We start from the raw sequence: 72089 nt of genomic DNA, 5'->3' as shown, positions 1-72089 counted from the left end.
ATACTTGTTGATTTCAACACACCTCTCACCAATAGGTATGTCATCTAAACCTAAGTTTGTAAAGACTCATTGAACAACAACAACAACAACAACAACAACAACAATATATATATATATATATATATATATATATATATATATATAATCAAATGGACTTAACAGACTTCTACAGAATATTTCACCCAACAATAGTAGAATACACTTTCTTCTCAGCTGTTTATGCATCTTTCTCACAAACAGACCATATATCAGGTGACAAAGCAACCCATATCAAACTTAAAAAATTAATATAATTCCTTATATATATTTGATTATGTTGGAATAAAATTAAAAATAAACACCAAAACACCTTCAGAATCTAAAAAAACACATGGAGATTAACCAATATAATTTTGATGATTAATGGGTGCTAGGAGAAATTTAAAAATTCTTAGAGACAAAGAAAAATAGTGATACAACATACCAGAACCTCAGCAACACTATAAATTCAGTTCTCGAGTTTATAACTATGAGTAACTATATTAGAAAATCAAAAAGATCTCAAATAATTAAAGGATGCATCTCAAGATCCTTGAAAAACAAGAACAAGCCAATTCCAAAACCAGTAGAAGGGAACAAATAATTAAAATCAGAGGTGAAATTGATGAAATAGAGAATACAACAACAATAAAAAGGATCAATAACAAGAAGAGTTGGCTCTTTGAAAAGATACACAAGATTGAAAATCCCCTAGCCAAACAATCAAAACAAAAAGAGAGAAGACCCAAATTAATCAAACTATAAATGAAAAAGGAGAAATCATTACAGATAATACAGAAATCCAGAGGATTATTAGGATCAGTTTTGAAAACTTATACTCCAATACATTGGAAAACGAGAAAGAAATCGATAGGTTTTGACTATTTTAGGGGGGTAGCGGGGGGGAGGGTATAGTTCTGGAGATTGTACCCAGGGCCTTGTGTGTAGGAGACAAGCACTCTACCAGCTGAACTATATCCCCAGCCCAAATTAGGTATACTTCTAGACACATATCACTTACCAAAATCACATCAAGAAGACATAGAAAACTTACACAGACCAATTACTATCTATGAGTTAGAAGCATTAATAAAAACCCATCAGTTATGGTTTAGATAAGAAGTGTCTCCAAAACCTTATGTGAAAGAAAATTTGGGAGTTTTTAGAGGCAAAGTGATTAGATTAGAGAAGCATGACCTAAGCAGTGGATTAATTCAGAAGAAACTGTAGCCAGACAGGGTGTGGATGGATGGTATAGGTCACTGGAGATGTATCCTTTGGTCCTATATTTTATTCCTGGTTCATGAAAGAATCTCCTCTCTCTCTCTCCCTCTCTCTCTCTCTCTCTCTCTCTCTCTCTCTCTCTCTCTCTCTCTCTCTCTCTCTCCCCCCCCTTCCTGATCTCTATGTGCTGAGCTGTTTTCCTCCTCCATTTGACCATGATGTTCTGCCTGACCTAGGACCCAGAACAATGGAGTGGGCCATGGATGGACTGAGATCTCTAAAATCATGAGTAACAAATAACATTTCCTCTTCTAAAATTGTTCTTGTCACAAGTTTTGGTTACACTAATAAAAATGCTGACTAAAACACCATCCACAGAGAAAACCCCAGGAACACAATGCTTCTCAGCTGAATTCTGCCAGAATGTTAAAGGAGAATGCACACCAATGCTCCTCAAATTATTCCAAAAATAGAGTGAGAATGAATACTTCAAATTCATTCTATTAGCCAATATCATCATCAGACCAAAACCAGTATCACTATGGATCAATATCTCTGATAAACTTAGATGCAAAAATTCTTTAAAAAATATTAGCAAATTATATTCACCAACATAATAAGATGATTGTACATCACAACAAAGATGGATTTATTGAAGTGATGCAAGATGGATTAGTATTCACAAATCAATACATGCAATATACCACATAAGTAGAACTAAGGACAAAAATCACATACTCATCTCAATAAATGCAAAGAAAGCCTTCAACAAAACTTGACACCCATTCATGATAAAGAAAATGAGGAAAGTAGGCACAAAAGGAATTTACTTGAATATCATAAAGGCTCCATACAACAAATCCAAAGCCAACATCATAGTGAATGGGGGAAAACTGAAAACATTTCCATGAAAATCTAGAACAAGTAAAGGATGTCTACACTCATTACTCTGATTCAATGTACTACTAGAAATTCTAGACAGAGCAAACAAGAAAGAGAAGAAAATCAAAGGTATAAAAATAGGAAAAGAAGAAGTCGAATTATCAATGATAATTTGTTTCAAATGAAACAATCCTATACTTAGAAGATCCAAAAAGCTCCACCAGAAGACTGCTAATACCAATAAACAAATCCAGCAAAATAGCAGGTTACAAGATCAACACACAAAAATCAAAAGCTTTCTTATACACCAATAATGGAACTCCTGAGGAAAAAAATCAGAAAAACAATCCCATGCATTATAGCCTCAAAAAATAAAATACCTAGGAATAAATCAAACCAAGAAGGTAAAATTTGACCTCTATAATTTAAACTATAGAACAATGAAAATTTGACCTCTATAATTTAAACTATAGAACAATGAAGAAAGAAATTGAAGAAGACACAAGAACATAGAGAGACATCCCATGTTCACAAGTAGGCAGAATTAATATTGCTAAAATGGTCATAAAATCAAAAGCAAGACACAGATTCAATGCAATCCTCATCAAAACACCAATGACAGTTTTTCACAGAACTAGAGAAAACAGTTCTAAAAGGCAGTCGAAAGAATAAAAAAATGTTTATCTATCTATCTATCTCAATGGTACAGAATAGAAGATACAGAGACAAACCCTCACAGATACAGCCATCTGATCCTTGACAAAGGTACTAAAAGATACTTTGGAGAAAAACAGCCTTTTAAACAAGTGATGCTATGCAGAGAGTTGCCTCACTGACCTGCACAGGAGCTTGGGCCCAGGGTAGGCCAGAGTCCATACTGTCACCAACAGACACCCATCGGAGTCAGGCTCCACCCCAACACACCTCACTGACCTGCGTGGGAGCCAGGGCCGGGGTAAGCTTGGGTCCACCCCCACCCCACAACCACCTGGTAGCCCAGGTCTAACCCACTTCCATCTTGAGACACTGCAGCCATCCCCATAGCCTTCCCATGCAGTAGCCTCTACCTTGGGCCAATAGAAAGGGCATAGAAGCCGCTGCATCTTGGAGCAGTCATCCCAAAGACAGTGTAAAGCCCACCCTTTTACCCCATCTCTGAATTTGGATCCATCTTGGGGCACCTCCACTGCTATCTTGAGTTACCTCCTGTTATTACCACCACCTGTAGTTGCAGTAGCATTCATTCTGGGATACTGGCAGGGTCTGGAAGCCCAACACCAAGGTGAGATACAGATAATCTGTACAGATACTACAAGATTATAGGGTAGTGTGGAGGCCAAACTAGCATCTAACTGCATTTGTCTCCTCTTCTGATTGGTGAGGCATCCTGGGTCACTCTGTGATCTGGTTGCCTAGGTAACCCAGACAGACTCCCCAATCCTTAGCGTCAAGCCTGTGTCTTTGTGCATGGGCGTGCCTTCCCACATCCCCAGGGATCCAATTACCTCATCTGTCCTTGTAACACTGCCCCCCTTGACCTTCATTGGATGGAAATTTCTAAGAATTTAGAGCCCCCCCTAATAAAATGTGCTCAGCCTCTCTCACCAGCCTCTCATGTGATTCCTCACTCTCCAGTTTGGGAAGCTTGAGGCAAAGGGTGAAGGAGCCATCCCAGAGCTTGATTTAAATGTAAATTGTGTGTCTGTGTTTTATTCTGATGCCTTGGGAATTTTCCTCGAGTAGCCTTTAGTTAGCTGACTGCTCGGTAGTAGATGGCAGGGTAGAAACTGTAGTACCTCAAATCCACACTGCAAGTAAGGAAACCACATAGACAACATGAAAAAATAAGGGAGGAAAGTGCCCCAAACAAACCAGGAAACTACAAAAACAGAACCCATGGACAGTACAGTTGATGATATGTCAGAGAAGGAGTTCAGAATGTTCACGATTAAAATAACCTGTGAATTAAATAATAACCTAAATAAGCAAATACAGGCAAAAATTGATCAACCCAACAAAGACACAAGAGACAAAATACAGGCAACCATTGATGACACCAATATACAGATAAGGGAGCAAATACAGGCATTCATTAATCACATCAACAAAGAGATAAGGGAGCGAATACAGATAGCGAAAGGTTACTTCAAGAAAGAGATAGAGATTCTTAAAAAAATAACAACTATCAGAAGTCCTTGAAATAAAGGAAACAATAAAAAACTCAATAGAAAGCATCACCAACAGACTGGATCACTTGGAAGACAGATTGTCAGAGAAGGAAGACAAAGTATACAATCTGGAAAATAAAGTTGACCACACAGTGAAGATGGTAAGGAACCATGAGCCGAACATCCAAGAATTATGGGATAGCATCAAAAGACCAAATGTAAGAGTTATTGGGATAGAGGAAGGCACAGAGTTTCAAACCAAAGGAATGCACAGTCTCTTCAATGAGATAATATCAGAAAATTTCACAAACATGAAGAATGAATTGGAAAATCAAATATAAGAGGCTTACAGGACACCAAATGTTCAAAATTACAACAGATCTACACAAGGCACATGATAATGAAAATGCCTAGCATACAGGGTAAGGATAGAATCCTAAAGGCCACAAGAGAGAGGAATCAGATCAAATATAAGAGGAGACAGATTCATATCTCAGCAGATTTTTCAACCCAGACCCTCAAAGCCAGGAGATCCTGGAACAACATATACCAAGCTCTGAAGGAAAATGGATGCCAACGAAGAATCTTATATGATATGTTTCTCTCTTATATGGAAGTTACAGAGGAAAACCAAAAGAAAGGGATGGAAGGTCTCATTAAAATGGAAGAGAGATGAGTAGAGTAGAGGAGCTATCAGGGGGAGGGAGGAAGAGATGGAAAGAGGAAACACTGAGTAATAATAGTAGACAATTACATGAATATGTAACAACACATTCCACCCTTATGTACACCTATCATGTGCCAAAACAAATATAGAAAACAAAAAATGGACAAAGCACCAGGCACTATGTTACATGCCTGTAATCCTGCTACTTAAGAGGCTGAGGCAGAAGCATTCCCTGAATCAAAGAGTTTTAGGCCAGCTTGAGAAACACATTTCCAAAAGTATCACATCCATTTCAAAAACTAAACTAAGCACACCCATTTCACAATACACTGTGGCAAACACACAAAGTATACTAATTAGTCTTAACAACAACAAAAAGAAATTAGGGCTGAGGATGGAGCTCAGGGACATAGGGATTGCCTAGCAGACACAGACCCTGAGATTAGTACCTACTGTATTTATTTTTAAAAGGGGGGGACCCTAAAAACCAGGAAATTGTGTCATTTATGACAATATAGATAAACCTGAGGGCATTAGTGAGAATAAAACAGACAAATAAATAATCTCACTTTTATGTAGAAACTGGAGCAAGCAGAAGGAATGCTCCTTAGGACCAGTAGAGAGTAGATAGAGAGGGGAGACACTGGTCAAAAGGTACAAAATTTCAAGATGGAATGGCTCCTGTGTCATTCTATAGCACAGCAAGATAACTACATTACGTAATAATATAGTGTATGTCGCAAAATAGCTAAATGAGAGGATTTTGAATGATCTGATCACAAGGAAATGATAAATATTTGAGCTGATCAATATGCTAATCATTCTGATTTGATCATTATAAAATGTGTACATGTATCAAAACATCACAATTATATACAACTATGTGTTAACAAAAATAAATTAATAAAACAGTTAACAAAAATCTTAAAAAAAAAAAAAAAAGCTAAGTTTGGGCCTGGGAAGGGGCAGTAGTGTTGTCTATGGCAGCATTGGGTACAGCTCCTTGTAGGCAATGACTCAGGGAAGGAGGAAGGACCTGCACAAAGGAAGGAGGTGAGATAGGGGCAGACCTCCCCAAAACAGATCAGAGAACTTCAAGCAGGAGGGGAGAGCAGGGAGGGGGAGGGCAACAGGAAAGACAGGGTGGGGTGTGTGAGACAGCAGCTGAGGAGGTTGGAGAGAGCTGGGGAGAACACTGGAGTTCATATTAGTGTAAAGGGGCTGCAGGAGGGAAAAGACCCTCCCTTGCCCAGGCAGCTGGAGGCCAGGGGACCTTGAGGGTGGAGATGAGAGAAGTCACATGAAGAATCTCTTGGCCCAGAAGTCCTCAGCTTCCAACCTCCCTCAGTCTGTGTGGGGCAGCGACAGAAAAGCAGTGGGAGGCTGGGAGGCCCCTATCAGCTCCTGGCAGGAAGAAAGGAAGACCCCTAACTCCAGATACTGAGCACTCCAGTGAGAACATGCTGCTGACTCCAGGAAGAGGACAGGTGGGGGAGAGGGGCTGGAAACTGTCTCCATCACTGCTAACAGGTGGCCCCATGAAAGGCAGACCTCCAGGGGTACTTGAATATCTCTCTAAGTGCAAACTAGAAGGCAGAACCGGGCTCCGGGCATCCTAAAAACCAGAATGTTGGAAAAGAAAGAGCAAGGCCCAGAGGGGAGGGAGGGAAGCAAAGTGCAGCACAGATCCAGATGCTGGAGATGGCGGCAGGATGCGCCCTGAAAAGCGGCCTTAAAGTTTTGTGGCAAGTGGACCAGGTCCAGCCCCGCATCCGCTGCACACCTCCAGAGCCAGCCTGGAGGGGTAGACGCTCCCTGGAAGCTGCCGCCCACCTGGATTCGCCAGACCTTTCTGAAGACTCACAATGAGCGCACTCACCGGCGGGGCACCCAGAGATGCAAAAATTGTGGAGCCAGCCAGGAGCAGCAGACAGGGTTCTGACTCATAGCGCGTTTGCCTCCCTCCTAGATCTTAGGGAGTGTAGCGTCTTTGGGGTATTGCTCAATGAGCACACACCCAAGGACAGCCATCAGAAGTCTGACTCAGAATCAAGACTAATCACTAGAGAGAGCTGACTGGGAGGCGGGGACTGAAGCAGGCCAGGCTGCAAAGCATGGAAGGAACCTTTGGGTGCAGGCATGACTGCCAAGTCTACTCCACCTACACAGAGAAGCAGCCTGTCCCCTCTGGGCCAGGTGTGTAGCTGAAGGCCAGGCTACACTGGGGTGACAGTGAGTCTCAGCCCTGACAAGACAGAGCCAGGTTCTCCAGCCCAACAAGGATCCAAAGATAATTTACAGATATGAAAAGGGAAGGCTCAAAGCATTGGGAATAGAGATTAGAAACAGACTTCAAACTATGTTCATTGTGGGGTTTTTTTGGCGTTTTGTTTTGTTTTGTTTGGTTGTTGTTGTTACTTTGTTTACTGGATCTCTTGTTCTTATTAAATAAGTATCATTTGTGAGATTAAAATGATATTAAAATGTCCTCTATCAAGTACAGCCTTGCTGGCAATGTCACCAATAACAAGATTACAAGAGCTCTGCAGATTTCAGCCACCTCTGTTCTCAGAAGCACTTTCTGCCCTAAAATCGCTCAGGCCCTTAGATGTTTCAGCCATTCTAATCTGCTCCTTCTCCTGCCACTGACTCCAAGACACAACCAGGTCTGCTTTTCCTCTGGCCATATCCTGTAACTGCCCTAGCTCTCCCAGGGCAACTCATGAGCCCCATCAGGCTGTTTCCCATGACCATTCCAACACCAACCAGACTTCCTGGGGCATCTGCAACTCTGAGCCCATTTGACCCTCAAATCAGAAAGGTCTATAAGCCCACTCTACACCTTTTCCACCACTATAGACCTCTCCCCATGGATTTTCCTACTTCTCTTAACTGCATCATCATCCTTGATCTCTACTAATTGACCCTTTTCTCTGCCTCTCTGGCTTCTCCAATCAGCTCCTGAAACTCTTTTAGAGCTTCACAGTCACTACCTTGGTCCAGACTTTCATCTACCTTCATTCTAGAATACTGTAAAGGCTTCTTCCTAAATATTGTGCCTGACCCCAGCCAACTCACAGCTGCTGCATCTGCTTATTTTAACACAGGATGCCTCTACTCTTCCATCAAAGCCCACAAGTGTCACAACTTGCTGTCTGGCATCACCCTCTCCCCCCATTTCCCTGGTGACATCTCTCCTAGGCTGAGGTTAGAGCAGCCTCCTGTAGTCTCCTCACCCTCCTCACCCTATCTCAATAGGATGCTATTGTTAAGCAATCTCCCTGGGGACTGCTGTTGCCTGGAAGTTTTTGTGAGTTCTGGGGTAGAAAGGACCTCTCTATTTGGGACTGCAGCCCAATGGTCCCTACATCTCAGGGTCCCTTGAAGTTCCCTCTTCATTCAGCAGTACACAGTGATCCCCGGTTTTAACATGTACTTTATTATTTGGTAGATGTTGGCTTCATATTTAAATTCTTATCCTTTGTTTGACTCTAAGTGTATATATAACCAGAAACTTTACTTGACCTGCCCATGGGAACTAAGGCCCCCACCCAGTGGCTTTTTATGATACATATAGGACACTGAAAGCCAACACAATCCATGCCTATAGAAACAGTCAACTGTCCATGGACGAATATGTTACTACAATGCTTTGAGAAGCAATTCAACTATATATATATATATATATATATATATATATATATATATATATCCTTATCATTTATCTTATTCCTATTCAACAAATTCTTGATCTTAAAACAAAAACCCAAAATATAGAAGAATCTTTAGATAGTAGATGGTATAATCACGCATTATTTATTTACAATAAGGGGGAAAAAAGACACAAAAGAGGGCTGGGGATATAACTCAACTGTAGAGCATGTGTTTAGCATTATCCAGGTCCTGGCTTCAACCTCTACAACCACAAACAAAGTAAAACAAAACCAACAAAAAGAAAAAAACAGAGATACAGAAGAGGACTGCTTATGTTCTTTAAAATAATGAAATAGTGTACAGCTGGCACAAACAGTGTTGAAGAAGTGTTTGAAGTCTCAGACAAAGTTGCTGATCAACTATAATGTTTCCAAATACAAGATTCAAAATAACTCATCTTGGAAGACTGTGGCTGTGTAGTTTTGTGTGTGCACCCAGAGAGAAATGACTGCGTAGACAGCAGGGTCTCTGGGCAGCACAGCCCCAGAGGCCCCTTCACACCCAAGCCCAACTCATCTGCCAGGTTAACCAGGATCCTCCAGTGGAAACAAAAGGTGGTTTTACACCTTTCTGTTTTGTGTATTTAAAAATATTTTCTTGTTTGATCAATTTTTATTTTCTTATAGAATAAAATACATACAATGAAACAAAGCTTTAATGAAAAATCCACCAGGAGGCTTCTCTTTGCTGTGTCATTGGTCTAAACAGCTTTTGATAGCCTTTGACTCTTTCTTTTTCTTTTTTTTTTTCCCTCTCTATCTTTTCTTTTCATTGGACCCTGTTCCCACTATGTTGTTCACCCCATCCTCAAACTCCTAGGCTCAAGTGACTCACCTCAGCCTCCCCAGGTGCTGGGACGACAGGCCAGCACCACCATACCTGGCTTCAGCCTGTTTTCTATTGAGGGTTTCAAGCAGTTCACAGCCCTCCAAGTTGTTTACATAAACTTAAAAATTAAATTAAAACATGCAGATAAAAGTTCTCTATTCACAATTCAGAGTTAGTTTCTGCACTTGAAACCACTCCCAGCCCAGACACAAATCAGAAGCCTTTCTCCATCTTTTTCTGGACACTATCTTTCCTTCACCCAAGTAGCTGCCTTCCTGTCTTAAAATGCCATAAATTACTTTGGTCTGTTTTTAAAAATTTGTTCACATAAAATCACAGAGAATCCACTCTTTTGTGTCTGGTTTGAAGTCAAATACAATAGAATGACAAATCTCAAGCAACAGGTTTTATTTGTGAATCAGCACAGAATAGAATTGACCTTTTGGACACATGCAGACCACGTTGGTGTCTTGTTTATTGGAAAATCAAAGGATACACTTGAGGATTTTGAGGGAAAGTTACATAAATCATGTGAAGGAAAGTTCCTGGGCACTTGTGGCACTACATAGGGGCTGGTGAGCTCTGATGGGCAGGTGGCTGTAGCATTGACACATACCAGGTAAACTTGTTACCCTAACATACCAGGCTGCTTCCTTGGATTGAATTTGCAAAACAGTGCATCAGGCAAAAATGTTCCACAAACTACTAGCTGTCTTTGTGCTACTTGCTGTGCTTGTATGTCTGCAGTCGCAAGCTGCAGATTAGAAAAATCTCTTGTGATAATCTCTGTTGTCAGACAAATCACTTGTTAGAGGCTTCATTCTATGGGCTTCTCCAAATCCATTTGCTGGGCTTGAGATAAGTGATTCCATACACCATTATTTTGCTCAAATTTGTTTGCTTTTGGTGAGGTCATCCACTTTTTTTGCTATAACAATAGTTCATTCATTTTCATTCTGTAAAACTGTATTCTCCAATGTTAAATTTCTCTACCAGTGAAATCTTCTGAAAATCCCACTCTGCTTCCCAGGCTCCCAGCTACCAGCCTGAACTTGACATATACTTTGAAGCAGAGAGTTGTCAAATGTAGTGCTCACATACCTGGGGTTTTCCTCTGTCTAAACTCTGGTCTCAGAGGCTTCATTGCCTTGATCACTCTCCAGTGCCTTCACGTGGATGTTTTTACCTACTGACAAATTCACCATTGTTCCTGGGGGGATGGGTTGGTTTGAAACAGGCTGATCTGTCATCTTTGGAAGTGGAGTACCAGATAGACTAAGAATTTCTGAATCTTTACACTCTAGTTATCTTGAATGATCTTTGAGCAGAGAGGAGGAAACATGCATGAATTAACACAGAGATTCAATCCAGAAAGAAAGGAGGGTCTCCCAGAAGACCAGAACTGGCCACAAATGCAGCTGCTTCTTCTCACAGGTGAACAAGAAACTAGACCAGAAAATGTTTAATTACTAGATTAAGACAGCCACAGGTTAATGAGGATTACTCTTTCTTGGTGTCAATGACCTAAAAATGAAACACATACACCCTGGCCACAGTTAAATTTGTGATATTGTTGAGTATAAAAGTTTTACTTACAGAAGGGGTGTGTGTGTGTGTGTGTGTGTGTGTGTGTGTGTGTATTTAGAGTTTCCTTGAGAGAGAGAGAGAGGAGAGAACATGCAACAGGTGCTGGGGACAATATCTACCCTTCAATGATACTCCCACATACTTACCTACTTCCTTCAACTAGGTCACATCCCAGCTCCTAAAATTTCCACCACCTCCCAAAAGTGCTGTCAGCTGGAGACCAAGCCATTAAACACATGAGCTTTTGGTGGCCATTTAAGATTCAAACCGTAAACCCTAATACATCCAAAACATATTACATCTGTTCTGCATAGAACAGATCCTTCATCCTAAACTTTTCTCTTGAATCTTGTTTATCACTCTCCTATCCAACTCTTGATAACAATATAAATCTGTTTTCTGTTAGTGTAGATTTTCTTCTTCCAGAATGACATATGAATATAGTCAGACAACATGTGCTTCTCAAACTCATCTTCACTTTGAGTCACCTGGGATAGCCTTAAATAGCGCCAGGCCAGGATCACACATTAAACCCTTCAATCTCATTCACCAGAAGAGTAATTCAAGTACCAATCCTGTCTGTGAAACTCTCCAGGGGATTCCAATGAGCAGCCAATGGAAGAAGCAGTGGCTCAGAGCAGAGAGTCTCACTGTTGGGTGTGAATCAAAACCAGCTAGAAATTGGAGCAAACTCTAGAGCCAGGAAATATCCTAGTCTGCTGTGCAGATACCTCAGATAAATTGTAGAGGGAGGCATCTACAGTGGCTCAGAGAAATGGGAATGTGGTATGTAAAGATTACATATAACCTGCTCAACTCTCTCCTCACCATATCTCCTCAGAGTGCTGGGAGGACACTCTCCTCATCAAGGAGTTTAAGTGCCACTTGACACATGTAGGTGTAAGAACTGCTAAGTGTTCTGGGTAATCTCATGTCTTCTGAACTCTTACCCAGTTCCAACCAAAGCCAATATATGTCAGATGCCATCCTTTGAATAGAAGGTTAGGTACCTTTAAGAAAGATCCCTATAATGCATTCCAAGGTATATTCTTCTTAATGAGATTTTGCTGAAGAACATTTAGTCATTACCATTGTCCACTAGGAATGGAAAATGTCCAAATGATCTGGAATCTCAAATGTAATATCTTTAATTTTATCCCATTTCCCTTAGAGTAAATGTTTTATTGTCACTTGGATGAAAAACAATTCTTCCCTTTGCTAAGGTAGTGAAGGTAGTCTACCATGTTAATTAATATTTTGGAAGACATGAGTACAATTCCATTTTTTTCCATATGGGTAACCAATTGCACTAAAATCATTTCTTCAAAATTTGTCCTTTACCCATCAATCTCTAATGTTATCAGTATTATATATCAACACTCTAGAGCCAGGAAATATCTTAGTCTGCTGTGTAGATATCTCAGATATCACTATATTACATATAGCACCAGTTTGTATCTCTCTCTCTCTCTCTGATACACACCGTAGTCTCATAATATCTTCATGTGTATTGTTTGGTTTGTGTCTTTCTACTCACAAATCTATTTATCTATCTCTGTATCAACACTCTACTCTCGGCTTATGATAACTGCAATGTAAGTCTTGATATCTACTAAGAGAATACAGTCCCTTATTCTTCTTGTTTAAAGGTGTCTTGGCTATTATTCATGCATATTTCTATATAAGGCTTAGAATCCCCTAACCAAGTGCCATACAATGCCTAGTGGATATTTGATTGAGGTTGATTAGAATTCTTGAAACATTTTTGGAAATTAATGCCATTGAAATATTGAATCACAAGCCAGAATCTTGGCAATTGTCTTCAGTTAGTTAACTGTCTACTCTAATTACTGAATAAGTTTGTTAAAATACCCCATTTGCTATTTGGAGGAAAAATTGTAGATTTCATTCTAGAAGTGTATAAAATGTATTCTTACTATGTCAATGATTTCTTGTTAAATTTATACTCTGTTCACTTCTGGAATATAAAACATTGAAATAGATATATTAATCTAGCAACCATAGGAAACTATGTTATTAATTCCAAGAATTTGTAATAATTTGGGACTTTATGAATTCAACATATTATCATTTGCAAATTATGAGAGTTCAATATCTCTGTTCAAACCCTTCTATATTTATTTATTTTCTCCCTTGAAAACATTGAGGAGGTTCTCAATTATAATGCTTAACAAGAGTGCTGGGGGCTGCAGTTGTGGCTTAATGGTGGAGTGCTTGCCCAGCACGTGTAAGGCCCTGGGTTCGATTCTCGGCACCACATATAAATAGATAGATAGATAGATAGATAGATAGATAGATAGATAGATAAAAATAAAGATCTTGATAACTTAAAAAAGTTAAAAGAAAAAAAATTTTAAATAAGAGTGGTGGGAAATAACACCTTAATGCACTTTTCGCTATTCAGATTCTCTGGATCACATATGTTAAAGTACAGGTGTAACCCACAGAAGAACTGCTGACAGATTCTTAAAGGATAGCCTTTTGGGCCCATCCCAACACAAGGGATCCCTGTTGCCCCCTATGTCCCTTTTGCACCCTTTAACTGTAGCCTTTGCCCTCCGGCCCTGAGAGGCTCCCAGGCACTGGCCCAGTCAGCAGACACCACCAGCACAAAGCTCAGTGCACTTAACTTCTTATTCTAGATTTCTGCCTCTGGTTCCAGGCCTAGTAAACCTTCAGTGCTTTCTTAGCCCATCTACCCCTTCAGTAGGTGCTTTTGCCCTCAGTTTTTTAGTTGTATTCTGTGGGAGGGATGGTCCAAATTAATTGGCAGCTGGAAACCAAAGTACAGAGAACAATTTTATATCTTACCATCACCAACAAGGAAGAAAGCCATAAGCACCAATAATGGCCATTTAAGCAAGTATAACTTAGATATAATAAAAACAAAAAGTTCCATAGCATCTCTATATGCCATAATTAAAATGTATATCAATAAATGATGACTTGAAAATTGCATATTTAACATGTGACTATGATCCTGATGAACAAACATGAGAGTAAAGGGAATAGATCTGAATATTAAATTGAAAAACACATGCACAGTAAGTGGTTGGAAATTGGAATAGTTGAGTGGCAGTGTGAAGAGGGCTTGTGCTAAGGGTGCAGGAGCCGCAGAGGTGGCCTATGTTACACAGGGGCATGAACACTGTGTGGGCAGTAGGTGTCTCTGACATTCTGGAGAGATCCTTGCATCTTGGAGTTAGAACACCAGAATAACACACTTGCTAAAAAGGAAGGAAGTAATCTGATCACAGCAGGGCTCACTGCCTCGGTCACTGTACAATGTAAACCACACAAGAGAGCTCAGGATATGTACATGCTGTTCACATTAGGCTATAAAAGAGGAAAAGGTCTTCCTTGGAGGCTGTAGTCAAATTTTTGTGTCCTTGCTATCTTCAAATTCTTGCTGAGCAATTTCTGTGAAAGGAAAGTTCAAGATGCCCTGTGTGACTTCCTCTCAGCTCACCTCATCTCTGCCAGGCTACAGAGCAGCTGTGCTTAAAGGTTGTGAAACATTGGCACCAATGCCCCAGATGTTGTAAAGAACACTGGAAAATTACACAGAACTTGAAACCAGCACACTCATGCAGCATCTGCAAAATGCCACAGACTCTGGCTCTCATCATTGTATACATTAGATGAATACAGGTAAGTTAAATAGTGGAACTTAGGGTTTCTTGAGGCAAAGGTGAGAATCAAACACAAGCCTCACATGTGCTAGGCAAGTTCTCTACTACTGAGATCTATCACTAGCCTAATAGTGGCATTTTTAATCCAGATATTTCAAGGAAATCAAACAAGATTTTATGACATTAGTACACCAATACAGAGGCATAGCAACAAGTGAAGCATTCTCAGTGCTCAGATAGTGAGATCATTACTGGACTTGGATACACAGAGATAAATTCACAGGAATCAGAGGGGTTTTATTTTTATTGTGATAATGGCAAAGTCTTTGGAAAATAATATTTTGCAATATATCATGGTAATAATAAATTTATTAATCATAAAAACTCTGATAACTCTTGTTTTCATGTCAGTCACAAATTAGAGTTGGTTTACTCTATTCCCTGCTCTGTGTTCTCTTTGCTTTGAATAAACACCTCAGCTGGTCACAGTTCTTCACCTACTGGGTGACAAACTTGTCCCAGTCCTGTAAGTTATTACCACCTATTTGGCACTATAATGTCTTAGTCAAAAGGCCCTTCCACCAGCTTACCAAGTTAACTGCTTCAGCATGGTACAGAGTGCTTTTAGGGAAGGCAAATCCATTTATGGACCACCTGCCTATATTCCACTAAGAAGAAAAGACCTTACATACATTCCCCAGTCCCAAGTCAATCAACGTGTTTCCACATCATTGAGAAGGAGGGAAAGTGCTGCTCAGAGCAGGGCCGCACAGGCTAAGCTCCCTGAGATGCATTAGGAGCTCTCAGCAGAGGCTGACACCCCAGCTGTGTGGATCCAGCGTGGTCACTTGGTGGTCTTTGCAACCCATCCAGGACTTGCAGACTCACTTGCTCTGGGGAAGAAGGAGAACCAGTCAGTGTTCAATTGGTGGCAGAACATTGCTCTTTATTCCCTTACACCTCTCTCTCCTCAGTTCCTCAAAAACCAGACTTGGCCATTCTCTGAGGGAAGTAAATATCCTGACTTTTTTTTCTCTCTCATCCCATTTTCCTGCCTTATCAGGCTCCTCTGTGTGTCTATCGGCAACATCACCAGTCTTTGTTTCCACCATGGAAGAGAGTGAAAGGGCTTCAGGATTCAGAGTCTAGATCTGGAAGTGAGACCCAGTGCCCCCTCCTCCACAGACAGTGGGAGCCTCCCAGAGAGGGCAGCTCTTGGTTCTGCCAGGCTGGACAGGGGCTCACTCACACAGAGCCCTTCTTCCCCTTAGTTCCCAAACCTCCTCCCATGGACAGGCGAGTGGTCACCCAACAGGGCTTCCCCACTTGCAGCTCAGCATCCCTCCCTCCCAGCTGTGAGCCAGCAGCTCTTAACTGGACAGTCCACCAGGAATCCCAGGGACACCAGAAGGCCCAGCCTGGAAAAGCATGCCTGCCACATGATCTGCTACTCCCCTGCCTACAACAGCCCATGCAGAGGACACTCAGAATCACTGACCCTCTGCACCTGCCTAGGCTCTCAATCTGCACTTTTGCTTCCTCCTACCTGCACAGTCTACTCACTCCTGAGAACCCAGCTCTTCCCCGTGGGTTCCTTTTTCCTAAGGCTGCCCTGAACTCCCTATGTCCATTCCTGGCATGAAATCCTGCAGGCCACAACTCTCCCAACCCATAGGGGTCTTCTTCCCAAAGCAGATTAAAGGCCTTCTTGAGATCCTGCAGTATGGACTGCCAGCCCACACTCTAAATCCTTAAATGACAAGGTCACAATCCAGGTCTCCCACAGGGGGCACTCCTGTAGAGGGATCTCCAAGGGTGACATTTAGTGCACATTATCACATGGGCACTGGAGAACTGCCTTTCACACCATACAGCTGAAACTGGGAACGTCCTTACTGAGATTCAACATTTAAAGGAGAAATTTGCAGAAATAAGCAACAGGCCTTTCCCACTCTTCCCAGGTACTGCCCTAGTGACAGTCCCCATTTCTGACCAGAGGAAAGTAGAACTAACATTCCCCTGCTGCACCTGTCAGAGAGGCCACAGGTGGGAGCAGCAGATGGCACATAGCTGCCTACCCTACTAGACGAGTCACCTGCATGGGCCTCTGCTCTGGGGCAGTCTGCCCTATCTGTGGTGACCAACACTCCTAGGGGCTGCAATGGAAAATGGTAGATATAGGAAAAAACTGTAACTATAACTGCCCCAGAATGGGCTGGTCTCTCTCCCCAGATGGTCAAGAACATCAGCTATTCTACTGTCCATGTCATCTGCAAGGCCACTCTAGGAGGAAGACCTGTGTGGTGGTAATAGAATAGAGACTGGGAGGCTCAGTGACCCTGAAGACACACTCAGGAGACAGCTTCTGAGGAAGGACTAGAGAAACTACCCACAGAGCAGAGGTGGGGTCGGGATGCAGAGCCATGGCCTGCTCTATGCGGCCTCCAGGGACTGCACTGGTGGGGTGCTGGCCCTGTGAGTCTTTGATTATGTCAGCTGGAGAGACTGGGGGAGAGCAAGGCAGACAGGAAGGGACCAGAGGCATTACCTCTGTGGAATTCCTCTTCAGTTTCTAAGCATCCAAAGATCACAACTCATTGACTCTGTGTCCCCTTCAGGCCATGATAATCTAGTCCACACCAGCCACCATTCCCAACCCAAACCCCTGGTCAAGCCAGCAAAGTGTGAGAGAAAGAGACATGGACAGGGCAGGAGCCACAGCTACAGCCAGAAGAGGCCACAGCAGGACATTCAAGGATGTTACTGCCTGGCTTTTGGCAGGACTGAAGATTCTAACTGGAGACATGGCTCCCAACCCCCACAAATGCACAGCCTTCCAACCCCTGTTCCTGGTCACGTCCATGGCTCTCTGTGCAGCAGAAGGCATGAGGGGCCCTACATCCCAGGCAGGCCTTCACATCTACAGCCAATGACCACTTTTCTCACCTGAAGCCTCTGCAGCTGATGGCGTCTTGCTCTTCTTGCAGCAATAGACACAAACAGGAATCATAACCATCATAATCAGAAGAACAGCAACAGATAGGAAGATGGGCCATTCCTTCCAAAGTCCAACACCTGAAAACAGGATTGTTCCATTCTAGGTACCAGAACTTCAAGGCTTCTCCCTTCTCACCACCCTGGTCACTGACCAACGTGGTTGGGAACCCCAAGCTTACCACAGGACACAGGGACAGTGGTGTTCTTTCCAATGTGTACCACATGGCAGCTGAACCTCTGCTCCTGTCCTTGGGGAATCCTGGTGGACACCCAGGTCTGGTAGGTCCCATTCTCATAGGGAAAAACATCCACAGAGTCCTGGGTGTCCTGACTCAGGAGTTCCCCATCTTGAAGCCAGGTCACAGAGATATTCTGGGGATAGAAGCCACAAGCCCAACATGTCACGTTGATGGTGTCCTCAGAGGTTTCACCACAGGTCACATTCACTGTTGGTAACACTGGAGAAGAAAGGGCAGAGCTACTCAGACATGGGACCAAACCTCATGTCCCTCTCAGGGAGGGAATAGGGCTGGTCTTCTCCAATCTCTGACTCTGGCCTAAGACCTCATTGACCCCAGACCTTCTACAAGCCTGTTCTCAGCCTGGAGCCTGAGTCGTCTGACAGAAGGATGGGCTTCTGGCCTCACATTCTCACTCCACATGTTCATGTTGAGGAGAGGTTGTTACAGGGACTCTGGTATGTGAGGTCATCAGGGGTATTTTGGGGGACTCAGGGTTGTGGGGACAAGTGGGAGCTCTATGATAGCAGGCAGGCAGGCAGGTGGGGGCTCACTAGTGTCTGGCACACACACCCTCCTGACGCTATCTAGTGGTGTGACAGGACAGGCAAATCACAACTCAAACTCACACAAGGTCCCCTGGGCAGAGGCTCCAGGGGAGAGGGAGGAGCCCTTCCAGGAGACTTGATAAGTCCGAAGTTTTCCACAAAGCTCTCCCTGCACTTGGGCCCAGATGTCCTTGCTTTGAATGCCATCTGCATCCCAGGAATTCTTCACTTCCATAGCCAAGGTCTGAGCTGAGGCTGACTCCACTCTCAAGCTGCGCGTCTCTGGGTGATAGGAGAGGAAGGGCTCCCCATCATAGTAGATCATCCAGAAGCTCCTGGTGCGGTTGTCCTCTTCAATCTTGCAGCTCCAAATCTCCTGAAGGGAATGAGACCCTGCCCCCACACAACAGTCACTTCTCCATCCCCTGGCCCCTCTGCCTCCCTGCCCTCCAAGTGAAAAATTCCAGCCCACAGAGGACCTCAACCTGGCTCTCCTCAGTGTCTCCTCACTGTCAATTGCAGTGAGAAGAGACAGGTCCCTGCTCTTTGCCCCCAGCCTTCCTGGAGTAAGCTCATGTCACCCTTGCTCCCACCCACACTCACCTCCTCTCTGCTCCTGCTGGGCATTGATTTCTGCCAGGGTTGCTTTTGCTTTCTTGATGTGCTCTTTCAACTCCTGGATCTCTGTGTTCCACCTCTCAGTTCCCAAGGGTTTTTCTGCCCATGGCCCTTGGGGTTTGGGGCTTTCTTTAGAGTCACTATCATAGTGAAGGAAGAGTTGATGGTCCCAATAACCATCAGCAGAAGATTGCACTGATCCACCTTGGGACCTCACTGTGAGGTTATAGTGAAGACTGTGGGTCCCTGTGGAAGAGGAAGCAACAGATGACACTTCTTCCTGGAAACAAGTGCTCATCAATGCTCACCACAAAGACTCTGCTGTCCTGAGCACCTGAGGAGGCAGCAAACACACACAGACAAAGGGACAGAAGAAAGGTTCCCAATACAATGAAGACAGGAAAGTAGAGAGGAAGGAGAGGGGAAGTGAGGGATGGAGAAAGGGGAAATGGAGAGGGGCAGGCATGTAAGCCAGGGCCCAAGACAGGGGAAGAGGTTGCCTAAGTGTATAGGAGAGAGTTCAAGAGGAGAGGCTGGCCTGCAGGGGCAGGAGGAACAGGAGGTCCAGATGTGCACAGCAGGGAAGGCCCAGGAAGGGTGGAGGGAGGGTGGACCCATGGTCACACATGTGCAGGGGATAGGGCAGGGGGGCAGGGGGCTGAAATAGGGGTGCTGCCTCTCTGCAGACTTCTCATGGATAAGGTGAGACAGGCAGGTTGGGGAAGTGTAAGGGAGAGTTGTGGCCCCAAAAGTATTGAGCAGGGTTGTACCATAAAGGGATGTAAAGCAGTAGGTGGGTCCAAATAAAAGATCAACATCTGGAGGCCCTAAGTAGGGGAGGTAAATGGTCCTATTAGCATCTCCTGGGAAAAGGCAGTTGGCAGTATTTTCAAAGATTTGATGTATCTTTTCAATAGATGATGCTGGAAAAATTGGATTTCCACTCACAAACAATGAAGTTGGACCCTTTACTTATTCACAGATAGAAATTAACTCTGGAAACTATCAATGAGAGAGTGCTTGCCTAGCTTGTCCAAGTGCCTGGGTTCAATATGCAGATTATATACACACACATACACACACACACACACACACACACACACATAAACTCAAAATGCAAACTATAAAACTTAGAAGAAAACCCATTGGCAGCTACATATAGTGATATATGCCTGTAATCCCAGCTACTCAGGAAACTGAAGCAGATGAATGCAAGTTCAAGGTCAACTTGGGAAACTTAATCAGAGACCCTATCTCACAATAAAATTTTAAAAATGCCTGTCATGTAGCTCAGTGTTAGATTTCTTATTAGCATGTGAGAGATTATAGGTTCAATTCATATTACTAGTAATATATTTGTATATATGTATATACATATGCATACATGTATGTATATATTAGATAAACATATTTGTTAGAAAATGTATTGGCAATAATCTTCAGAAAAAAGAATTACTAATTTTCAATGATATGACACCACAAGCCCTTGTCAGACACTATAGAAAACAATTGATAAATTTGACCCATCAAAATAATTAACATAAAATCATCTGAACACCAAAGCATACCCACAGAAATGGTGACCTGCAGAATGGGGTAAAAATATTTGCAATACTTGAGCTGGGGTAGAAATCCTCAGCTGTAGAGCACTTGCCTAGTATGTGCAAGAGCCTGGGATTGATCCCAGTTCCAAAAACAAGCAAGCAGAAAAGGATCTTGACAACTCAAAAATAATATAAAAGTTGAATCTATTCAGAATTGGGCAAAATATCTCTACAGCCAGTTCCCTGGTATATATACAAATACCTAAGAAGCACATGAACAGATACTCAACATCAGCAGTCATTAGGGAAATGAAAATAAAAGCACAATAAGACTCCATGTTGTACACATGAGGATGGCTACCATTTAGAAAAAAATAATGTGGAATGAACAATTTCACAAATACATAGAAAATTGCAGCACAGGTGAATTGCTTACCTATGCATACAATGGTGCAGCTGCTATGAAAATAGTAAGGGGGTCCCTCCAAATGCTCAAAAGATACTTTCTGTATAATCCAGTTACTGTATTTCTGGGCTTAAACACAACAGTAGTGAAGGCAGGTGAATGCAGAGATGTGCACACCCACATTAATAAAAGCATTGTTTCAAAAAGCCAAAAGATATAAGTAACCCAAGTACCCATCAACTGAGGAACACCTCATCAAAATGTGGCTTATATGCCAAAGGAATATTACTCTGAATTAAAAAGGAAGGGCATTCTGTTAGTTGTTGCACTATGGATGATCTTGAGGTTACTATACAAAGTGTATAAAGGAAGAGGGACAAGTTGCACAACCTGGGGGAGGCCCTTCACAGTGGAAAGGCTGGAGTGGAGCAGGTCACACCCAAAAAGAACATCAGGTTAAGAAAACATAGGGGCCGGGGGTGTTACTCAGAGGTGGAGTGCATGGTTGAGGCCAGGTTCAATGCCCAGCACAAAGAAATGAACAACAAATAAAAAAACATCACAGGACGAAAGTGGTGATGGGAGAGGCCATAGTTGGGGAACACCAGGACCAACCAAGTACCAAAACACAGATTTGGACACATGGTTAAGGAAGCCAAAGCCCTCTAAGGTAAAGGAACCCCAAAAAGGAGGGAGAAGGGCAAAGAGCAGGAGGACCAAGAGCCTTTTCTAATATGGATGGGAAGGGGAGGAGGGAAGGGCAAGAGAGATTAGTAGCCTGGTCAAGGAATGACTAGGGGTGGGGGTTGAACACAGCATAGAGGTGACCCTAGGAGAACCGGGGTTAGGGGGAAGACAGGGGTGTTGCTCTGGATGAAGGCAGATGAGAGTGGCTATAGATTGCAAAGGTCCCACCAGAGGAGGCTTGTGACAGGTGGAAGTTGGTGAGGGCTCCAGGCAGGGAGGCAGGGGTGGTGAGGAAAAGGTCCCACAGCAGAGAGGTGCAGAGGGACCAGGGAGAGACAAAGTCCAGCACCTGTAGGGTGGAGAGTAGAGGTATAAAAAGGGCAAGGGTTGGATAAAGAAGTGGGCAAGAGACCATCAGGAGGAAGATGCCCACACTGGGAGAAAGAGGGCATGATGCTGAGAACAGCAAGGAGGTCAAGGTGTCCTGCACTGTGCTCAGAGCCAATGACTGTCAGCACCAAGACTCCTGCTGGGAGGGCTCGGAGCAGTGGGATGAAGAGAAGACCCAAGGACAGAAGGATCCACCAGAAACAAGGTCATCAGGCTGGGAGTGGAGCTCAGTGGCAGAGCAGTTGCCTGGCATACTTGAGGTCATGGGTTTAATCTCAGCACCACAGAAAAAGAAAAAGGAAAAGGAAAAAACAAAACCAGTTGGGTTTATCAAATTTCTAATTTCATTCAACAAAGAAATGGGAAAAAATTTCTAGAATTCATGTGGAACCACAAAAGACCCTGCTGTGGTTTAGATATGAGGTGTCCCCCAAAAACTCATGTGCGAGATAATACAAGAAAGTTTAGATGTGAAATGACTTGGTTATGAGAGTCTTAACCTAACTAGTATTAATCCCAGGTAGGAGCTACAGAGTGGTAACTGTAGGAAGGTAGGTTGTGGCTAGGTAAGGTGGGTCATTGGCAGTATGCCTTTGGGGTATATATTTTGTGTAGTTGGGTGGAGCTCACTCTCTCAGCTTCCTGGTTAAATGTCCTGAGCTGTTTTCCTCCAACTCACTCCTCTGCCATGATGTCCTGCCTTATTTAGGGCCCCAAGGAATGGAGTCAGCCATCTATGGATAGTGACCTCTGAAACTGCAAGTCCCCAAGTAAATTTTTCCTCCTCTAAAATTGTTCTGGTCAGGTCTTTTGTTCACAGCAATCAAAAAGGTGACAAAAATAGACCCCCCCCCCAAATCAAAACTGTATTGGTCAAAAAGGACAATGCTGGGAATATCATAAAACCAGATTTAAAAAATAGATTTTAAAACTACAATAAATAAAACATCATGGTATTGGCAAGAAAACAAACATGACGACCAATGGAAAGGAACTCAGAAATAAACCCACACATGTAGAGTGAATGCATTCTTGACAAAGGTGCCAACTGTTCAGAATATGAAATTGGTATCTCAATAAAAGCTGTTGAAAAAAACAAGCTATTCACAAACATAAGAATGGAAATGGACCTTCATATAAGCCCTTATATGAGAATCAAACTCAAAGTGCATAAAAGATTTAAATGTAAGTCCTGAAGCAGGGTATGGTAGAGCAGGCCTGAGTTCTAGTTATGTGGTAGGTCAAAGCAGGATGAGCACATGAGTTCAAGACCATCCTGAGAAAAAGAGGAAAAACGCTTACCAAAACACACACACACACACACACACACACACACACACACACACACACACCAACTGAAACTACAAAGCTACCAGAAGAAAACACAGGAGCAAAGTCCCTGACATTGGTCTGCATAGAACTTTCTTGGATATGATCCTCAAAGCACAGGCAACAAAAGGAAAAATATACCAACAGAAAAGCATTCAACCAAAGTGCTTCTGCCCCCAAAAGAAAATAATTAAGAAGTGGAAAGAAACTCACACACTGGAAGAAAGCATTTGCAAATCATACATCAGATAAGGGCTACTCCCCAAAATATACAAGGAACACAAAGTTCCCCATAACAAAACAACAAGCAACCCTATTTAAAAATTGCCAAAGAAGTGAGATTCAAGATGGTGCATTAGAGGATGTCTGCATTTCCACTTTCTCTGGGACTTGGGATGCAAACAGTAGGTGTACTGCTTTTCAGAGTTAGGCAAAAGAGGAAATTCACTGAAATTCAATATTAGACAGTCAGAGGCTATTCAAGACTCAGAAATCCTTGTGCATTGAACAAAAAGTAAAAATACATTGGGACCAACTTGGTTGTGGCAGTGGCACTGGCTCACCACAGAGAGGAGGAAAGACACAGAGAAAAACACACTTGGCACAGAAAAACCTGTAGATCAGAAAAACAGCATGTATTTAACTGATCCACTGGCCACACAGTGAACAGGAGTTTGAAAAGAGTTCTCTGGCAAGCAGACAGCTGAGACAGGAACCATTCTGAGGAGGCCATGCTGCGCCTTCCTGCTTCCAGAGCCCCGGAGATCCTAACAAATATCTCTATACTGTCCAGATGAGTACCCACAGTGTGGCCTGGGTTGTACCTAGAACAATGAGTGAAACAGGCACACACAACACTGTGTGTGTCGGGTGGTGGGGGGGGCGGGGACTTCAAGTCAGAAATACTGCGAGAATTGCAACTCACTGTCCCATTCAGTCTGGTGGCTCATGTGACCTCCCTGAAGAGGGTTGGGAATCTGAAGGAGGGCATGAGCACACACAGGGACTAACCCTGGGAAGGCCATATTTGTGGGCAGCTGAGTGTGTGACACCTGTGTAGGGTTGGCTCTTCTGCCCCTCAAGTTCTTGGGAGGCTCCAGAGATCCAGACTCCCAGCAGAGATCTGCATCTGCCTGGACATAAGGTGTGTTGATCTAATCTCTCCAGAGCAAATACCATCCAACCAAGTTCCAAAGGCTTCAAGCCACAGCCACCAGATCTCCCCAATTGGAACTCTGTAGCAGGCTAGACTCTAGGAGTGCATCAATCTGGTCTGTGAGAGAAAACTCCTGTCATCAGTCCTTCCCATTCCATCACCCCTTACACTGGTAAGAAGCTGAGAGCTATTTCAACCAGCTTCAGGTTTAGACCATTCCTGTTGGCAACTTTTGAGAGCAATAGAAAAAGAGGAAGGGGTTAACAACTCCCAGAGCTTGGTCTCCATCTCTCATATAGCCCAAAAGAGGAAAATTGTTTTACTTATCATAAAATGTTGTATCCTTTTTTGGTGTTTTTATTGTGCTGAATATTTCATAAATATATATACCTATACATATTGGTTTACATTTTTTTCTCATTTTTAGCATTTTTTAACACTACTTATTTTCCCTTGTCTTTGAGAACTAAAATGTTATTTTTTTATATTTTGGTTTTGTTTTATTTTAATTTCTTTATTTCCCTTGTTCTCTTTTTCTCCTTTCTTTTCCCACTAACAGCCAAATTCTCTTTCTCTCTCCCTTTACTTTTCTATTTTCTGGCATCCCTCTTTACAGCCATCACTTGCTACATCTCTTCTGTTTTCACTCTGTTTACATTTTGAACATTCTAAACTTTCCTTTACTATCCTATTTTCTTCTCTCTCTCTCTCTCTCTCTCTCTCTCTCTCTCTCTGGAATTGGAGCTTGAACTCAGGGGCACTCAACCACTGAGACACATCCTTAGTGCTTTTTTTGGGGGGGGGGGGTTTATTTAGAGTCAGGGTCTCTCAGGGTTGCTTAGAGCCTCACCATTGCTAAGCCTGGATTTGAACTCACCATCCTCCTGCCTCAGCCTCCCGAGACACTGGGATTATAAGCCTGCACCACCACACCCATATTCTTCTTTCTTCCGAAAAGCATTTTCACCATCTCTTAGAATGCCTAATTAATATAACTCCTGCTCACATTATTCATGTTGTTGCAAGGATTAGTTCTGTGGCTGGTATTGTTGATACCCATTGTTTATTTACTACTGGATCTAGGTCATGGCTATTTATGTTTTTGCTATTGGCAACTGCTGACCCCACTATTCCTAATTTTGTAGTATTAGTGTTGTAAATGTGCACTTTTAGTATTAGTTTTAATGCTGTGCATTATTTGTTTCAGTGGTTGAGACTTTTGTTTTCCCTTTTTCTGTGAAGTGCTGGGAATCTACAGGGACACTACAGGTCACAGGGTAGACACTCTGCTGCTGAAATAAACCAGCAATGAGACTACATAACTTGCACACGCAAAAATTAACCACACATACTTCAGCAAAATTAACCACACAAAGAATAAAAGAGAAAAAAATACACCTAAACACCAATGCTATGTGGGAATGGCTAGGGGGGCCCTTGGGTCCCACTCCTGGACATCCACTTCTACTGCAAAAAAGAGAGAGAATGAACACAAAGGCTGTGGATACCACTCTGCAGAGGGTTCTCAGTTGAGAGTGCTCTAGAACACTGTGGTAAGAGAAGGCTATGGCCTAAAAAGGCCCACACATAACAGCAAAAGAGAAATCTATCCTAACAGATGCATAAAACCCAACATAGGAATAAAAGAGTCATGAAAACCAAGCTAAGACAACACCTGCTAAAGTTCATAATTCACCAGAAAATAACTAAAGATATTCAAGTGGGTGAAATATCAGAAAAGAATTCAAAAGAATGATTATAAAAACGATGCATGAATTTCAAGACAACACAGGAAAACCACTGAATGAATTAAGAAAGTCAGTGAAGAGTATGAAAGAGAAGTTCAATAAGGAGATAGAGATATTGAAAAGGAACCAAACAGAAATCTTGGTTCACAATAAGTCAATTAAAATCTTCAGTTGAAAGTCTCTTTAATAGAGTAGGTCATGCTAAAAACAAAATCTCAAAGCTCGAAGAGAAAATGTCAGGCCTTGAACATTCAGACAATATTACAGAGACTAAGTAAGGTGGCCAGAATATATAAGAACTTTGGGACAACACTGAGAGACCAAATTTAAGAATCCTTGGTATTGAAGAGAGTTATGGGAGACAGGCTAATGGCATAGATAACCTCTTCAGGGAAATAATAGAAAAATTTCCAAACCTTGAGAATGAGGGGCCATCCAATACAGGAGGTATTGAAACCCCAAACAGACAACATCAAAAAAGAACCTCTACAGAACATATAATTAAAATGCTTAACATACAGAGCAAGGAAAAAATGGTAAAAGCCTCTGAGAAGAATGTCAGGTCACATTTTAAAAGCAATTCAATCAGAATTACATCTGGTTTCTCAGCACAAACTCGAAAATCCAGGAGGGCTTTGAATGATGTGTTCCAAGCCCAGAAAGAAAATAACTGTCAGGAAGATGGCTATATATAGCAAAGCTCTCCTTCAGAATCTAAGTGGAAAGGAAAACTTTTCAAAATGAGCAAAAAAAAAAAAAAATAGAATTTATGAGTCCTCTGCTAGTTATTTTTGAGCCAATAATTCACACAGAAGAAATAAAAAACAACCCCAGAGTTCAAAAATGGACAAGTCTCATTTGAAGTGTCCCTACACAAATGAGAAACAGGACAAATTAAACATTAGAAATAAATCAAAATGGGGGCTAGGACTGTGGCTCAGCGGTATCGCACTTGCATGGCATGTGTGAGGCACTAGGTTCTATTCTCATCACCACGTATAAGTAAATCAAATAAAGATCTATCAACAACTAAGAAAAATTTTTTTAAAAAAGAAAGATATCAAAATGCCAGGAATTTATAGACACCTCTCTGTAATAACATCAAATGTAAATGATCTCACCTCTCCAATTAATTACACAGGCTGGCAGGATGGACTAAAAAACAAGACTCAACTGTATGTTGTTGTAAGAGGCTCATCCTCTAGATAAAGAGAACCACAGGTTGAAAGTGAAAGGATGGAAATGGATAGACCATGAAAATGAAGTCCCCCCCAAATCATGAGTTTACACTCTCACACCCAACAAAGCAGACTTCAAGACAAAATTAATCACAAGAGACAAAGGTCACTTCCTAATGGTAAAGAGAACAACAAAGATAATAGTAAAGAGAACAACCCAACAAGAAGATTTAACTATAATGAACAGTTAAAACCAGGGCTGGGGTTGTGGCTCAGTGGTAGAGCAATTGCCTAGCATGTGTGAGGTACTCGGTTTGATTCTCAGCACCACATATAAATAAATGAATAAAATAAAGGTCCACCAACATCTAAAAAATATTTTTTAAAAAGTTAAAACCCCAAAAAAAAAAAAAAAGTTAAAACCCAAAAGGTGGTGTACCTAATTATATAAAACAGTCACTACTCACATGAAAGACTCAGATAGATCCTGGTATAATAATACTGGTTGATTTTAACACACCTCTCTCATCAGTAGATGGGTCATCCAGACATAAATTTAGTAAAGAGTTTTATAATGAAAAAAATATTATAAATCAAATAGACTTAACAGATTCTAGAGACTATTTCATCCAACTGCAGCCAAGTACATTCTTCTCAGATGCCCATGGACCTTTCCCATAAACAGATCATATATTAGGCCACAAAGCAACCCATACCAAATTTTAAAAATTGATACAATTCCTTGCATCTTAACTGATCATAATGGAATGAAATTAGAAATCAACCCCAAAAAATACCTTCAGAACCTATAAAAACATTTGGAGACTGAACAATACACTTTTGAATAATTAATGAGTAATAGAAAAAATCAAGAGAGAAACAAAAACAGTGATACAACATACCAGAACCTTAGCAACACTATGAATTAAGACACAAGTTTATAACTGTGACTGCCTATATTAGAAAATTAGAAGATCCCCGTTAAACAAAGGAGGCATCTCAAAATCCTTGAAAAACAAGAACAAACCAATTCCAAAACCAGTAGAAGGGAGTAAATAATTAAGCTCAGAAGGGAAACTGATGAAATAGAGAATACAGAAACAATAAAAAGGATCAATGACATGAAAAATTGATTTGTTGAAAAGATAAAGAAGATTAATAAGCCCTTAGCTGAACTACCAAGAAAAAGATAGAAGACCCAAATTAATCAAATTAGAAATGAAAAAGGAGAAATCACTACAGATATTACAGAAATCCAGAGAATTATAAGGGACAGTTTTGAAAACTTATACTCCAATACATTGGAAAACATATAATAAATGGATACATTTCTAGAAACATTTCTAGAATGACCTGCCAAAATCCAATCAAAAGACATAGAAAACTTATATAGACCAATAACTAGAAAGGAGATAGAAGCAGTAACAAAAAGCCTTCTGTTATTGTTTAAATACGAGATGTCCTTCAAAGCTTCGGGGGAATGGGAGTGGGGGATCATCTTTATACCTAAGAATAGTTCAAACCAAGGGGTAAAAAAAAAACCTCTACAATGAAGAAAGAAATTGAAGACACAGAAAATGATGAGACCTCCCATGCTCACAGATAGGAAGAATGAATATTGCTAAAATGAACATAAAACCAAAGGCAAGACACAGACTCAATGCAATCCCCATGAAAGTACCAAAGACATTTTTTTTCACAGAATTAGAGAAAAGTTTTATTGTGTAGTTAGAAGATTGAAAGATCCAGAACAGCCAAAGGAATTCTGAGCCCAAAAAGCAATGCTGGAGGCATTACAACACCTGACTTCAAATTGTGCTACAGAGCAATAGTGACAAAAAATGCATGGTACTTAGCATAAAAACAGATACTTATACCAATGGTACACAACAGGAGACACAGAAAGAAACCCACACAGATACAGTCATCCGATCCTTGAAAAAGGTGCTAAAACACACATTGGAGAAAAGACAACCCTGTAAACAAATGATGCTGAAAAACAGGCTATGCCTATGTGGAAGATTGGGAGGTGGCGTTTATCTCTTACAGTGCACAAGTCAACTCAAAATAGATCAAAGATCAAAAATGGGAATTAGACAAGAAACTATGCAACTCCTACAAGAAAAAAGAGGTTCAACACTTCACCCAGATTCAAGTGATGACTTTCTCAACAGGATACTTAAAGCTCGGAAAATGATGCCCAGAGTTAATAAATGGGATGGCATCAGATGAAAAAGCTTCTGTACAATAAATAAAACAATTAAGAATATGAAATTAACAAAATAAACTGAAATTGGCTGCTATATTTTATATAAATGTTTCTGCAAAAGCCCATTTTTTGGATACTAATGTTTGACATGGTTAATTCTTATTAAGTTATTGGACTTCTTTGTTGTTAATTATGCAAATAGATAATTTTTAATTTTCCACAAGTAAAATTTCACTATTAGTGGTTTGAAATTGATGATAAGCAAACCAATTTGATATAACATATGAATATTTTCCATTGTATTATAACACTATACACTTTCTTGACAGTTAAATTTTTAAAAATGTTTTTATAGCATGTATTGTATATGTTTATAGTATATGTAGTAAATAAAAATATGGCCAAATGTAAAAAATCAAAACTACACTGAGATTTCATTTGACTCCAGTTTGAATGGCAGCCATTATGAATACAGAAAATAAGAAATACTGGCAAAGATGTGGATAAAGAACAACAATGTTAGTTCATTTGTAAATTAGTAAAACCACTATGGAAATCAATATGGAAGTTCCTCAGTAAAATAGGAATGGAGGGGCTGGAGATGTGGCTCAGCGGTAGCGCGCTCGCCCGACGTGCGTGCGGCCCGGGTTCGATCCTCAGCACCACATACCAACAAAGATGTTGTGTCCGCCGAGAACTAAAAAATAAATATTAAAAATTCTCTCTCTCTCTCTCTCTCTCTCTCTCTCTCTCTCTCTCTCTCTCTCTCACTCTCTCTTTAAAAAAAAAAAAAAAAAAAAAAAATAGGAATGGAACCACCATCCAGCTGTACCACTCCTCTATATTTGTACTACAGAATCAAAGTCGTCATACTGTCATGATACATGCAAATTCATGTTTATAGAAGCACAAATCACAGTAGCCTCAATAGGGTACCAGCCTAGATTTCCATCACTGGATGAACGGAAAAAGAAAATATGGTATATATAAATGATGGAGTTTTACTTAGCCAAAGGAAGAATAAAATTTTTCCATTTTCAGGAAAATGGATGAAACTTTGACAATATTATGTTCAGTGAATTAACTCCAACTCAGAAAGTCAAGGGTCATATGTTTTCTCTCTTATGTGGAAGCTAGAGAAGACAAACCAAAAGAAAGCTAGGAGGGTCTCATGAAAATTAAAAGGAAGATCACTAGAGTAGAGGAAAGGAATCAGGGGAGGGAGAAGGAGATGGAAAGAGAAAATACTGGGGAATGATATTAGACAATTACATAGTTATATTGTGTACATGTATGTATATGCAAAAACAAACTCCACCATTAAGTACAACTATCATATCAATAAAAAAATAGAAAACAAAAAATGGACAAAGAGCCAGGCACTATGGTGCATGTCTGTAATCCCAGCTACTAGGGAGACTGAGGTAGGAGAATTCCTTGAGCCAAGGAGTTTAATGCCAGCCTGGGAAACGGCAGCAGACCCACCTCAAAAACAAAACAAAACAAGACAAAAACAAAAGAACAATACATTGGGGCAAATACATAGGAAAAATACTAATCACTCTTAATAACAATAGCAACAACAAAAAAGTAATTAGGGCTGAGGGTGAAGCTCAGGAATAAAGGGATTGCCCAGCAGACACAAGACCCTGAGATCAATCTCCAATATATTTATCTTTAAAAGTCCTGAAAAAACAAGAAATTGTGTTATTTGTGACAATAAAGATGAACCTAGAGGACATTAAATGAGAATAAAACAGACACAAAATTATATCACTTATATGTGGAGACTGGGGCAGACAGGAGGGGTGCTGGTTAGCACAGGTAGAGAGTAGACAGAGGAGGGGAGACACTGATCAAGGAATACAAAGTTTCAATTAGAAAGGAGGAATATATTCTATGCAGTTCTATAGCACATCAAGATGATTACACTAAATAATAATGTAGAGTATGTTGCAAAATAGATCAAAGAGAGGATTTTAAATAATCTGACCACAAGGAAATGATAAATATTTGAGGTGATGGATATGCTAATTACTCTGATTTGATCATTAAAAAATGTGTATATGTATCAAAATTTCACATTGCATCCCATAAAAAGAAAAGAAAACTTGAAAAAAAAAACCCACTCCAACTAAAAATCTTTTTTTTTTTTTAACAGCAAAATACAGGCCTGGGAAGGGTGGGTGGGCAGGGAGTGGTTACAGCAGCATTAGGTATAGCTACTCTAGGCAATGACTAACAGGGAAGGAGAAAGGATCTAGTGGGGAGGGTGAGAAGATGAGGGGCAGACACCTTAGAAGTAGATCAGAGAACTGCAGGCAGGAGGGGAGAGCAGGAAGGGGGAGGGCACCAGGACAGACAGGGTGGGGTGAGTGAGTCATGCAGCTGAGGAGGCTTGGAGAAATCCAGTGAGAACAGGGGAGTTATAGGGTAAGGGGAGGTATAAGGGGGGAGAAGACCCCCCTCCCTTAGGCAGCAGGAGGCCAGGGGACCTTGAGGGTGGAGAAGAGAGAAGTCACTGGAACAATCTCTTGGCCCAGAAGTCCTCAGCTTCTAACCTCCCTCACTTGAGTGTTTGGAGTAGTCAGTACCCACAGCGACAGGAAAGACAGTGGGAGGCTGGGATGGCCCTACAAGCTCCTGGCAGGAAGAAAGGAAGACCCCTAACTCCAGGTACTGAAGACTCAGGTGAGAACACGCAGCTGACTCTGGAAACTGCCCCCCCCACCCCCGCAGGGGGAAGTGGTTCCACGAAAGGCAGACCTCCAAGAGTCCTTGAATATCTCTCAAAGAGTAAAGCAGGAGGCAGACCTGGGGACTAAGGCATCCTAAGAACCGAGATGTTCCAAAAGGAAGCACAAGGCTCAGAGCAGAGGGAGGGAAGCCAGTTAAGGCACAGATCCACTTGCGGAAGGTGATGAGGAATGCGCCCTGAAAAGCGGAGTTGAGGTTTTGTGGAAATAGGCCGCTTCCAGCTCCGGACCCCTCCTTAACCCCCCAGAGTCCGCCAAGTGGGCTCCACACTCCTTGGAAGCCGCTGGACGCCCTGGCTCTCTCAAGCATTTCCCGCTCTGAAGACCCCAGTGAGCGCACTCACCAGCGGCTGTATCCAAAGATGCACAGATGGCGGCTCCTGCCAGGAGCAGCATGACAGGCTTCAGCCTCATAGCGCGCGACTTTCCCGCCCTCCCAGCTGACCTGCAGGACTAGCCTCAAAGTTCCCGGGAAGAGAGGCACAGGTGAATTACCTCTCAAGGGGCGTGGCTCAATAAGCACTCACCCAATGAGGACATACCTCTGACTCTAACCAATCAGGAGCAGAGAGGGAGGAGCTATGCTTAAAGTGGAAATTCCCTGCAAGCACAAGGCCAAGCTAAACCTTTCCAAAGACTCTGGGAACTATCCACCAAGTCCCTACAGCCTCAAGGTCCAGAAAAGCGCCTGTGATTTAGGATTTCCCAGGTAACTTAGACGTGAAGGTAAGGGCTGCTAGGTGAATGCTTGAGGGTCAGATTCTGAGCAACTGCCATGGCCCAACCTTAGAAACACTGCCACATCACTGGGAACCTAGTGGAATCCCGCCCACAGAGAAACATGGGTCTCCCCAAGCTCCTGTAGCACATTACCCCATATGGTCAGCTCTAGCTTGTTCCTTCCATGGCACACTTCCGGAAGAGCCAAGCCTTGTTACTCTCCCAGTATACTGCCCTCAATCAAGTACATTCACCAATAACCAGATTACAAGAACTCTTTGTAAGAATTCAGCCTCCTCTACTCCCAGAAGCCCCTTCAGCACTACATCACTCAGGCTCCAAACTCCCTAAGAGGCTACAGCCAGTCTAATCTGCTCCTTCTCCTGCCATTGACTCCAAGAACCAACCAGGTCTCCTTTCCCCTGGCCACATCCTGTAACTGCCCTAGCTATCCCACAGCAATGCATGAGCCCCATCAGACTGCTCTCCATGGGCCAATCCAACACCAACCAGACTCCCTTTGCCAGCCCACCTTAAGGCATATGCATCTCTGGGCCCATTTGACTCTCAAATCAGACAAATCTATAAGCCCACTCTACACATCTCCAACCATTACAGACCCACCCCCTTTCCCTACTTCACTTAACTGCATCACCACCCTTGGTCACTTCTAATTGGCCCTTACCTCTGCCTGTATGGCTTCTCCAGTCAGCTCCTGAAACCCTTTTACAGCTTCACAGAAACTACCTTAGTCCAGACTTTCATCTACCTTCATCCAGGAATACTGCAAATGCTTCTTCCTAAATATTGAGCCTACCTCCAGTTGTCACCATAATGCCTCAAGCCAATCCACAGCTGCTGCATCTGCTGATTTTAACACAGGATGCCTCTACTCTCCCAACAAAGCCCACAGGTTCCACAATCTGCTGTCTAGCATCACCCTCTCCCCCCATTTCCTTGGTGATATCTCCCCTAGGCTGAGGTCAAAACAGACTCCCCTGGTCTCCTTACCCTGTCTGAACAGGATGCTACTGCTAAGCAATCTCCCTGGCAACTGCTCCTGCTTGCTTTCCAGCCATCAGACCTGACTACATCCTTAAAATAATCCCATGAAGACAGTGGTGATGGTGGTACAACCGCATGACTGTACCAAAAACCACTGAATTGCACTCTTTCAAAGTCTGACTTCTGGTAAATGAATTATATCTCAGTACTAACAACAATAAATATGCTTACCAGACAGCTGTTTCTGCTGGAAGTTTGCCTTGTCCCCAACACACATTTCTTGGTCTTTGGAACATGGAGTCAGTTGTTCTGTACCTTGGCTGCTTAGGAGAACCACTTGGAGAGTCCTTAATATTCTTGTGCCCAGACCACGTCCAAAACATATTCAATAGGTAAAGCTAGGTGGGAAGTAGGCTGCAGTGTATTTTAAAATTCTTTTAGTGCTGTAAATATGTAGGAAAGTTTCATAACCAGGGTTCTGGCCCATGATGGTCCTAGCTGTGCCTTGCCTTGAATCCCTCTTACCATCCATGACATCCCCCTGGACTGCAGACAACTCCAGGATCAGAAATTGTTCATTTCATCTTTGTTGCCCCTAAAATGCCTTTATAAAAATGAACTCTACCTACCCTTCCTAACTATTCCCTAAGGCCCTCCTCTAGACTTTTTCTGTGGGTGGAAAGGCCATTCATGGAGATGTTTTAGCAAGCTCTTAGACTTACTTTCCTTTTTATTAACAATCAAATTTTTTGTTTTGTTTGTTTTTAAGCACAAAAGGGGTTGAAGGATTAGGGTCCAGTCTTCTTCCTGAGAGGCTATTTTCATTAGTGAAGGTCCCCAAGGTGGTGGTGATGCAGAGTGGGAGAGGGAACACAGCTCTCCTGACAGCTGGTCCCAAACCCTTTCCTCCCTGTTGTCTACCCTCCTTCCAGGACTTCTTAGGTGTGGCAGCTCCAACAATCTGTCTTATTCTGCTTATTCCCCCAAAAGACTGACTGCCTTAATAATTACATGCTAGTTTTGCTCCGGGACATTTACATATGACAGCAAAGAGTGAGCCTCAGAGGAGGCCCTGCAGGTCTTGGGCTCAGGATTTGGGGCTCTGCAGGAACTAGGCCTGGCTGCCCCTTCCTCTCCAAGACTTTCAGGTAGTCTTCTGTGCAAATAGCTTCTGCACCTCCCCTGCCCCCATGCCCCCTTCTTCTGAGTCACTAAACACCCTCCACTCTCCCCTTAGGGCCCCTGGACTCACAAGAATACCGGGGCTTTCTCCGTGCTGACCCGCTGACCTTGGGCGCCACTGCTCAGTTTTTGAATAGAAACAGAAACCACCCAGCTCTAATTTACATAAGCCAGGGCGCGCTCTCTTGCCCTAGTTGGGCTGCAATTTGTGGCGCGAGACTTTACTGGGATTGCAGAAGATCACAAGTCACGCCCACTTTGGCCCAAAGAAAATAAAAATTGTTGGTTGATATAAACGCAGATTGAAGGTGCTTATGGGCGCCTGGCGGGAGGCTAGCGAGCTGCATCTGCGTTTGGGGTTCTCTGGCTGCTGGCCTGTGAGAATGCAGACCCCGCGGCTGGCTATGTCCATGTAGTGAAGTGGGATGTGCAGTGGGTCACAGTCCATCCATCATCTACCCGGATTTCGCCTGTGGGTACCGATTTTAGCTTCTCCCATCTCCTCCCTCTGGGGGATGGCCTTTGGGTTCTAGGATCAGAAAACACTTCCTAGGGCTCCTTGCCCGCCAGGATTCAAATTCCCGCCTCAGCGTGGTACTGATTCCTCCAGATTACAGGGTGGAGGGGACCAATTCCAAGAAAAATCCTCTCAACGGACCACAAGGGGGCGCCGCTACGGTGCTCTTGGATCCTCCCTGAGCAGCCAAGGAGAGGGCTGGGTGTCAGAGGGTAATGAGGAAGTTTCTGAGCACCTTGAACTGCACAGGTGTCCAGGTCCTGGATGTAGCAGAGACTGAAGGAGAGGAGAGCTCATGAGGCCTTGTGCCCTGCCTGAGGGAATTGTCTCCTCTCTGCCACCCCTTCCACCAGCTCATGACAGCAACATCCCAGAAAGCTGAAAAATAGAATTTTTTTCCTCTGCTCCTATGCTTTCCAGTGCTCCTTCTTTATTATACATATGTGGTTCTGAGGATCGAACCCAGTACCTCATGCATGCTAGGTGAGCACTCTTCCACTGAGCCACAACCCCAGCCTCCAGTGCTCCTTCTTAATGCAGCAAGTATGATAGTATTTGCATAACTTTTTCTCAGGTGAGATACATGAAAAATTGATGACATGTTCATCTGTGGCAAGGTCCCTGAAACCCTGGGGCCTGGGGCTTGAATAAAATTTCCCAAGGGCTAGGGATATAGCTCAGTTGGTAGAGTGCTTGCTTTGCATGCACAAGGCCCTGGGTTCAATCCCCAGCACCACATACACACACACACACACACACACACCACAAAAAAAAAAAAAAAAAAAAAAAAAGAAAGAAAGAAAGAAAAGAAAGGTGAATAAAACTTCCCCTGTACTTCCTCTGGAAATTCTTGAAGGATCTTTCAAAGTACGTTACCTAAACATCTCTGTCATTTGCAAGAACTTATCTCAAAAGCATTGCAGGTTGAATGGATGAATAAATGTCCACAGAGACTGACACACTTGTACACATGTACACACCCTCCACTATCGTTTGATATAGGCCTGCATGTCACCCACAAGTCCCTATATGAAGGCTTGATCCTCAACACAGTGGTATTGAAGATGCTGTGAACTTTAAGGGTTGAGGCCCAGTGGAAGGCCCTTAAGGCATAGAGGTTTTGGGGGCATGGTCTCCAGTCTCTTTCTGCTTCCTAGATGGTGATGTCACAGGTTAGCTCTGGCACATGCTCACACCAAGGTAGGCCACCATCCATTGTCCTACCAGAACTGAGCTGATACAGGTACAGGCTTTGGACCCTCCCAAACTGTACTTTGAATAAAACTTTTCATGTATAAATTAGTTGCCTCAGGTATTGAACTGTTGTAATATGAAGCTGACAAACACTAACACACCCTCAACTGAGGCATTCTCAAAACATGCACTTTTTTCCCCTACATTCTTTTTTTTTTTTTTTTTTTGGACTAACACTCAAATCAAGGCACTAAATAATACAATCAATAATTTAGACTTAACAGACATATATAGAATATTTCATCCATCAGTGAGCAAATATACTTTCTTCTCAGTAGTACATGGCTCCTTCTCTAAAATAGATCATATTTTATGCCACAAAGCAACTCTTAGAAAAAACTCTTACAAAAGAGCACAGATACTACCCTATATTCTACCAGACCACAATGGAATGAAATTAGAAATCAATGATAAAATAAAAAAGTAAAAGCTACTGTAACAAATGGGGACTAAATGATACACAATTGAATGATGAGTGGATAGTAGAAGAAATCAAGGATGAAATAAAATTCTTAGATGTAAATGAGAACACTGATACAACATATCATTCTGGGACACTATGAAGGCAGTACTAAGAGGAAAGTTTATTGCATTGAGTGCATTCACTAAAAGAATAAAAAGTCAACAAATAAATGACTTAACACTATACCTCAAAGCCCTAGATAAATAAGAACAAATCAACATCAAAAGCAGAATACAGGAAATAATTAAAATCAGAGCTGAAATCAATGAAATTGAAACAAAAGAAACAATTGAAAAATTGACAAAACAAAAAGTTGGTTCTTTGAAAAAATAAATAAAATAGACCCCTGGCATGCTAACAAAAGAAAAAGAGAGAAAATTCAAATTACTAAAATACAAGATGAAGAAGGAAATATCACAACAGACACATCTGAAATACAGAAGATAATTAGAAACTATTTTGAAAATTTATCGTGTAATAAAATAGAAAATATTGAAGAAAATTTCTAGAGACGTATGACCTATCCAAACTAAATAAGGAGGTCATACATAATTTAAACAGATCAATTTCAAGTAATGAAATAGAAAATGCCACCAAAGCCTACCAACCAAGAAAAATCCAGGATCAGATGGATTCTCAGCCAAGTTCTATAAGACTTTCAAAGAAGAATTAACACCAATACTCCTTAAAGTATTTCATGAAATAGAAAAGGAAGGAACCCTTCCAAACTCATTCTATGAGGCTAATATCACCCTGATACCAAAACCAAAGACCCATCAAGGAAACAAAACTTCAGACCAATATTCCTGATGAACATAGACACAAAAATTCTCAATAATAACAGCAAAACAAACACTGGAGCTAAAGGAAGTAAGATCACTGCCATCTGCCATTTACTAAACATACACATATAATTTATGATTTTTTTTTTTGGTTTCTTCATTTGTGAAGCCCTACACCTGGGATAATCTCACATTTCTAAGTTCTTTCCATGATTCTAGGTTCCTACTTTTTATTTATTTATTTTTATATGACTCTCCCTATTAATGATAACTTTGTCCCTCAAATCTATTTGTATAATTTCTGATTATGTATTGCAAAAAACTCAAATAATCAGACTACATCCATGTTTATCCTACCAGGCAAATCTATGCTAATTCTTCAGTTTTATGAATAGGGCTCTCTATAACTAAACATATATTGCAAGATATAAAAATATAAAATATTTTTTATTTTATTATTTATTATTTATATTTATATTTATTATTTTATTATTATTAAATATGAAAGATATAAAATAAATGAATAACAAAAAGAAATAATGGGAGAAGACAGAAAAGCAGAAGAAGAGCCTCCAAATAAATTCTAATAATAAATTCTCATATTTTAAGTAATGATATGGAGACAGTTTGGGAATATAAAAAAATGAAAAAAAATGTTACCAAATTCAGAATATAGAAAAAGATTTTTGTACATGGATTACTAAAATGTGTGTCAGTGAGTCTCCTGGCTTCAAAAGTTTGTCTTCTTTGGCCCATTTTGTAGTAGCCACCTGTTACAGTTCAGCTATGAGGTGTTCCCCAAAAGCTCATGTGAGACAAGAAGCTTTAGAGGTAAAATGAATGGGTTGTGAGAGCCTTAACCCAATCAATGCATTAATCCTCTAATAGGGACTACTTTGGTGCTAACTGTAGGCAGGTAGGGTGTGGATGGAGGAGGTGCGTCGCTGGGAAAAAAAAATTCTCAATAAAATTCTGGCATATTGCATACAAAAACATATTAAAAAGATAGTGCACCATGATCAAGTGGGATTCATCCCAGGAATGCAGGGTTGGTTCAACATACGGAAATCAATAAACATAATATATCATATTAATAAACTTAAAAACAAGAATCTTATGATCATCTCAATAGATGCAGAAATAGCATTTGACAAATACAGCACATCTTTAAGTTCAAAACATCATTCTAAATGGAGAAAAATTGAAAGCATCCCACTAAAACCTGGGACAAGGATGTCCTCTTTTACCACTTCTATTTAACATTGTTCTTGAAACTCTAGCCAGAGCAATTAGACAGAAGAAAGAAATTAAAGGGATACAAATTCACAAAGAAGAACTCAAACTATCACTATGTGCTGATGACATGTTTCTATATCTACAAGATCCAAAAAATTCCACCAGAAAACTTCTAGAACTAATAAATGAATTCACCTAAGTAGCAGGATATAAAATCAACACCCATAAATCAAACGCATTCCTATACATCAGCAAAGAATCCACTGAAAGAGAAATTAGAAAAACTACACCATTCACAATAGCCACACACACACACACACACACACACACACACACACAAAAAAAAAAACCAACCCTGGGAATCAATTCAATCTAACAAAAAAGGTGAAAGACCTCTACAATTAAAACTACAGAACCCTAAAGAAAGAAATCAAAGAAAACCTCAGAAGATGGAAAGATCTCCCATGTTCCTGGATAGGCGGAATTAATATTGTCAAGATGGCCATACTACCAAAAGCATTATACAAATATAATGCTCCTTTACTCTTTGTGGTCATTTGGTTTGTTTTCAGGCTTGGGAAATGATAAACAAAGCTGCTCTAAGCCTCCAGTTACATGTTCATTGTTGCATATGAGCAAGTGGCTCTCAGAATTATGTGTCCAGGAGTGGAACTACCGCGTGTGTGTAATATTCAACCTAATAGGCGATGCCACACTGCTGTCCAGGTGTCTGTACCCCTGTGTGCTATGGCAGCAGTGTAAGAAAGCTCTTGATGGCCCAACTTCTCATCCACATGGAAGCATCAGTGATTGTAATTTAGAAATTACTTTTAATTTTTCATGAGATTTATTCCTTACAACTTTACTGAGTTTATAATTTGCATGCCATTCACACGTTTAAAGTCTACACTTCAGTACATTCACAGAGTTGTGCACCAGTCACCACATTCAATTTTAAAATATTTCCATCACCCCAAGAAGAAATCCCATGCCCATTCACAGTCACCCCTTTCCCTGTCCAGGACTTCTCGCCAGCACTAGGCACCTGCTCTCCTGCTCTCTGTCACTATAGGTTTCATTATCTGAACATTTCATGTAAATGGGATCCTACAGCATGTGGTGTTTTGTGACTGGCTTCTTTCACTTAGCCTGCTTTCAAAGTTCATCCAGGTTGTCATTGTGGTTTGAAAGGCATTTCCCTCTTGGCTAATGGGAAACTGATGAGCTAATGAGGTGAAGAATGTTTCCAAGGGTTTTATGGAAAGTAGATTTTTTTTTCCTTTTTGAATTTTCCATTCATTCTTCTCCTACACACACCATGCTCTGTTATTCTTCTCAGTAATTCCAAATGTCCCCTCACCTTCTGCCTCCCATTGGGTTTAGTAAATTGGGATCCCAAGTCCATCTCACTCTGAAGCCTACTGCCTTAGACTCACTGGCTGACCACTTTTTACATATTCCATTTGCAAGTCCTTGCCACAGGAGATGCTTCTCTGTCTTCTCTTTTCACTTTTTAGTGATATCTTTGAAAAACAAGTTTCTAATTTTGAAGTACTGACATGTATTAAGTTTATTTCTTCTATGCATTTTTTGTTTTTGCTTAAGAAATTCTTAAGTTATAATCAGAAAGTTAATTGTCTGCAACTTCTCCATAGTTTTATATATTTTAATGTTTTTGTGCATATGTGGTGTGCAGAAGACATTAAAATCTTTTTTTAAGTTCCCTCATATCCCTTTTTTTTAAAGAGAGAGAGAGGGGGGGAATTTTTAATATATATATATATATATATATATATATATATATATATATATATTTTTTAGTTTTCGGCGGACACATCTTTGTTTGTATGTGGTGCTGAGGATCGAACCCCAGCCTCACGCATGCCAGGCGAGCGCGCTACCGCTTGAGCCACATCCCCAGCCCCAATCTTTTTCTTTCTTTTTTTTTTTTTTCATCCATGGATTGTCACTTACCAACTCATCACATATGGAAAACTGTCCTTTTTCGCATCTGGTAAGGTATGACCTTCCTCAGCATTCCAGTGTCTTCATTTCCGTGGGATGCTTCCTGGATTTCCTCTGTTGTGTACTGGTCTTTTTTAATCATTCTGAGAAATTTGGTTGGATTTCATACCATCATAATGTGTCTACTAGGTAAATAAATCCAATAAATTTAATGTTTTGATTTCAAGAGTTTCATTGTTATCATTGATGACTTTTTAAAGTTAAAGATACTCTTTTTGAAGTTCCACAAAATATTTATTTCTGTTTTGGATAGGGATTATACTTAATAAACAGGTTTGTAGACCACTGACAATTTCTTACCATATGGAGTCTTATAATTCATGGACATGGGATATTCCCCTATTAAAATATTTTAATAAAATGTTGCTGTTCACACTCTTTATCTTGTGGTGCCTTATTCCAAACATTTTGAAAGCTTACTCTAGTAATCATAATCTCTCTCAATTATGTTTTCAAAGTATTATTGTGTTCTGTAGAAATACAAATGAGTTTTGTCTCTAGTTCTTGTCCAATAACTGCTGAAAATTTTTGTCAGTTCATATATAGTTTATATTTTCTCTTGCTTGATTACACTTGCTAGGAAATCCAGTATACTTTTGAATGTAATGGAGATAGCAGGTGTGCAGGGTATGTCCTCTCTGCCCTGCTGATCCAGTCTCCAGGTAGGTCCCTTTTGGTGTCCTGGGAACTGCCCTGTATGGACTGACTGATCTGCAAAGTCAGTCTTGCTATCTGTCCCCCAGTTAGCTTGGGCTACACAGGAGCACTGTGATGGGAGAGAGGGTGAAGGAGCATTGGTTTGTGCTCTTTTTTCCCCTGGATTCCTCTTACAGTATTGGAACAAGGAGAAATAAGACATGATTGGTCTGAATTCTTTTATATGTGTCCTCTCAGTCAGCATCTCAGATAAAATGTGTTGTTCTGAGTGCCAAACATTTTTGTACATTAACTAGTTTAGCTAATAAAAACCTAAATTCATCTGTGCAATAGACCAATGTCTTCAAGTTAAGTCATCTGGTGAGATTTTGAATAGGTGTAGGCTAGGATCAAACATTAAACCCTTAACTCTGATTCACCAGAAGAGTAATTCAGGTACCAATCCTGTCTCTGAAACCCTCCAGGGGATTCTAGTGAGCAGCCAAGGGAAGAAGCAGAGGCTCAGAGCAGAGGGCCTCAATAAAGGGTATGAATCAAATTGAAGCAAACTCGAGAGCCTGTACATTATCCGAGTCTGCTGTGTAGAGAACTTTGTGAAAACCACCAGCCCATATCAATGATGATGTATCACAGGTGTGTGGGCAGCCAGTCTGAATGATTCACATTCTCCTTCCCAGAGCGGAGAGGCTCTGACCAGCACTAAATCTTGTAGTGACCTGGACATTGCCCTAGTCTTGGAGGTTGAGGATGCATCTTCAGACATAGGTGTGTCGCCCCATGAATTGAGCTAAGCTCACCTGTTCCTTTGTGATATTACGCCTTTGCCCTGTTTGGGATAGAATGTTTCATGGAAACACTTTGTGTGTCCCTTTCTCTTGTTGTGCCTTTGGGTGTAGCCTTCCTAGATGCCAGTCAACCTGCTGACAGTAGACATCAGGAAGCTGGACTCAGCCCCTTGAAACCTGACCCCTTGCCTCATTTGAATGGCTTCTCACTAAAAGGGTCCATGTCAGATACCATGCATTGAGTGGAAGGCTGGTGCCTTTAAGAAAGACCCCTACAATGTATTCTGAGGTATATTCTTACAGGGATTGTGCAGAAGGAGAATTAGTCATTACCTCTGTCCACTGAGAAATTGAAAATCTCCAAATGATCTGGAAGTTCAAGTTAAATGTCTTTAATTGTATCAATCTCCCTTAGGGTAAATGCTTTACTGTAACTCAAAAAAATTTTCTTCCTCTGCTTTAGGTCACAAAGGTAGTCTACAATATTAATTAATATTTTGAAAGAGATGCGTACAATTCCAATTTTTCAATATGCATAACCAATGTGCTTATATCATTTGTCCAAAATTTGTCCTTTACACATCAATCTCTAATGTTACCAGTGTTATATATCAACACTGTATATTACCTATCATACCAGTTTGTATGTATACATAAATTAAATGTCTTGATCTCTATTATACACTGAGTCACATATACCCGATGTTTACATGTGTGCTGTTTGGTTTGTGGCTTCCTACTCTGTTCTAAGATCTACTTGTATATCCCTGTATCAACAACCTACTCTCTACCTACATGAACTCTAGTGTAAGTCTTGAGATCTACTAAGAGAATACTGCCTTTATTCTTCTTGCTTAAATGTGTCTTGCCTATTATTTATGAATCTTTCCATACAAGGCTTAGAATCAGCTAACCAAGTATCACAAAATGCCTAGTGGTATTTAATTGAGATTTATTAGAATTCTTATAATATTTTAAGAATTTAATGCCATTATAATATTGAATAATAAGTGAGAATCTTGGTAATTCTTTTCAGTTAATTAATCATTTTCTCTAATTGACAAATAAGGTTTTTAAGATATTTTAAATGCTATATTGAGGAAAATTTGTAGATTTCAGACTGGAAGTATATAAATAATATATATAAATATAACTCTCATTATATAATGATTTCTTTTTAAGTTTTCACATCCTGCAGAATTTTATGCAAATTATAATGCAATAAAATAATGAGGATACCTAGAACAGCAGGCACCTCATATATACCCCCATCCCCAAGTTATAAAATATGTGTGCCCACATTGTAGAGATGAAAAACCAAAGCAGCAAGTGGGAAAGTGCTGGTCAGTGCAGGGCTGCACAGTATAAGCTCCCAGAGAAGCCCCAGGAGCTCTCAGCAGAGGCTGACACCCCAGCTTTGTGGATCCAGTGTGGCCACTTGTGCCCTCTGGTGCTGGTCCAGGACATGGCTTCTGGGGAAGAAGGGGAACCAATCAGTATTCAATTGGTTGCAGAATATTGCTGTGGTTATTCAATTGGGGCCTCTGTCAAACCATTGGGGAAAAATCATCCAGGTTTTCCCTCTTAAAAAATATACACTATGTATGTGGAAGCATTATAATCCAGTATATTACTAACCTTTTAATAGGAGCCTAAAATATGTTGGGCACATCTTCTTTTTAATATTTTTTTAATTGTAGTTGGACACACTACCTTTATTTTGTTTACTTATTTTTATGTGGTGTTGAGAATCAAACCCAGGCCTCGCACATGCTAGGCAAGCACACTACCACTGAGCCACAACCCCAGCCTCTGGGCACCTCTTTTAGTAGCAATAAATTAAAATATATTTTGCTCATTTTAATGGTTACCTAGAATTTTATTGCATAGATTTTCTTTGGGGTATGATAGGAATGTTCTCCATCTTCATTCCCTTTTGGTGACACAAGAATGTATGAGTATCCAAACTCAAGGAGCTGTACATTTCAATACATGCATTTTATTGTATATAAACTATGGATTAGTAAAGTTGATTTAAGAAGGTTGGAACCCCCTTGAAATTTGTATTTTGGTTCTGTGTAAAGAAAATAAAACAAACCCATGTTCTTAAGAGATAGACCCAGACATATCTGGAGGTAAAGAGTTATGGTGGGCTGGGCCTCGTGGTGAACACCTGAACAATCCCAGCAGCTCAGGAGGCTGAGACAGGAGAATCACAGGTTCGAAGCCAGTATGAGCAACTTAGAGAAGCCCTAAGCAATTTAGTGAGACCGTGTCTCTAAATAAAAATACAAAAAAGGGCTTGGTGATGAGGCTTAGTTGTTAAATGCCCTGGTTCAATCCCAAGTTTAAAAAAAAAAAAAAAAAAGACTTATGGTGTCTGTAACTTATTGTCCAAAGGTGCAGCAATCCCATTAACAGCCATATGTATATGGGGGTGGGAGAGTGAGAACAACTGTGACAAAAATCTAGATGACCGTAGATTAAGGGTAAAAATAAAAGCTAGAAATAATAAATACATATTTTCTTTCTGACAATTAGCATATTCTTCCATTATGAACAGAAAACCAGGATAGTAGGAGCCATACCTCCTACTTTTACCACTAAACTCACAGATGTTTGCATCTCTCATGGCAGTGTAGCAGGGAGCTCAATGCATCCTTTATACTCTTTGGTACTGGTTAGACCTGCATCCAGGTCTGTCTAATTAATGTCTGGCTATTTAATGTGTCAAGAAACAAAATAATATATTTTAGAATTTCAATCATTTATTCATTATTGCATTTGGGGGGCATCAGATCTTAAATCCAAACTCAAAGTTTATTGTGATTATAGATATCAGAATTAAACCCTGTTTTTAAAACAATGTAGTTTAGCAACAGGGCTTGACACATAAAGAACTTTTGTAGACACTTGTTTTTGAAGTGCTAGGGATTAAACCCAGGCTTCATACATGCTAGGCAAGCCTGTTACCATTTGGGTTACATCCCCAGCCCTCTACACTTGAGTAGGAAAAGTCTGCATGTTTGAAGTCTGCATGATCTTCAGCAATCCAGTAAAGTCTGGCATCAAAAACTTCAAACCATGCCTAATGTTGCTTGTTTTGGGAGGTGCTGAGCATTGAACCCAGGGCCTGGTTCAGGCTGTGCTGTGTTCTTAACCACCAAATAAATACATTTTAAATATGACATTTTAAAAAAACATAATCACGGGAAAAATAGAACTCTGTTACCCTTCCTTATATTTCTTTTTGGAGATATATATATATATATATATATATATATATATATATATATATATATATATGTAGTTGGACACAATACTTTTATTTTGTTTATTTATTTTTATGTGGTGTTGAGAATCGAACCCAGGGCCTTGCATGTGCTAGGCAAGCATAAAGAAAATGAAACAAACCCATGCTCTTAAGATACACACACACACACATACACACACACACACACACACACACACTGGGAATTAACCCAAGAGGCACTTTACCATGGAGTACATCCCCAGCCCTTTTTAGTTTTTTATTTTGAGACAGTGTCTCATTAAGTTGCTTAAGGCCTCTCAAATTGCTGAGGCTGGCCTTGAACTTGGCAATCCTCCTGCCTCAACCTCCCAAATCATTGGGATTACAGGCTTGTGCCGTCACCACCAGCTGGTTTTCATTTTAAATATGATAAATGGAGGAGGGCTGTGGCCCCTTCTGCAGTGGGGGTTGTGGGGTGTCCCTAAGGCTCAGGGTCTGCATCCTGTTCTGGAATCTTAATGGGGTTGATTTGGAAGCAGAGGCTTGATCCTGGGGGAAGGCAGGTAAGGGCGGGACCTGACAGCCCTCATCTCTGATCTCTTTCCCCTTCCTGCTGTCCTTGCTTTTTAAATCCTCCTCCCCTCCCCCACCTTTCTTCCTCTCCTCTCCTTTCTTCAGCATTTCAACCTTTCTCTCCAGGACCCTCTTTTCTTTACTCGCCCTGTTCCCTTTCATCTTGTTTTTTGAAAGCTGGTTGCCAAGACACGGGACTGCGTCCACCTGGGACAAGCCAAAATAAAGAGACACAGGGCAGGGCTCCTCGCCAGGGTGCTGTGCGCGCTGAGGCGCTGTCTTTGCTCTTCCTGGGAAGGTTCAGTGAAAGTCGCTTCAGTCTTCCCTGGAGAGCACACTGTGGGGTCCGGATTAGGGTCCTCACTGAAGGGTCCCAACATTGAGAGGATTTTCCTTGAAGTTAGTCTTTGTTTTCCTTTGGATCTGGGGGTTTTCAATCAGCCCCGCCCTGAGGAGGGAATTCTGCTCCTGGCGGGAAACGGAGCCCTGGAAGTGATCTGATCCGAGAACCCAAAGGCGGCCCTGTGGGGGGAGGGGGTGGGAGGGCTCCTCAGCTTTTCAGATCCACCCACCACAATCCAGGCGGATGCTAGTTGAAGTGTGTGGGTCTCCACATCCCGCTCAGGACTGCGGATATCCCCAGCCTCGGGGTCTGATTCTCGCAGCCCACAGACTCCCCTAACTGCCAAGCAGCCCGAGACCCCGAAACCCAGATGCAGCTCGCCCACCCCCAGGCGCCCACAAGCGCCTTCACTCTGCTTTTATGTCAACCAATAGTTTTGATTTTCTTAGGTCCAAGTCGGGGATGACGTGATCTTCAGCAATTCAGTAAAGTTTGGCGCCAAAAACTTCAAACCACGCTGAACAGTGGTTTCGGTTTGCATTCAGGAACTCAGCATTGGCGCCCAAGGTGAACTCAGAGAAAGCCCCTGGTATTCTTGTGAGTCCAGGAGTCCCAAGGGAGAGTGGAGGGAGAAAGGGTGTTTAATGACACGGCAAACTTCAGCACAAGGAGCTTTCTGGTAAGCATGGTTATTACTATTACTATTGAGATGTAATTCATTTATCAGAAGTCAGACTTTGAAAGTGTGTAATCAGTGGTTTTAGTACAATCATGAGGTTGTGTCACCACCACTACTACCTTCTTTGGATTGTTTAAAGGATGTGGAGAGGAGGTCTGATGGTTGGAAGGCAGAGGCAGGAGCAGTCCCCAGGGAGTCAGGGTAAGGAGACAGGGCAGCCTGCTTTGACCTCAGCCTAGGAGAGATGTGACCAGAGAAATGGGGGAGAGGGTGATGCTAAACAGCAGGTTGTGGCACCTGTGGGCTTTGATGGGAGAGTAGAGGTATCCTATATTAAAATCAACAGATGCAGCTGCTGTGGCTTGGCTTGGAGCATTATGGTGACAACAGGAGATAGAGACAGTATTTAGGAAGAAGTCTTTGCAGGATTCTAGGATAAAGGTAGTTGAAAGTTGGTACCAAGGTAGTGACTGTTAAGCTGTAAAAAGGGTTTTAGGAACTGCCTGGAGAAGCCAGAGGGTCAGGGGAAAGCATCAGTGAGACGCGACCAAGGGTGGTGTTGCAGTTAATAGAAGTAGGGCAAGTGTGTCTGTGTGTGTGGTGAGGGGAGGTCTGTAGTGGTTGTAAAGGTGTAGAGTGCACTTATAGACCTGTCTGATATGAGGGTCAAATGGGCCCAGAGATGCAGATGCCCTAAGGGAGTCTGGTTGGTGTTGGATTGGCCCATGGGGGACAGCCTGATGGGGCTCCTGAGTTGCCCTGGGAGAGCTAGGGCAGTTATGGCCAAAAGAAAGGAGACCTGCTGGATCTTGGAGTCAATGGCAGGAAAAGGAGCAGATTAGACTGGCTGAAATGTGTGAGGGTGTTTGGATCCTGAGAGATTTTAGTGTAGAAGTTGCTTCTGAGAGCAGAAGTGGCTGAAATCTGCAAAGAGCTCATCTAATCTGGTTACTGGTGACATTGCCAGCAAGGCTGTACTTGAATGAGGGCAGTGTGCTGGGAAAGTATCAAGGCTTGGCTCTTCCATTAAGCATAGCCCCTCCCTCTCTGCTCCAGTTTGGTCTGTCCCCATTGCATGAGTGCTTATTGAGCAACACCCAATGACTGCTAAACTCCACCTGAACCTGAACTTTCAACTTGAATATGATGTGAGTACTTCTAAGCCATCTAAAATTTCTACCTGATACAGGGAGAAGGTAGGTTCATAGTCTTGGCATAAGAAGTCATGTCACAGAGTTTGAATGTTGGAAGTGTACTTTTGGTTATAAGTTAAAGAAACTCTAGCACAATTTAATACTTTTTCTTGTTTGTTTTTTATTTTGCTAGTAAGAAACCAGATTTAATGCCACCATTCTTCAATCAATGAGATTTCTGTTGATCTGTTTCTTAGCTGATTACTATCAATTGTACATGGATAGTTCTCATCAGAGCTGAGCATTTTCACTTGAAGCTAATCAGTTTTCACTTAAAATTAATAATACATGTGCATGTGAATTAAAACTAAACATAACCATTTGTAATCTAACATGGGATATTCAAACAAAAAACTAAGAAAGTAGCCACTAGAAAGGAGACATGGAAGAAAAAAATTAAATGGATAATATTTTTTTTAATCATTAAGACAACTGCTAGCAATGTATTCAGAACAACCAAAGTCAGAGAAAACATGTGAAATGTGAAAGTTTTTCTCTCCAGTTGAAATAAGTGTGTCTTAAAGAGAGAGAAAAGGGGAACAAAAAAACAAGCATGTTTTGTAATTTTGGAACACTGAAAATTATCGAACATGGAATTAGTAATTTATAAAACAATCACACCCCCGATTTTCTTTTGAGGGTTAGGGTTAGATTTCATCTCACTCCAGTAAGAATGGCAGCCATTATGAAGTCAAACAACAACAAGTGTTGGTGAGGATGTGGGGGAAAAAGGTACACTCATACATTGCTGGTGGAACTGCAAATTGGTGCAGCCAATTTGGAAAGTAGTATGGAGATTCCTTGGAAAGCTGGGAATGGAACCACCATTTGACCTAGCTATTCCCCTTCTCGGACTATACCCAAAAGACCTAAAAAGAGCATACTACAGGGACACAGCTACATCAATGTTTATGGCAGACTATGGAACAAACTTAGATGCCCTTCAATAGATGAATGGATAAAAAAAAATGTGGCATTTATACACAATGGAATATTACTCAGCACTAAAAAATAACAAGATCATGGCATTTGAAGGGAAATGGATGGCATTAGAGCAGATTATGCTAAGTGAAGTTAGCCAATACCAAAAAAACAAATGGCAAATGTCTTCTCTAAAATAAGGGCTGGGGTGACTCAAAATGGGATAGGGAGGAAGAGCATGAGAAGAAGATTACCACTAAATAGGGAAGAGAGGTGGGAGGGAAAGAGAGGGAGAAGGGGAATTGCATGGAGGATGGAAGGAGACCCTCATTGTTATACAAAATACATGTATGATGATGTGTGGGGGGGAAAAAGAAGTGTGTCACATTAGATTGGGTAGAGAGAAGTGATGGGAGGGGAGGGGACGGGAAGGGGGATAGGAAGGGCAGCAGAATAAAATAGACACTAATATTGCTGTATTATATGTGATTGTATAACCAATGTGATTCTGCAACCTGTACACTCAGAAAAATGAGAAATTATACCCCATTTGATTCAAATGTATGATATGTCAAAATTATTGTACTGTCATGTGTAACTAATAAAAAAATGAAACAAGGGCATGAAACAGACTTCAAACTCATGCTAACTCATACTAACAGTATTGTGTTTTTACTGAAAAATACTATTAGAGATAAAATTAAGTTAAATTTCAGGTACTTTCCATTTAATGTGGGCAAAATTACAATGTTTACATTGTAATAAACTAGCAATTTATTTACAAATTACATTGTAATAAACTAGCAATTTATTTTCACTTATAAAGTATTTTAGGAAAAGTTTATAGTCTTCAGTACTCAAAATTAATTAGGAATTTTAATTTTTTAATCAATTAATTTTTCATACCTAAGAATTATGATGGCAATGTAAAATAAAAGTTTAATTCTGCTGAAATAACACTCAAATAGATTCAAATTTTTAAATGTATGAAAATACCCAATCTTTAAAATTTTGATAATTTCTTTTATCAATGTAAAATACCCACAAGAGAAATTTTATATCAGAAAAAAAATTCACATGATATACTCATGACACTCAAGAATTAAAATCAAGAAAGTGGTAGTCACCCTAATTTAGAATTTATTTCTTTTTGTCACCTCCATTCCTTATATATAATCGTAATTTCACATCATCTGCATAGAAATATTTATCACAATCTGAAAGGTAGAAAATATTTTTTTTTTTTGCCTTCTAGAGCTCAAGTAAATTTACTCAGTGCTCTTAGTATGTTTCCTTTTAACATTATTTGAACCATCAGTCATAGGTTTTGAGACCAATGAACTAGTGCCATTAGAAGATGATTTTGTTCCACATTTCTTTTCATACAATGAAAACTGTTGCTGCCAAAGAGCAGCCAACTCAATATATATTCAAAAGGACTAAGAGTCATAGAAGAAAACTGTGTAACTATGATGGTTATCTTTTTGGCCACAAGAAAGATGGTATAAAGGAACATAAGATTATGCTTTGAGGTGGTCAGATGCTTGGTGTGCTGAAATGTGAAGGGACCCCAGCAAGGTTACCTTGGAAGGATAGGACATCTTCAGCCATTCATCATCTCTGGTTTCCAATCTCCTTTACCAACTGTTCAAAATTCATGATAGTGATACCAGCTGTACCTTGGGCCCATCCAATAGCTATCATGACTGGCCAGCCATTTTTGTAATAGCTGTTAGCATGTGATTCCACCTTCTATTTTCCAAGTTCTGATCACTCCTTCATTCCCACAGCCAGAAGTTGAGCAGATAAGAATGAATAGTCCTGGGAAATTAGGTCCCATGGGCAAAAATATATGTAATATACCAGATTGAAGATGCCAGTAAAGTATTAATGTGGTTTGCAAGAAACCTCAGTGGAGGCTCTTCAAGCAGTACACATGTTAAAATTCCTCCACCAAATCAGGGAGCAAAGCAGTAGACCAGCTTGAAACAGGATTCTTCCATGCCCCTTCCACTCCTACCAGCTGATGCTTCAGTGCCATCACAGACACCAGATAGTGGGTGATGTCAAAAAAGGGGAACATGGACGTGCAGGAGAAGGCCAGTGCCAGCTCCTCCCATGGAGAGTCCATGGCTGCAACCTACCCCTGAGACTGGGCCTTGCCAGCTGGCCTCTAGTTTTATTTTCTTTTCCTTAACACATAGTTGTATAGATTTATAGGACACTGTGTGATGTTTTGATACAAATATGCATTTTATAATGGTGAAATCAGAGTAATTAGCATATCTCTCAGGTCAAACATTTATCATTTCCTGTGACCTGATCATTTAAAATCCTCTTTTATCTTTTTTTGCAACATACACTACATTATTATTCACTGTGGTCATCTTGATGTGCTGTAGAATGGCACAGATGTAATTCCTCCTATCTAATTGAAACTTTGTACCCCTTGACCAGTGTCTCCCCTCTTCTCTCTACTCTCAACCTGTGCTAACCAGCACCCCTCCTGCCTGCCTCCATCTCCACATATAAGTGAGATCATTTGTGAGAGCATTGTCTCCTCTAGGTTTATCTATATTGTCAAAAATGACACAATTTCCTCTTTTATAGGAGCTTTTTAATGTAAATATACTAGGGATTGATCTCAGGGTCTTGTGTCTGCTGGGCAATCCCTCTATCCCTGAGGAGCTTCATCCTCAGCCCTAATTACCTTTTTGTTGTGGTTCTTAAAATTGACTAGTATTCTTTGTATTTGCCACAGAATGTCATTCTTTTGTTTTTGTTTTGTTTTGTTTTGTAGGTGAGTCTGCTATGTTTTCCTGGCTGGTTTGCAAGAAACCTCAGTGGAAGCTCTGCAAGCAGTACACAGGATAAAATTCCTCAACCATAGCAGTGGAGCACAGCAGTAGACCAGCTTGAAACAGGATTCTTCCATGTCTTGGCTCAAAGGAATGCTCCTGCCTCAGCCTCCAGGTAGCAGGCCTGCACCATAGGGCCTGGCTCCTTGTTCATTTTTTATTTTCTATATTTTTTATTGGTGCACGATAGTTGTACATAATGGTGGAATTTGTTGTTATTTATTCAAATGTGTACACAATATAACAATGTAATTGTCTAATGTCATTCCCCAGGATTTCCCCTTTCCACCTCCTCCTCCCTCCCCTGGTTCCTTTCCTCTACTGATCTTCCTTTGATTTTCATGAGACCCTCCCCTCCTTTCTTTGTTTTTTCCTCTCTAGCTTCCACAAAGAGAGAAAACATGTGACCCTTTACTTTCTGACTCTGGCTTATTTCACTTAATATAATGTTGTCAAGTTCCATCCATTTGCATGAAAATGGAAATGTTCATTCTCCCTTATGGCTAAGTCAAACTCTATCCTTTATACATTCCATATTCTCTTTTCCCAACCATTGATGGAAATCTAGGCTGGTACCATACTTTGGCTATTTTGAATCATGCTGCTATAAACATGAATGTGCGTGTATCACTGTTGTATGATGATTTTAATTTTTTAGACTTAATACTGAGGAGTGGTACAACTGGGTGGTGGTTCATTCCTAGTCTCTTGAGGAACCTCTCTACTAATTTCCATAGTAGCTGTACTAATTTACAATCCTACCAACAGTGTTGTACTTTCTCCACATCTTCTCCAGCATTTATTATTGTTTGTATTCATGATGGCTGCCATTCAAACGGGAGTGGGATGAAATCTCAGTGTAGTTTTGATTTACTTTTCCCTAATTGCTAATGATATTTTCATGTATTTGTTGGCCATTTGTGTTTCTTTTGAGAAGTGTCTTGTTTAGGTGATTTGCCCATTTATTATTTGGATTATTTTTTATGGTGTTGAGTTTTTTGAGTTCTTTATATATTCTGGATATCAATCCTCTGTCAGAAGAGTAGGCGTCATTTTCAGAGCTTTCAGGTTCCTATTGAGAAAGTCATTGTCTGTACCTGTATATTAGGTGTTGAACCTCCTTTTTCTTCTAGGACTTGTGTAGTTTCTGACCTAATTCCTAGGACTTTGATCCACTTTGAGTTGACTTGTGCAGGGTTAGAAATAAAAGTCACGCCTTATTCTTCCACATATGCATAGTCTATTTTCCAACACCATTGCTTAAAAGACATTCTTTTCTCCAATGCATGTTTTAGCACCTTTATCAAGGATCAGATGACTGTATCTGTGTGTGTGTGTGTGTATGTGTGTGTATGTGTGTGTGTGTGTGTGTGTGTGTGTGTGTGTGTGTACCAAGTACCAAAGTACCATGAAGTCAGATGTTATGATGTCTCCAGCATTGCTTTTTGGGCTTAGAATTTTTTGGCTCTTCTGGGTCTTTCATTCTTCCAACTGCACAGTAAAACTGTCTTCTCTCATTCTATGAAAACATGTCATTGGTATTTTTTTTTTTTTAGAGAGAATTTTTTTTTTAATATTTATTTTTTAGTTCTTGGCGGACACAACATCTTTGTTGGTATGTGGTGCTGAGGATCGAACCCGGGCCGCACGCATGCCAGGCAAGCGTGCTACCGCTTGAGCCACATCCCCAGCCATTGGTATTTTGATGGGGATTGCATCAAATCTGTATATTGGTTTTATGTTCATTTAGCAATACTCATTCTGCCTATCTTTGAACATGGGACATCTCTCCATATTATTGTGTCTTCTTCAATTTCTTTCTTCACTGTTCTATAGTTAACATAGTAGAGGTCTTTTACCTCCTTGGTTTGATTTATTCCTAGGTACTTTCTTTATTGAGGCTATTATGAATGGGATTGTTTTTCTAATTTCTTTCTCAGGAGATTCATTATTGGTTTATAGGAAAGTACTGATTTTTATATGTTGATTTTGTCACCTGCTACTTTGCTGAAGTTGTTTATTGGTTCTAGTAATCTGGGGAGATTTTTGGATCTTCTAAGTATAGAATTGTTTCATTTGCAATCATTGAAAATTTGACTTCTTCTTTTCCTATTTTTATCCCTTTGATTTTCTGTCTTGCCTGTTTGAACTGTGTAGAATTTCTAGTAATATATTGAATAGGAGTGAGGAGGGTAGACATCCTTTTCTTTTTCCAGATCTTCAAGGAAATGCTTTCAGTTTTTTGCCATTCACTGATGTTGGCTTTGTGTTTGTTGATCACATCCTTTATGATGAGGTAAGTTCTTTCTATGCCTAGTGTCCTTGGCGCCTCTATCATAAATGGGTGCCACATTTCATTGAAGGCTTTCTCTGCATCTTTTGAGATGAGTATATGATTTTTCTCCTTAATTCTATTTGTGTGGTGTATTGCATGTCTTGATTTGTGAATGTTAAACCATCTTTGCATCACTTGGATAAATCCTTCTTAGTTATAATGTACAATCATCTTAATATGTTGTTGAATACAATTTGCTAATATTTTACTTTTTGTTATTGATTTTTTTGTCTTTTTAAAAAATTAATTATACATGTCAGTAGAATGCACTTATGTACTTTGATGTATCATGCATAGATAGGATATAGTTTCTTATTTTTCTGAATATACATATTGTAGAATCACATACATACATACATACATACATACAGTAATAATGTCTGTTACATTCTACTATCTTTCTTATCCCCACATACCCTGCCTTCCCCTCCTTTCACTTCTCTCTACCTAATCTAATGTAAGGCTATTGTTTTTTTTTTGTTGTTGTTGTTTCGCATTACAAGTCTTTTTTTATTTTTTTTATTTTTTTATTTTTTTTTTATTGGTTGTTCAAAACCTTACACGGCTCTTGACATATCATATTTCAGACATTAGTTTCAAGTGAGTTATGAACTCCCATTTTTACCCCAAATACAGATTGCAGAATCACATCAGTTACACATTCACCTTTTTACATAATGCCCTATTAGTAACTGTTGTATTCTGCTACCTTTCCTATCCTCTACTATCCCCCCTCCCCTCCCCTCCCATCTTCTCTCTCTATCCCAACTACTGTAATTCATTTCTCTCCTTGTTTTTTCTTCCAATTCCCCTCACAACCTCTTTTATGTAGTTTTTTATAACAATGAGGGTCTCTTTCCATTTCCATGCAATTCCCCTTTTCTCTCTCTTTCCCTCCCATCTCGTGTCTCTGTTTAATATCAATCTTTTCTTCCTGCTCTTTCTCCCTGCTCTATTCTTAGTTGCTCTCATTATATCAAAGAAGACATTTGGTATTTGTTTTTTAGGATTGGCTGGCTTCACTAAGCATAATCTGCTCTAGTGCCATCCATTTCCCTGCAAATTCCATGAATTTGTCATTTTTTAGAGCTGCGTAATACTCCATGGTGTATAACTGCCACATTTTTTTAATCCACTCATCCATTGAAGGGCATCTGGGTTGGTTCCACAGTCTAGCTATTGTGAATTGTGCTGCTGTGAACATCGATGTGGCAGTATCCCTGTAGTACGCTCTCTTAAGGTCTTCAGGGAATAGACCAAGAAGGGCAATAACTGGGTCAAATGGTGGTTCCATTCCCAGCTTTCCCAGGAATCTCCATACTGCTTTCCAAATTGGCTGAACCAATTTGCAGTCCCACCAGCAATGTACAAGAGTACCCTTTTCCCCACATCCTCTCCAGCACTTGTTATTGTTTGACTTCCTGATGGCTGCCAATCTTACTGGAGTGAGATGGTATCTTAGGGTAATTTTGATTTGCATTTCTCTGACTGCTAGAGATGGGGAGCATTTTTTCATGTATTTGTTGATTGATTGTATGTCCTCCTCTGAGAAGTGTCTGTTCAGGTCCTTGGCCCATTTGTTGATTGGGGTATTTGTTGTCTTATTGTCTAATTTTTTGAGTTCTTTGTATACTCTGGATATTAAGGCTCTGTCTGAAGTGTGAGGAGTAAAAATTTGTTCCCATGATGTAGGCTCCCGATTTACTTCTCTTATTGTTTCTCTTGCTGTGAAAAAACTTTTTAGTTTAAGTAAGTCCCATTTGTTGATTCTTGCTGTTAACTCTTGTGCTATAGGCGTCCTGTTAAGGAATTTGGAGCCTGATCCCACAATATGTAGATTGTAGCCAACTTTTTCCTCTATCATAAGCAGAGTCTCTGATTTGATATCTAGGTCCTTGATCCATTTTGAGCTCACTTTTGTGCATGGTGAGAGGAGGGGATTCAGTTTCATTTTGTTGCATATGGATTTCCAGTTTTCCCAGCACCATTTGTTGAAGATGCTATCCTTCCTCCATTGCATGCTTTTAGCCCCTTTATCAAATATAAGATAGTTGTAACTTTGTGGATTAGTCTCTGTATCCTCTATTCTGTACCATTGGTCCACCCGCCTGTTTTGGTACCAGTACCATGCTGTTTTTGTTACTATTGCTCTGTAGTATAGTTTGAAATCTGGTATTGCTATACCGCCTGATTCACACTTCCTGCTCAGAATTGCTTTTGCTATTCTGGGTCTTTTATTTCTCCATATGAATTTCATGATTGCTTTATCTATTTCTACAAGCAGTGCCATTGGGATTTTGATTGGCATTGCATTAAACCTATAGAGGACTTTTGGTAATATCGCCATTTTGATGATGTTAGTTCTGCCTATCCATGAACAGGGTATATCTTTCCATCTTCTAAGATCTTCTTCTACTTCTCTTTTTAGGGTTCTGTAGTTTTCATTGTATAAATCTTTCACCTCTTTTGTTAGGTTGATTCCCAAGTATTTTATTTTTTTTGAGGATATTGTGAATGGAGTGTTTTTCCTCACTTCCGTTTCAGAAGTTTTGTCACTGATATACAGAAATGCCTTTGATTTGTGCGTGTTGATTTTATATCCCGCCACTTTGCCGAATTCATTTATTAGTTCTAGTAGTTTTTTTTGTAGACCCCCTTTTGGGTCTTCTATGTATAGAATCATGTCATCTGCAAATAGTGATAATTTAAGTTCATCTTTTCCAATTTTTATGCCTTTAATTTCTTTCGTTTGTCTAATTGCTCTGGCCAGTGTTTCGAGAACTATATTGAATAGAAGTGGTGATAAAGGGCATCCCTGTCTTGTTCCAGATTTTAGAGGGAATGCCTCCAATTTTTCTCCGTTCAGAATGATGTTAGCCTGTGGCTTATCATAGATTGCTTTCACAATATCAAGGTAAGTTCCTGTTATCCCTAGTTTTTCTAATGTTTTGAACATAAAGGGATGCTGTACTTTGTCGAATGCTTTTTCTGCGTCTATCGAGATGATCATATGGTTCTTATCTTTAAGTCTATTGATATGGTGAATAACATTTATTGATTTCCGTATATTGAACCATCCCTGCATCCCAGGGATGAATCCTACTTGATCATAGTGCACAATTTTTTTGATGTGTCTTTGTATCCGATTCGCCAGAATTTTATTGAGGATTTTTGCATCTAGGTTCATCAGAGATATTGGTCTGTAGTTTTCTTTCTTTGAAGTGTCTTTGTCTGGTTTCGGAATCAATGTGATGTTGGCCTCATAGAATGAATTTGGAAGAACTCCCTCTTTTTCTATTTCCTGAAATAACTTGAAAAGTATTGGTATTAATTCTTCTTTAAAGGTTTTGTAAAACTCCGCTGTATACCCATCCGGTCCTGGGCTTTTCTTGGTTGGTAGTCTTTTGATTACTTCTTCAATTTCATCCATTGATATTGGTTTGTTCAAATCATGTGTGTCCTCCTGACTCAGTCTGGGCAAGTCATATGTCTTAAGAAATTTATCGATGTCTTCACTATCTTCTATTTTATTGGAATATAGGTTTTCAAAATAATTTCTAATTATCTTCTGTATTTCTGTGGCATCTGTTGTGATATTGCCTTTTTCATCCCTTATGTTAGTAATTTGAGTTCTCTCTCTTCTTCTCTTCGTTAGCATGGCTAAGGGTCTGTCAATCTTGTTTATTTTTTCAAAGAACCAACTTTTAGTTTTGTTAATTTTTTCAATAGTTTCTTTTGTTTCAATTTCATTGATTTCCGCTCTGATTTTAATTATTTCTTGCTTTCTGCTGCATTTACTATTGTTTTGCTCTTCCTTTTCTAGGGCTTTGAGATGAAGTGTGAGCTCATTTATTTGTTGGTTTTTCCTTTTTTTGAGGAATGACCTCCAGGCGATGAATTTCCCTCTTAAAACTGCTTTCATTGTGTCCCATAGATTCCGATATGTTGTGTCTGAATTTTCATTTATCTCTAAGAATTTTTTGATTTCCTCCTTTATGTCTTCTGTAACCCCTTGATCATTCAGTAACATATTGTTCATTTTCCATGTGATAATGGATTTTCCCTTCCTTCTTTTATCATTAATTTCTAGTTTCAATCCATTATGATCAGATAAAATGCATGGTATAATCTCCACCCCTTTATATTTATTGAGGGTTGCCCTATGGCATAATCTATGGTCTATTTTTGAGAAGGATCCATGTGCTGCTGAGAAAAAAGTATATCCATTCGATGATGGTTGGTATATTCTATATATGTCAGTTAAGTCTAGGTTATTGATTGTGGTATTGAGTTCTATAGTTTCTTTATTCAACTTTTGCTTGGAGGTTCTGTCCAATGGTGAGAGAGGTGTGTTGAAGTCACCCATAATTATTGTGTTGTGATCTATTTGATTCTTGAACTTGAGGAGAATTTGTTTTATGTATTTCGCAGCACCGTTATTTGGTGCATAAATATTGATAATTGTTATATCTTGTTGTTTAATGGTTCCTTTTAACAGTATATAATGTCCTTCCTTATCCCTTTGGATTAACTTAGTCTTGAAGTTGATTTTATTCGATATGAGGATGGCCACACCTGCTTGCTTGCGCGGACCGTGTGCGTGGTATATTTTTTCCCAACCTTTCACCTTCAGCCTGTGTATGTCTTTTCCAGTCAGGTGTGTCTCCTGGAGGCAGCATATTGTTGGATTTGTTTTTTTAATCCATGTTACCAGCCTATGTCGCTTTATTGGAATGTTTAAACCATTAATGTTTAGAGTTACTATTGATAAATGGTTTGTACTTCCAGCCATGTTTGATTATTTATCTCTCTTTTTTTTTTTAATATTTCGTTTGTTTCTCCATGATTAGCTTTCCCCGCTCCATCTGTCTTTACTGAAGTACTTCCCACTGTTGGCTTTGGTTATTGTTTTCCATTTCTTCCTCGTGAAGTGTTTTGCTCAAGATGCTTTGCAACGCTGGTTTTCTGGCTGCAAATTCTTTTAGTTTTTGTTTATCGTGAAAGATTTTTATTTCGTTGTCGTATCTGAAGCTTAATTTTGCTGGGTACAGAATTCTTGGTTGGCATCCGTTGTCTTTCAGTGTTTGAAATACGTTGTTCCAGGATCTTCTCGCTTTCAGCGTCTGAGTTGAAAAGTCCATTGTTAACCTTATTGGTTTACCCCTGAATGTAATCTTTCTCTTTTCTCTTGCAGCTTTTAATATTTTCTCTTTGTTCTGTATATTAGATATCTTCATAACAATGTGTCTTGGCGTTGGTCTACTGTGATTTTGTATGCTCGGTGTCCTGTATGCATCTACAATTTGTATATCTGTTTCCTTTTTTATTTCTGGAAAGTTTTCTGCAATTATTTCATCTAGTAGATTACTCATTCCCCTGGTTTGAATCTCTATCCCTTCCTCTATCCCAATGACTCTTAAATTTGGTTTTTTTATATTATCACATATCTCTTGTAGGTTTCTCTCGTGATTTTTAACCAGCCTATCTGAGTTGGCTAGACTCTTTTCCAGATGATATATTTTGTCTTCGTTATCTGACGTTCTGGCTTCTACTTGCTCCACTCTATTAATGATACTCTCATTTGAGTTTTTAATTTGGTTTATAATTTCCCTCATTTCTAAGATCATTATTTGATTCTTTTTTATAGTCTCTATCTCCTGATAAAGATGCTTAACTTCTTCTTTTATCTGTTTATGTAATTCCTTCTCAATGTGTTCTTTCGCTGCTTGAATTTGCTGTCTCGTATCCTCTTTAAGGTTCCGTTCCATCTGTCTCAGGTGATCCATGAGTTCTTTATATGACCATTTTTCTGGTGACTCTATATCCTCCTGAATATTTAGGCTGCCCTGCATTGTTTGCACTCCTTTTCTTCCTTGCTTTTTCATGCTGTTCATATTGTTTCTTGTTCTGTTAGACTGCTGAGTTACTGTTTACTCCTATAAATTTATTTGATGCTTGGGAGGAAAGGTATTAGAAGGGATGGGAAGAAGTCACTAAAGAGAATGAGAGTAAGCAGGTAGAATCCAAGGAAGGGGGAATAAGAAAATTGAAAAGAAATGTAAAGGCAGGAGAAAAGAAGGAAAGAACAAAATAGAAAATTTAAAAGAATTTTAAAAAAATAATAATAGTAGAAATGAAAAATGAAATTAAAAAAATAGAATAAAATAAAATAAGATGGATTAAAAAAACATTTAAAAGGACAGCAAAAAAAAAAAAAATTCTAAATGTAGTCCTAGAGTTCGATTAACTGCTCTTCCAGTAGATGGAGCTATGCCTACCGGGCCAAGTCTCTCCTCTCGGTAGGCGGGAGTCAATCACTGTGCAGCAGTTCTTCCTCCCGGACTGGGCGAGTCTCCACTCCTGCTGTGGGCGGGGCCTTTCCCAGAGCTGGTCAGGGGTCGTTTGCAGCACTGGGCTGGCAGGTGGGGGGTGGTCGTCTGTAGCTCCAAACCACCAGAGGAGGTTCACAGAGTCGGGCCAGCCGGGGCCGAGCAGGCAGCGCCCGCTCCCCCACTCACTGCAAGGTTGCAGGCAGCGGCTGCTTGGCGCCAGCCGGCGGTGGTTCACAAAGCCGCGGCGGGCATGGGCCCTGGCAGGCAGCGCCCGTTCCTAAGTTTGCTGTAGCCTGTGGGCGGCGGCAGTTCACAGAGCCGGGTGGCGGGGGCCCAGGCGGTCAATGTCTGCTCCTACGTTCGCTGTAACGTGTGGACTGCAACCACCCGGCAGCGGCCGGTGGTGGATCACGGAGCCGGGCCGGTGTGGGCCCAGGCAGGCCCGCCCGCTCCTTAGATTGCTGCTACGAGTGAGCAGCGGCTGGCTGCGGTTCACAGAACCGGGCGGCGGGGGCCCAGGTGGTCAATGTCCGCTCCTACGTTCGCTGCAACGTGTGGGCTGCAGCCACCCAGCAGTGGCTGGTGGTGGATCACGGAGCCGGGCCGGTGTGGGCCCAGGCAGGCCATGCCCGCTCCTAAGATTGCTGCTACGAGTGAGCAGCAGTCATTTGGCGAAGGCTGGCGGGGCTGTGCCCCTGCTCTGCGTTGCCGAGATTCAGTAGTCTGTGACAAGCAGACACCTCCAATTAAACTTACTAGTTCCTGGTAGGTCTCCTTTCAGTGGAATTTTGCTTGAAGTTTCTCAGTCTGACGCCTGTGGGTGTATTAATGAGTCTCTCTGATCCCCTTACCACGGACGCATTGAATGTGCTGCCTCTTCGCCGGCGGCCATCGCATTACAAGTCTTAATACACATATATACCACAATTTTTGCATCTCTGTATATAAAGTATGTTGATTCCCAATTCAAGTCTTCATACATGTACTTTGTATAATGATGTCCATCACATTCCACCATCCATGCTAATCCCCTGCCCCCTCCCTTTTGCTAATATTTTATTAAGAATTTTTCATCTAAGCTCATCAGAGATATTGATCTGTAGTGATACTGGCTTTGGTCTGATGATGACACTGGCTTCATAGTATGAATTTGAAATGTTTATTCCCATTCCATTTTTGGAATTATTTGAGGAGAGTTGGCATGAGTAAACCTTTAAAATTCTGGTAGAATTCAGCTTAGAATCGTTGTGTTCCTGTTTTTTTTTTTTTTTTCTGTTGGATAATGTTTTAGTTGGCCTTTTTGTTACTGTGGCAAAAAGTTCTAACAAGAACAATTTTGAGGAGGAAAAGTTTATTTGTTACTCATGATTTTAGAGATCTCAGTCCATAGATGGCCCACTCCATTGTTATGGGACCTAGATGTGGCAGAACATCATGGTGGAAGGGCATGGAGGAGCCTGTCCAAGACCTGCGTGGGGTTGGGGGTGGGGTGGAAATGAGGTTCCTCTAGGTGGAATGGCCTAGATGTAGAATAAAGGCTAAGAAAAATAGAGCAAGGGAAAACACCACAGAACACTATCTATCTATCTATAGATAGATAGATAGATAGATATATAATTGTTTTTTAAGCGGGAGGAGGGGGTCAGGATGGGCTAGCTGATTCCATACTAAAAAAAAAAAAAAGGTAAAATGGAGCCCATGCTTTCTTTATTTATATATCAGGGAATATCAAAGGTTTTCCATGGAATGTTTCTTGCTGAAAAAGGTACAAGGTCTATTCAGTTCCCAACAGGTAATGCCCATCTCCAGAGCTACTGTGAGGGATCTCTCTAGTAGAGCAGAGATAAGATTCTGTGCCTTGGGCAATCTGTTGAGTGGGAGGAGCCACAGATAGTTCCCAAAGTTAAACCTAAATTTCCTTGGCTTCCATTCCTAGTGAAGACCCTCAAGTAATTCACAGGTGGCTTCCTGCAGAAGAGGAAAACAGGGTAGGACATAGCGACCAGGAAGTGGAATGAGGGTGAGAGTGAGAGTGAGAGCCAGAGAATGAGAGCAAGAGAGCTAGAGTGAGAGTGAGAGCAAGAGAGCTAGGTAGTGAGAGTGCGCCAGAGAGGGAGGGAGGGAGTGAGGGAGGGGAGAGAGAGAGAGAGAGAGAGAGAGAGAGAGAGAGAGAGAGAGAGAGAGAGATTCATTTATACAATGTAGGTACCTAAGGTTCATCCCCTGTGCCCTAAATCAGGAAGTCACTGCCTACAGTTACCTCTGGATTAATCTACTACTTAGCTCAAACCCCTCTAATCACTTCACCTCTGAAAATCATTGCATTGTCTCACATATGAGCTTTTGGGGATACCTCATATCTAAACCATAACAAGTGGGGTTTTTTAAAAATATTTTTTTAGTTATAGATGGACACAATAAATTTATTTACTAAAAAAATAAATTTACTTACTAATTTATTTTTATATATTTATTTATTTATTTTTATGTGGTGCTGAGGATGGAACCCAGTGCCTCACACTTGAGACAAGTGTTCTACCACTGAGTTACAACCCCAGCCCCAAGGTGTTTTGTTTTGTTTGTTTTTAATTACTGCTTCTATCTCCTTGCTAGTTATTGATCCATGTAAGTTTTCTATGTCTTCTTGATTTGATTTTGGCAGGTTATATGTGTCTAGAAATGTATCCATTTCTTCTAGGTTTTCCAATGTATTGGAATATAAGTTTTCAAAACTGCTCCCTAATAATCCTCTGGATTTCTGTGATATTTGTAGTCATTTCTCCTTTTTCATTTCAAGTTTGATTAATTTAGGTCTTCTATCTTTTCTTTTGGTTTTTTGGCTAAGGGCTTATCAATCTTGTTTTTCTTTTCAAAGAACAACTTTTCATGTCATTGATCCTTTTTATTGTTTTTGTATTCTCTATTTCATCAATTTCACCTCTGTTCTTAATTATTTATTCCCTTCTACTGGTTATGGAATTGATTTGTTTTTGTTTTTCAAGGGTCTTGAGATGCATCCTTTGATTGTTTATCTGGTATCTTTCTGATTTTCTAATATAGGCACTTATAGTTATAAACTTGTCTCGTAGAATGAGTTCACAGTGTTGCGAAAGTTCTGGTATATTGTATCACTATTCTTGTTTGACTCTAAGAATTTTTAAATTTCTTTCTTCTATTACTCATCATCATTCAAAAGTGTAATGTTCAATCTCCACATGTTTTTATAGGTTCTGAAGGTCTTTTTTTGGTGTTGATTGCTAATTTCATTCCATTAAGATAAAATAAGATGCAAGAAATTATATCAATTTTTTTTATTTGGTATGGGTTGCTTTGTGGCCTCATATATGGTCTGTTTGTGGGAAAGGTCAATAAGCATCTATACCACCAGCTGAATACTCATGAATTCTTTTTGTCTCTGCTTATCTTGGAAAGATTTTATTTCCACTTAAATTCTGAAGGAGAGCTTTACCATTTTGGCTGACAGGTATTTTCTTTCAGGATTTGGAGCACATCATTCAAAGCCTCCTGGGCTTTAGAGTTTGTGCTGAGAAATCAGGTATAATTCTGATAGACCTGCCCTTAAATGTTACATTGAATGTGGCATTTTTCCCAGAGGCTTTTACCATTTTATCCTTGCTCTGTATGTTAGGCATTTTATTTATAATGTGTTCTGTAAAGTTTCCTTTCTGATGGTCCTTTTTGAGTTTTCATCGCCTCCTGTATTGGATGTCCTTCTCATTCTCATGTTTTAAAATTTTTTCTGTTATTTCCTGAAGAGGTTATCCACACCATTAGCCTGCCTCTCATAACCCTCTTCAATTCCAAAGATTCTTAAATTTTGTCTCTCAATGTTGTCCCAGATTGTGTGTTCTGTGTCTCTCTCTGTCTCTGTCTCTGTCTCTCTCTCTCTTGCTCACTCTCTCTCTCTATCTATGATATATATATATATATATATATATATATCCACCGACAACTAAATCAACCACTATCGAACCCAGGGCCTCAAACTTGCTAGGCAAACTCTCTACCCCTGAGCCACAACTCTGGCCCCTGGACCTTTATTTATTTATATGTGGTGCTGAGAATCGAACCCAGTGCCTCATCCATGCTAGGCCAGCACTGTTCCACTGAGCTACAACTCCAGCCCTGTCCCAGAGTTCTTGTATATTCTGGTCACCTTTCTATTCTGTAATATTGTCTGAATGTTTGAGGCCTGCCACCTTGTCTTCAAGCTCTGAGATTCTGTCTTCAGAGAGGTCTACTGTCTTAGATTTTCAACAGAAGATTTTATTGACTTAATTTGTCTCATTTCCAAGATTTCTGTTTTTTTTTTAATATCTCTATCTCCTGTTGAACTTCTCTTTCATACCCTTCACTGACTTCCTTAATTCATTCAGTGGTTTTCCTTTGTTGTCTTGAATTCATTCATCATTTTTATAATCATTCATTTGAATTCTTTGTCTGATATTTCATCCACCTGAATATCTTTAGTGTTATTTTCTGGTGAATTATGAACTTTAGCAGGTGTTGTGTTAGCTTGGTTTTCTTGTTTATTTTATTCCTTAATTGGGTTTTATGCATGTGTTGGGATGGATTTCTCTTTCACTCTTATGCGTGGGCCTTTTTAGGCCACAGCCTCTCTTGCCACAGTGTCCTAGATAGCTCTAGCTTGAGAACCCTCAGCAATGTGGTACCCACAGCCTTTGTGTTCATTCTCTCTCTTTTTGCTGTAGGACTGGATGCCCCATAACATCCCCCTAGTTATTCCCACATGGCCTCTGGTGTTTAACTGGATTTTCTCCTCTTCTATTCTTTGCTCTAAATATTGCTAAAGTTAGTGTGATTCATTTGTGTGTGTACCAAGGTGTGCTGTCTCTTTGCTGTGTTTATTTCAGCAGCAGAACATCTACCCTGTGAACTGTAGTGTCCCTGTAGATTCCAAGTCCCTCAGAGAAAAAGGGAAAACAAGTATCTCATCAACTTAAACAAGCATTAAAATCAATACCTGGTGCCTCCTATGACATATACAACTCTAATTACCAAAAAAAAAAAATGGGAATACTGCAATTGACAACAGCAGAAATATAAATAGGTCTGGCATTAAATCAACAACAAGTGTCGACCATGCCATCCACAGTACTAAGTAAGGCAACAAGGTGAATGGTGTGAGCAGGAGTTGTATAAATAAGGTATTATAAGAGATGGTGAAAATGCTGTTCAGTATGAGAGAAGAAAATATAAGAGGATAGTAAAGAAAAGTTTAGAATGCTCAAAATGTGAACAGAGGGAATATAGAAGAGATGTAGCAAGTGATGGTTATAAAGAAGGATGAGAAAAAATAAATTAGAAAATAGTAAAAGGACAGAGAAAGAGAACAAGAGAATTTGCCTGTTAGAGAAGAGGGGAGAAAAAAGAGAAACAAGAGACATAAACAAATGAAAATAAATCAAAACTAAAATAAAAAAACCCCTAACCCTCAAAAGTCAAGGGAAAATAAATAGTGTTAAAAATGCTAAAACTAAGAATAAAGGAAACAAGTATGTATGGGGAAATATATTCACAAAATAATCAGAACAGCAAGATCACCCCCAAAAAGATAGATCTTAATGAAAACTGAAAGAATTTTCTCCACTGAGGTGGTCAAAACAGTTGATGAGTATGGAAGGTCACTGCCTTTGTGACCAATGACCAAGTGTCATTCTTTTCATTTCTTCTGATGCTATATGAAGAGACAGAGACCAAGCTCTGGGTGTTGTTAACCCCTTCCTCTTTTTCAATTGCTCTCAAAGTTGCCAACAGGAGTGGTCTAAAACTGAAGCTGGTTGAAATAGCTCTCAGCTTCTTATCAGTGTAGGGGGTTTTGGAATGGGAAGGACTGTTGCTTGGAATTTTCTCTCACAGACCAGATTGATACACTCCCAGAGTTGAGCCTGCTGCAGAGTTACATTTGGGGAGATCTGGTGTCTGTGGCTTGGGTCTGTTCAGGAGCTTGGTTGGATGGTATCTGCTCTGGAGAGATTAGATCAACACACTCTATGGCCAGGAAGATGTGGATTTCTCCTGGGAGTCTGGATCTCTGGAGCCTCCCAAGATCTCTACTTGTGGGGCAGGAGAGCCAACCCTGCACACACTCAGCTGCCCACAAACATGGCCTTTCCAGGGTTAGTCCCTGAGTGTGCTCATGCCCAACCCTCTTCAGCTGGTTACATGATCCACCAGACTCAATGGGACAGTGAGTTGCACATCTCTCTGTATTTCTGACTTGAATCCCACTGGGTACAGTATTCTCTATGCCTATTTCACTCTAGGTTTAACCCAGGCTACACTGTGGGTACTCATATGGACAGTATAGAGATAATTGTTAGGATCTCCTGGGCTCTGGCAGCAGCAAGCTGTAGCATGGCCTCCTCAAAGTGCTTCCCACCTCAACTGTCTGCTTGCCAGTTGAGAAACAGAGAACTCTTTTCAAACACCTGTTCACTGGGCAACTTCTGGGTCAACTAAATACATACTGCTTTTCTGATCTCCAGTATTTCTGTGCCAAATGTTTTTCTCTGTGTTTTTCCTCCCTGATGTGGTGAACCAGGGCCACTGACACAAGCAGTTTGGTTCCAATGTATTTGTACATTGTGTTGCACAAAATTTTCTGAGTCTCTAAGAGCCTGACTGATATTGAATTTGAGTGAATTTCCTCTTTCACCCACCTCACTGAGAAGCAGTACTCTTACTTCTTGAATCCTGATCCATAGAGCAGCTGGAAATGCAGATATCTTCTAATGCACCATCTTGAATCTCTCCTCCTTGGTAACTTTTAAATACGGTTACTTGTTTTGTGAATGGAAAGTTAGAATTCTTGTATATATTGGACAGTAACCTTTGTCTGAAGTATGATTTGTAAATACTTTCTCCCATTGCAGCATGAGTTGTTTTTTCACTCTCATTGTTTTTTTTTTTTTTTTTTTTTTTTTGTGTGTGTGTGTGGTTGTCATTTATTTCTTTGCTTTGTTTTCATTCTGGGGATTAAACCTAGGCCCTCAAATATGCTAAAAATGTCCTCTACCATTGAGCTACACCACCTCCTGCCCCCCTAAGTTTCTTTTTTTTCCCCCAGTAGTAGGGATTGAGCCCAGGGGTATGCTTAAAATAAACACATCTTCAGCATATTTTGAGACAGGGTCTCTCTGAATTGCCTAGGCTGTTCTAGAACTTGACATCCTCTTGCCATACCCTGTAGAGTAGTTGGGGTTACAGGTGTGCATTTTCATGCTTGGCTTCACTTTCAGGATTTTAAATATCTACATACAGATGACTCCCAAAGGGTATCTCTACATAATTTTATACTTTAAAAACTTAAACCAATACAGGCACTTTTGTTTTATCTTTTTTTGTATTGGGGATTGAATCCAGGGGCGCTCGACCACTGAGCCACATCCCCAGCCCTTTTATGTATTTTATTTAGAAACAGGGTCTCACTGAGTTGACTAGATCCTTGCTAAGTTGCTGAGGTTGACTTTGAACTCATGATCCTCCTTGCTCAGCCTCCTGAGCCACTGGAATTATAGGCACTTGCCACCACTCCCAGCTGGTACTTTCATATATTATAGTTGAGACAGCCATCCCACTTCTAGGAATGTGTTAAACATATACTTGCACACCTTCAAAATGACTCTATGTAAAATTATATGTTGTAGCATTATTTATAAAAGAAAAAAGAAGTTGGGGTTGGGAGTATATCTTTGTGGTAGAGTGTTTGTCTAGCAAGTGTGAGGCTTTGGGTTCATCCCCAGCATTGAAAAAGCAGGATGTGGGAGAAATAGAGAAAGAAAAAGAAGTAATTCAAAGGGGTTAAAAAACATTGTGTAGGGGCTGGAGATATAGCTCAGTTGGTAGAGTGCTTGCCTCTCATGCACAAGTCCCTGGGTTCAAACCCTAGTATATAAAAAACAAAAACAAAAGAAAATAAACAAACAAACAAACAAAAAACAGGCAGTTCTTAATATTCCTTCCTGGGATGGTTTCCATGTTACACTATTATTTATATTTGTTTACATATACATAAAGTGCCTTTGGAAGTCACAAAAATAAATTGGTATCAGTGGCTGCTTGTCAGGGATGGGACAAGGGTGAGAGAGAATTTCTTTTTGAATCTGTTGAATTTTGAACAAAGTGAAAACAAAATAAAAGATAATTCCAAGGAAGACAAAACCAAAAAAACCCAAATTAAAATATTTAAAACTGGGGTATAGTCAGTTGTTGAGCACTGGGATCAATTCCCAGCACCAAAAACAAAACAAAACTTGGATATAAAGAATTCTTTTAACTTCATTATGATAAAAGAAATTTGTTTAAGAATAAGCATTCCTTAAACAAGGATGTTTACTAATATTTTTACTCAGCTTTTCTTTTCTTTCTTTTTTTTTTTTTTTGAGAGAGGAGAGGGAGAGGGAGGGAGAGAGAGAGAGAGAGAGAGAGAGAGAGAGAGAGAGAGAGAGAGAATCTTTTTTTAATATTTATTTTCTAGTTCTTGGCGGACACAACATCTTTGTTGGTATGTGGTGCTGAGGATCGAACCGGGGCCACACGCATGCCAGACGAGCGCGCTACTGCTTGAGCCACATCCCCAGCCCTCAGCTTTTCTTTTTAATTGAATTTGCTTTCTTTACAAATATTTTACTCACTATAAGATAGAATAATTTTTAAAAATTTATTAAATGAATGCAGTTTGTTTACAGAAGGAAATTTTGAGCAAACCTTAAAAGTGTGGTCTGCAAGGCACTCTGGGTACTTTCCCACAGAGCTTGTGACTTCAATAAGCTCAGGGCGCCCTCTAGTGCCTGTGAAATGCAGAAAAGAGCCCTAGGTGTGCTCCTTTAGGATACCTGGTTGTTACCTTCCTGGTTCTGGGGATTGAACTCAGAGGTGCTTTACGACTGAGCCACATCCTCAGCCCTTTTTATTTTGAGACAGGATCTCACTAAGGTGCTTAGGGCCTTGCTAAGTTTCTGAGACTGGCCTTGAACTTGCTATCATCCTGCCTCAGCCTCCTGAGTAGCTGGGCTTACAGGTGTGCACTACCACGCGCAGCTAGAACAAGTGATTGAAGCCAGCTGCCATGAGCCCATGATGTTATTCCTATAAGTTTGCTCATACTCATCAGACTGGCACTCCATCTTTGTGTCAAAAGGACTCTCAAACTGGTTGTGGTGGCACATACTTATATCTCCAATTATTCAGGAGGCTGAAGCAGAAGAATGACAAGATCAAGGACAACCTGAGCAACTTAGTAAGACCTTGTCTCAAAGTAAAAAATAAAAAGTGCTAGAGATGTAGCTCAGTGGTAGAGCATACCACAAAACAAACCAAGAAATAAACAGAAACTCTCAGAGCTCCTCTGGTAATACCGCAGCTCCCCCAAACAGTAGAGAGACAGTATAGCAAGACCTGAAAGTCAATGTCACAAAAGGTGGGAGGACCTGAGGATAAAGCATTCAGTCTGTGGAGCTGCAGGAGCTCAAGTGGCTGTGTGAAAAGCTCTGTTTCTGGATCACCTTCCGAGGGTGTTCCCTTTTGGGTATTCTGCCATTCCTGGACCCCCAGGAAGTCAACACTTTATCCTTGCAGCATTCTTTAGGATGCGCCAGGTGCAATATACCTTGTCCTATTTCTTTGCCTCATAGCCTTCTTTTAGCTCTTTTTGTGGTTCTGGAAGCTGATAGTTTGGTCTCCCTACACTGGTCAACCACTCTACTACAAGGTACAGCTTCAGTCCTTTCATTTTTAAAAATTTGAGATAGGGTCCCACTAAGTTGCCCAGTTTGGCCTCAACTGGAGGTCTTCCTGCTTCAGATTCCCTAGTGGTCAGGATTACAGGTATGCACCAACACAGGCTTCCAGTCCTCTTCTGACATCTGAAACCAAGTCTGATGGGTTTAGGGCAGTGGCTCTCAATGTGTAGTCCCAGGAGTTATTAGAAATGCATCTACCAGGGCTGAGGATGTAGCTCAGTGGCTAAGTGTTTACCTAGCTTGCATGGAGTGCTGGGTTCCATCTGCTAGCAACACACGTAACACACAACCATGAGAACTTCTTAAAAATATAATTTTCAGGTCCTATTCACACCTGCTGAAACAGAAGCTACAGTGTGTGTGTGTGTGTGTGTGTGTGTGTGTGTGTGTGTGTGTGTTGGGGAGTACTGGGGATTGAGCCTCAGGGATATCCTCTTTTTTCATTTAGGCTTTAAATGCCATTTATTAATCTTAAATATTTGCAACTCATGTATAAAAATACTTACCAGTTTAGCGGCTGGGATTGTGGCTCAGTGGAAGAGCTCTTGCCTCTCATGTGTGAGGTACTGGGTTTGTTCCTCAGTACCACATAATAAATAAATAAATAAATAAATGGAAGATTTTTTTAAAAAAGAAAGGAAGAAA

At 40.6% G+C, this 72089-nt stretch overlaps 1 protein-coding gene and 1 pseudogene across 2 annotated transcripts; both read right to left on the bottom strand.

Moving 5' to 3' along the window:
- Positions 1–15075: 15075 nt before the first annotated feature.
- Positions 15076–35593, bottom strand: LOC144256636 (MHC class I polypeptide-related sequence B-like). Of its 2 annotated transcripts, none has more exons than XM_077801990.1 (7): positions 35524–35593; positions 34503–34685; positions 19129–19389; positions 18607–18918; positions 17918–18196; positions 17688–17816; positions 15076–15634 (listed from the first exon to the last, which is right to left on the bottom strand). In XM_077801990.1, exons 2-7 carry the CDS (start codon positions 34546–34548, stop codon positions 15516–15518), a joined length of 1146 nt encoding a protein of 381 aa, XP_077658116.1. In that variant the 5' UTR covers positions 34549–34685; positions 35524–35593; the 3' UTR covers positions 15076–15515. The 2 variants fall into 2 exon arrangements, with proteins under 2 accessions (XP_077658116.1, XP_077658117.1); XM_077801991.1 differs by having other exon boundaries at positions 34503–34669; positions 35524–35558.
- Positions 35594–51402: 15809 nt separating this feature from the next.
- Positions 51403–52265, bottom strand: LOC144256733 (trimeric intracellular cation channel type B pseudogene; annotated as a pseudogene).
- Between the last annotated feature and the right edge of the window lie 19824 nt (positions 52266–72089).

Source organism: Urocitellus parryii, chromosome 8 (genome assembly GCF_045843805.1).
Source record: "Urocitellus parryii isolate mUroPar1 chromosome 8, mUroPar1.hap1, whole genome shotgun sequence".
Classification (NCBI taxonomy): domain Eukaryota; kingdom Metazoa; phylum Chordata; class Mammalia; order Rodentia; family Sciuridae; genus Urocitellus; species Urocitellus parryii.
The sequence above is the reverse complement of the archived record's forward strand: the minus strand, read 5'-3'. Positions and strand labels throughout refer to the sequence as shown.

Coding starts and splice junctions, on each gene's coding strand:
- LOC144256636 (XM_077801990.1), bottom strand. CDS start 34,548: ATGTGTGTTGGGGACAAGGCAAACTTCCAGCAGAAACAGCTGTCTG. Junction 19,390..34,502: donor CCAGCAGAAACAGCTGTCTG/GTAAGCATATTT, acceptor CCTCTTCCACAG/GGACCCACAGTCTTCACTAT. Junction 15,635..17,687: donor ATCAGCTGCAGAGGCTTCAG/GTGAGAAAAGTG, acceptor CTTCTTCCCCAG/AGCAAGTGAGTCTGCAAGTC.